Here is a 72,089-nt window from a genome sequence, read left to right as displayed (position 1 = left end):
ATGCATGTCTCACACATGCATTCTCTAACAACAACAACAAAAAAAAGACAAATCCTTTCCTTCCTTGATAACTTATATTGTGGATCAAACAAAATTTATAACTAGTCTACAAGTTCTGAGTTATGGAATATTTTTATGCATCTATTTGTCATTAAGTATGCTAGGCACTTTTCATACACACACACACACACACACACACACACACACACACATTTAAACCTTGCAATGATCATTTGAGATCAGTGCATATATTTCTTTTTATCAAAAAAGGACACTGAGGCACAGAGAGTTTATGGATGATCCTTAAGCTCTTATAGCAAGAAATTGACAAAGTCGGGTTCAAATGTAGGTGATTTGACTTCCAAGTTTAAGCTCTTAACAAATATATTTCACTTGCTTTTCAGAGTTACTTTTTAACAGGGTTACCAATCTAGTAATTCAGAGAATGTGGTATATAGAATTCAGTATAGCATTTGATGAGATATGTCATAGAAAAATATTTCATCTACTGTTGAGATGAAGAAGTATGAGCTGAAAACTTAATCAGGTAGATCTGTACTTAGTCTCAGGATTAAAGCATCCATGCTAAGCTGAAAGGAAATGTGTTATTAAGCTATAAAACTTATCTCAATCTCAACAGTTAAACATATTTATTAATGGCTTGTGTTTACGTATGCAAAACACAATGATCAGACTTACAAATGAGATGAAACTGGAAGAGAGAGTAAATGCTTTGAATTCCTGAACCAAAAATACCTTGATAGACTACAATAAATGGCTGAACATCAAAAGATGACACTAAGCAGGGGGAAAAAAACCTAAGATTTCTAATTTGGTTACATTTTCAAAAGAAGTATGGAAATCTAAGTAATTGGAGCTGTGGACAAGCAGCAGCATCCATGAGAATGAGTTAGAGGCATTACATCAACAATCAGATTCACGTAAATCACCAGTTTGCTACAGCCATCAATAAAGATGATCCCTGCAGAGGTGTCATGAAGAAAATAGGACACTATTGACAATGAAGGAAAAAATAGCTCCACTCTATGCTGTTCTAATCAAACCAGAGTTTTTAATGTTTATCTCTAATTGCACTTGAAGGGCAATATAACCTGCACAGAAATCTAGTTGGGGGAACACAAACGGTTTGATGAAGTTTGTCATATGACCTAAGAACACTTGAAGGAGGTACAGATGTTTAGCTTGAACAAGAAATGGAAACATGTTTGAACTTCAGTATCTAAGAGACTTTCTTGGAAAGTGTTATTAGACAGTTGTTCAACTCTCCTGACAATAAACCTAGGGGAAAAGAGTGGAAGCCACAGTAAGATAAGTTTTTGATCAACGTAAGGAAGTGTTTTCAAATATCCAGAGCTGCCAAGTCAGGAAGTGGTGAATTCCCGAACAGAAGATTGAGAACTATCTTGCTGTATAGTTATGGAGAGATTTCAAGGACAAACTGGAATGTTAGATTACATGTAAACGAAGAATCCCTCTGAACCTTCAAAAAGTTAGGGCTTTTCCCCTTTCCACCACTCTGTCTGTTCCTGAAAACTGAGGTCAGAAAGGAAGTGCTAGGGCGCCTGGGTGGTTCAATTGGTTGAGCAACTTCCTTTGGCTCAAGTTGTGATCCTGGAGTCCCAGGATCGAGTCCTGCGTCAGACTCCCTGCTCAGTCTGCTTTCCCTCTGACTCTCTTCTCTCCCTCTTTCACTCTCTCATAAATAAATATAATCTTTTTAAAAAGACAAGAAAAGAAAGGAAAGGAAGTGCTAGAGAGAAAGGATAACTGCTAATAAGGCTATAGCATTTGAAGCTCTAGAAATCAAAGACCTGCTGAGCAGACCTGACCTCCTTAAGGAACATCATTTTTTGCCACATAGAACGTTTATATCCTAGTCCTTCTTCTTCTGTTCTCTGCCTTCCATATACTAAGTCTCGGTCTAGACTTTAAAATTATTAAAAAATGTAGCTGTGGATCTCTTTAACTTATGATAACGACAAGGACTCCATTATTCATCTGTACATCATTCAATAGTATTTCTTAAATACTGTTGTCCTGATGCCACAAAAATGCTTAAAGTATTTGGTGTAATAGAGAGTAATCACTTTGATAAATTATGTGGAGCCTTTTAAAATGACTCCAAAGAGGACATTTTTAAGGTAGGATCTGCCCAGTTTCTGGAGCAGAGTGCTGCCTGCTTACACCAATACCTCAGAGTAGATGTGTGTGGCCTTCCACTGGCTTCCACATATCTTTCAACAAGATCTTATCTTCACACTTTGAAAACTGGCAGAGAGTAAAGATGAAAGGAAGGACATTACCATCTATTAAAGGTTTGCCATGCGCTCAACACTGAGTGCCTCTTTTACATCTACTGTTGTGTGTGGTCCTCATGCCAAGTTAGGAGAGTATTGTGGTGATCTTGATTTCACAGATAAGAAACTGAAGTTCAGCTGTGGGGAGGGACCCACTCCAAAGCAGAATACTAGCTGGTGTTAGAGCTGGAGTCCATAATTACACCCTCTGATTTTTATCCCACTGAGGAGGGTGGAAATACAAAAATCTAGTCCTTAATTGCTGCAAATCTACTCCCTGTAAAGATATGCCATTTATAGGCACAAGAATAAAAACAACCCCAAGATAATTAGCATCAGACCACAGGGACTCTGGGAAAGCAGAACTACAGGAAGAAAAAGTAAGTCTATAAGCTTTTTCCAGTTCTCTATGTTAAGAACTATAACAATACAAGTTTCCAAAGCTCCTAAAATAATTGCATAGGTTTTTATTTCAATTTTTACATAATTTAAATTTCTCATCATGCCTGAAAGGGTGAAATCACAGAAAGTATACTCTAGGTTTTTAAGTTTTGGCTACTAAAACCATGGAACGGAAATCTATCTATTTATGAAATGATCTATCTTTTGTGGACACTGGGCTGAAATGAAATCGGATTCTGCCTGAATTAATGCTCAACTTATATGTGAGCCTGAAAAAGATAAAATTATATTGTTTTAATGATGGTACATCTGCATGAAAGTGATAAAGAATTTTGAAATGGCAAAAAATAGATGTTAAAAAAATTCCCACTTCACATTAAGTCCCTGCTCTATTACTTTGAAATAGACAATTAGAACTACTGAAACAAAAGCATCAATGTACCCACTGTTGTTGTACAAAATCCCATTTGACTTGATTTTGTTTCTTTATGAAGAACCATATATTTCTTTCCTGCTCCAAGTTCCTTTCAAACAAGCTATAGCTTTATCAGACACATGGGCAAATACGAGACAATTGCTATATTCTTATAAATGGAATAGCTTCATAGTCTGTATGTGTGCAATAACACTGTCTGTAATTGCAAAGCTTAGGAGCAGAGGGAAGAGCAACAGCAACCATACACTACGGCCACTGACCATCCTGGGGAATTAGCTGAGATCCTCTGTTCTTGGGTAAAATGAGGGAGCTGGGCCAGTTCTTTCACAGGTATTTATCAGGTCTGACCTTTTATAACCTCATGTCTTCTGGATAGTACTTTCTATGCAATTATTCAGAAGAGAAGATACAAGGAAACCCCCCATACATAACTAATGTCATCAAAATCTTTCTTTTCCATGTTGTGAAATAGACTATAATATACTTGGGAGTTTATTTTATATAACAGATCTTAAAGCAGCCCTTTCACATAAGAAGAGCTTAGTGACTATTTCTTGACAAATAAGTGAGTGAGTGAATTTGTAACAGGAGTTCAATTTGGGTATTGAATTCATGTTCACATTTCAACCACCAAAATCCTGTTTTCTGAATTCATCCTGGTATTATTATTATTTAACTTTTTAAGATACTTGTTGTCTAATAATAATGTTTTACAGGACTTCCCTTGAATTAATACAATTTAGATAATGTTCGGATGAGCATCATTTTATGCGCCCCTCCATGTTCTCAGTGTGGGGATATAGGGTCAGGGAAGAGATAATATCTGCCCTCAAAGGTTCTACAGTCTAGTCAGATGGATAGGTGAAATACACAGATAACAAGGACCTTAACAAAGAGAGAGACTACCATGGACTAAATGGAAGACCATGCATCCATTTGAAGGAGTCCAAGAACTTTTTAGAAGAGAACATTGAAGATAGGTCTTAAGAGCATATGGAATTTTGAGAAAGCCTGGTGGAAAGAAGGTTCTAACATTTTTCTACATTAACTCCAAAGTTTCTTGACCTGCCTCAACTGAGTCTGTGATTCCTTTACAGAATTAAAAATAACAACAATGATCTGAGTGCCTTTTGTAATGAACTTCATATTATTGAGTTCTCCTATCCACCCCACCTGTCAGGAAGAGTACTTTCTTAGATAATGAAATTGGGACTCAAAGATTCCCGAAGTCACAGACATAAGAGATAATTAAATGGAGAAAGACACCACATACCTTAGGAAACCAATGTAGTTAATGCTGTTGTACTGCTAGGCCATGTCAGGTATAAAGAACTGTCATTCTGAGAGCCAGGCCAGGTTTTCACAGGAGTAGTGTCATCTATATTGTGTGTTTTAAGCGATTCCATTTAATCCACAATTTCTCAATTACCATCAGCCACACTGTAACATTATGTTGTGAATACTAACAGCACATGCATCTGACCAGGAACTAGATCATTTGGAAGGTGCATAGAAAGGAGGAATCCTGGAATCTCTAATGAGAGTTTTCCAGAATAACACAGTTATCCTGCTTTCGGTTTCACAGGTAAATCTCAATGACCTGAAAGGACATCATGGACAGGGTGTTGATGAAAGATATTCGAGATGTTTAGGCAAATCTATATTCAAACTAGGAGCTTGGAATTATTTTCCCCAACAGAAAGCCTGTGCCTAGATAGGATTGTCCTTAAATTCTTAGGCTGAAATCTCTGTGTCCTGCGAAGAGGTTGAAAATTTAAAGGAGAATAGAAGCAGACAGTAGGGAAACACAGGTCAGGTAGCAGAGTTTAAAAGTCAGGATAATTCCCCCTCATATCCTTGTTTTTAGAGCACTATTACAGCTGCTTACTTAGTGCTGACTTTGTTTTAACCTTGGAGAGTAGTTAAGGGAAGGAGGGATTGAACAATTCTCCTTTGCTCTTTGTCCTGTACAGTCAGATTTATTGATGTGAGCAAAGAAAGAGAATTTATGCAAAATTACTGGAGTTTGGAAGAGCCCTCCCCATACTTCTGAAAAGTGCATTGCATTTGAAATAAGCAAGATGTGTGAATTTCCCTTATCCTTAATATTCCCAATACCACATAGGATTCTAATCATTACATCCAAGTATTTCTAGAAAAAAAAAATCAAGCCCCACACATTGATCATGAATCTCCCATCTGTCTTTCCTTATAGAAATTATATTTGGACTTCTTGAAGTCACTGCAAGCCTTTGTTTCTTCTCTGTCTGGAAAATAACAGACAGTGTGACCCTGGCTGTCATCTTGTTTTTCAACTGCTGATGTGATTTTGCCTAATAAGTAGCAACCAATGGTGACTATTACAATTCAAATTAAAAGGAGGAGAGTGGAAGGATGTGCAGACAAAGCTCAGATGTGGGTTTGTTGATATTTGTAGCAGGAGGTTAATTAGCTTTAACAGAAGTATCAGCAGTTGCTTGGACTTACTCATAAGGTACTGACTGCTCTCAGCAGTATAGTACAGAGGAAAACAAGTCAAAATAGTTTTCTTTTTTCCTCTTACAGAAAAACCATTTACAAAAACAAACATAAAGTAATTGGATTCTTTTTTGTTTGCTTTTTGTTTCTCCTTTGCAGCTAAGTGTTTGATTTAGCTGCTTCTTTTGCTCCTTCCCAGTCCTACATGGTTGGAGTAGTAATAGAGTTAGTTGTACTTTCTTTTTTTCCTTTTTCATTTTTTTTGCCCCTTGCCTCCTCCCCCATCCTGTGGTGGTGGTGGTTGTTTCCTATAGGTAAAAGTTTTATTATTTTTCTTTCATTTTCAATTAATGATGGGTATATTTTTATGGGTGGTTTATAAGTTTTGGGTCAGAGCAATGCAAAACACACATCTATCTCTATCATCACTCTCTACCCATCTCAATGTTTTGAAACAGCTACCTTCCCCTCATCTTTGTAATGATTAGAATAACTGTTAGGGCCAATGTTTCAGCCTTAAACAAAGCCCCCAAAAGCATTTTATTTGTTTGATTTCAGTTGTGGTTTCCTCCATTTGCTTTGCAATAAAGAAGAAAAATGTAATTTTTAATTGCATTGCTTTTTATGTATATGCAGGAGAGTTAAGGATCATTTGAAAAACTATCCCAAATATTCTCAGATTAAATGTCCACTATTTAGTAGCTATAAAATTATTTAATATACACATGTTCTTACATAAGTTAGTCACTCCTTGATGTTTTATAGAAAGCTTACTATTTTAAACTATTGAGAAATGTTAACTAATAATGAAAGATCAATCAATAATAACCATAGTGTGAATTGAAGTATCTCCTACTGTGTAAGATTATAGTTATTAGATTTTTGATGAGGATTTTAATTTCTTTGTTCTTTTCCTCTTTGGAGGAAACTAGAAATGGATCTCAAGGAAAATTAAGGATATATATTTAATTCTGACCACAAAGCAAAGACAGGCTTAAAATTCTCTCAGGAAAATTTACTCAGTGGTAATAAGTGATACGGGATTGGGCATGCCATCAATGTTCTGTATAAAAACATAAAAGGAAGCTACTGTGAGACATCATTTCTTAGATTCATTCACCAATCAGATGGAACATACCTATAAATCTATGTCTAAATCTATATGTGTGTATATATATTTGTGTATATAAACTTTCTAGACAGATAGATGATAGATAGATATCAAGACATTAGCTGTAGATTATTTATACAAATGGTACCATGTATGATTCACAGATATTTGAGTATTTCTCACTAAGTATCATGGCTCACTGGATAAACCAGATAGAAAGACAAATCCCTTGAGAAATAATTTATTCAACCCTATCACACAGAAGAGGTTACCGAGGTCCACAAATGCTAAGTTAAACCCCCAAAGCAGTAACTACTTGGGATCTGGGCTAAGGCTAAAATCTAAATCTTTGACTCTTTCTTCAGCAAGCTTTCCTTAAATCTGCAGTGTCATATAAGCATTACCTTGGAAATCAGGGTAAAGAAATTCTTTGTTTTAATCTGATTTATCTTCTTCCTTTTCTCTGTAAAAATGCACTGCAGGGAAACATAGTACATAACTTATGGGCTGAGGAATTAGACATACAATAAAAGTACATAGATTTTAAGATCCTAGTCATGGATGTATATACTCAAATTTTATTTCAAATTTCAAAAGAGTACCCCTATCTTGACCCCCCCATGATTGATGAAGCAAAGTGAAGGAAGAAGCCACACTCATAATTAGTCTTTGTTATTGTGGTGAGGAGCTGGTTGCTATGGTTTCTCCAGTTAGATGAAAGCCAGCTATCCAAACCATTAAAGCAAAATGGAGATTGGATGTGGCTCTGTGGATAACAGCTACACATCCACACTGTCCTTGTCTTGTTAGAGATCAGGAAATGCTCAAATATTTAGGGTTCTTTTTGGTAGAGGTTATTTTCGTTCGTTTGGCTTTTTGTTTTTTGGTTTTTGTTTTAATGATCTGAGTAGGCTTTGGCAAATGGTCATCCCAAAATAGAATCTGGGCTGCTTGGAATTTGAACACTGAGTTACCACATAAAGTAAGTGGCAATTCCAAACTTGAGAGGCAGAAAATGTCAAGAGGTGTGTGTGTGTGAGAGAGAGAGAGAGAGAGATAGAGAGAGAGAGATTAGGAAAGAAAGAGAGGCTTCAAAGTCTGGTTTACAAATGTAGGAGTTTAGAAATAGATTGACAGAAGCAAAGAATCAGGCTCTATGGGTTGTGTTTATTTATTTATTTATTTAGATTTTATTTATTTATTTGACAGAGAGAGCACAAGCAAGGGGGGTGGCAAGCAGAGGGGAAGGGAGAAACAGCTTCTCTGCAGAGCAGAGGAACCCAGTTTGTGACTTGATCCCAGGACTCTGGGATCATGACCTGAGGCCAAAGGCAGGTGGCTTAACTAAGCCACCCAGGCACCCATGGGTTGTGTTTATTTTTCAATAATAAAAATTGTTAATATTTTTGAGCACTTCCAATTTCTAATGTTTCTACATAAGCCATCTCAATTAATTCTTAGAAGTTTGTGTGTATGTTAGAATAGTATTTATAATAATTGTCCAGAGGAGGAAGAATAAGATGGCAAAATAATTTATCCAAGCTCACTCAACTAGAAAGTAGCTGGTAGAAGTTGGATTTAAATTTGGGAATTTCTGGGTCAGGAATTAAAAGTCATTAGTCATTATATTATACTGTTTCCAATGATCATTTGCCCCATATTCTTGCTGGTATCCAAGAACATCAGGTGTATGATTCGTAGGTGATTTGGGTTGGCATAAGGAAATGAGGGCTTGGCAACAAACAAACAAATTAAGCAAGAAAACAATTGAAATGCTCCTAAAGTTCTACTATTTAAGAATATTCATCATGCAGAAGAATAAATTATTTTAGAAAATGTCTTTTTCAAATTCCCTTAAATGTCTAACAAGTCAATGCCAGTAAATGTGCTATTTCCCCTTTCTTTTACTATATTCTGCCTTATCATAATGCCATTGTCCTAATAGTTAGCACATGGTAGTTGAGGGGAAAAATCTGTAGGAAAAAAGTGATTAAAAAATGGATGTTTTCAAAGCACAGGAGAGTTTTCAATAAATGAGAGCTCACAAGAGATTTGTAAGAATCAGTTGATACCCAAATATTGAGACTTATATGTGAAAATCTATCCAGGTCTATCTCTATTTGTATGTCACTGGCAGTAATAGTATAGAGTTTTTTTTCAAGTATTTTTTTTCAAGTATTTTTTCAGAATCACTAAATTTAAATACTTTTCTAGTCTTCATTTCACAATACTTTTAGATAGAACTCACCCCTCCTTTCCCAGCCTTGGGCTCTGACTGATAAGTCTTGCAAGCCAAAAAGGGAAAGTATGGCTTTACCACTAGATGAGCAAGCACCTTACCAGTGTCAAAATGAGATTTATAACAACTCATACTCTTAGACTTGTGGTCACTGTGGGTCCTCATACTCCCTATTTACCTCTTATCAAAGACACGTGGACCATCAGGTTCAGATAAGGACAGAGGGAACATGAACTTCACCTAATACAGGAAGATCTTCCCAGGTGTGTTTAGTGTAGGGAAGCAGGAATTGCATGAGTGAATACCACTCCCAAGCAACACAATTAGAAAGGACATGTGCATTCAGGTTCAGGGTTTTGTATGTTTATTTAAAGTACAGTTGCCCTATTCACCAGCAAAAAGTGGCCTGGTAAATATATAACACCAAAATTACTGTCTCTAAAACTGCCCTGAGGGAAAGGAAGGACCATGAGCAAATATATATAAGGCGTAGAGACAGAAACGGGGAGAGTCTAGAACAGCTTTCTCCCTTTCAAAAGAACCATTAGTGAAAAAGGCAGTCCTCAATTCCATTTGATGTCTATCTGAGATGTGGAGTAAAATTAATTTATTGATAGCTCCTCAGAAGAGGACATCTAGTTTTGGAAGCTAGCATTCAGTCATAGTATCTAATTACCGTGTGGTCACCTTGTGTGAGGTATTATATTGAGTTCTGTGTGTAGTATTTCATTTACTCTTCACCATAATATACTAGAAAGAAAGTATTATTATACCTATGTGACATATAAAAACTGAAGCGAGAGTTATTCAAAGAATTTATTCTAGGTCAACGCAAGAAGCAGACTGAACTGAATCTGAGAAGTCATGAAATCCCACTAAACTAAAAGGATTATAACAAAAGATAAGATTTACTTTAGGGGCATAGTCGATTAAGTGACTGACTCTTGTTTTCGGTTCAGGCCTGGATCTCAGGGTCATGATATCAAACCCCCAGTCGGGCTGCATGGTCAGCAGGGAGTTAGCTTCAAATTTTCACTGTCCCTCTCCCTCAGCCCCCAACCCATGTGCACTTTCTCTTTATCTCTCTTTCTAAAATAAATTATAAATCTTAGAAAAAAAAAAAGAGGGTGTTGACACTTTGACGCATTCATCTTGCTAGTGGAGACGGGAGACGTAAATGCCAGACGAAGGAGTTATTAGGCAATATTTTCCTTTTCTCTTTCTGAGAAGGTCCACATAAATGACAATGTACCAGAAACCATTTTATTCTTCCTTGTAGAATTTAATCTCAAAATACTATTATTTTCAGATATTTTCTCTTTATTTAATTAATTTCTTTCAGAGGCATCTTTTACTACATCATGTTCAACTGCAAATTGTTTTTGCATCCAGAGTTTTGTTTGCCATTCTCCAGGCAGTAATTTCTTTTTATTATTATTATTATTATTATTATTATTATTATTATTATTTATCAGCAGTAATTTCTTAACATAAGTTTCAACAAATACCATTTCCTACAATTTCCTTTCAAAGACGAGTATTAGTAAAAACACCTCTGAATTCTAAGCATTCAGTATTGAAAGGAAGACAATGCATTTACTCTGCCAACAATGGTTGTTGAGTGCCTTGTATATACCCAACATCTTAGGAACTGTGAGTTTGCAAAAGACAGTATGGTTTATCTCCTTCCTACAAGACTGTCTTATCTCCTACTTCCCTATTTGCCCAACAAAACAAAGTTAGAAGTTCATACATTTTGTTGCAAATATTCTGAGGATTTGATGAAAGTTCATTCATCCTACAGGCATATATTGGCTGTTATGTGCTGGCCTACATCCAAGATATTCAATCTTGAATTGGTCACAGTGGCAGAGATGGGAGCAAGTTTGAGTTTTGAAGACATAAAATGGAAGTGATTCCCCAAGTGGCTGTACCTTGAATTTGCATCTTTGGCCTACCATATATTAGCTCCCTGAGTTGAAAACAATATAATTTCTCAAAGCTCCAGTTCCTCAATGGTAGCATGAGATTATTAATTCTTTCACAGGGTTCTTATGAGAATTTAAGGCCAATGTATATAAAATATCTACTACCTGACAATTTTTAATAAATATTATTTTCTCTTCATTTTTTTTACTGATCTTACATAAAAGTAGACCCAAAAAGAAAAAAAAAAAAAGCAAGTTTAGTTATGGAGGTAGAAGGTGAGTAAGAGCTATTGGGAAATGAGAGTTCTGCTGGAGTGTCAGGAGACTAAGAGAAGGTTGCTTTTACAGGTCTTGCTTGCTTGGTTTCTTAGCTTTAACTCTTTAATCCTTTTAATCCATACCCATCAGAGTACACAGAACCAGAAAATATCCCATCAAACCTCTGGTAGTTTTGGCTTATTTTTTCCAAGCATGTTTTCCTTGGCATCTTTTGCTTATTCACTGAATTAATAGACTTCTCTTTTGAAGACAGATTAATATTTTTATTCGTTATGACACAACTATATTCCAAGGACTTTATCCTTAGTCTTCACAACAACACTGTGAATTAAGTACTATAATTACGTTTATTTTATACACACACAAGGGGAGAATCATAAAGGATAAATAATTTGCCCAAAGTCACATGCCTTTGATGGAAAACTAAATCAAGTTTTGTCTGGGTTGCTGTGGTTATACTGTTGTGAAATTGCAAGAAAAAATAAGTATTCCACTCCCTAAACAAATTCACCAAGAAACAGAAGATAGAGGCCCTTGTTTCTTCACTTCAAAAGCTTTTGAAATGATATTACTAAACTGATACTCTTCTAAATTGGCTTATCCTATGGGAACAATTAAGCAATAATCACTATAAATGGCTTCAGGGAAATGCTGAAGCTGGACTCTGTTAGTCTATAACTCCTAAACAAAATAATTGCAAATATGGCCATGGTTAAAATAGCTTTCTGTTTCTGTGGAATACATGACAATATATGGAGTAAATTAAGGCACATTTGTCTGTAAAAACATAATACACATTTGATTCAGAGTTGATATTTGGAGCAAGACTGCACTGTTTTTTCCCTGATAGAAAGATAATAATGCCTCAAAATAAGAAGCCATATAAATATGATCAGAATCAATATGCTTACCAAGACCAATAGTTTCTAATGCCAGAATGAGTTATGTTTTAATAAATATTTTTAATGAAAATGAATGCAGTGCTTACTTATCATTTGACCGGAAGTTTTGTTCTTTCTTCTTTTAGAAATTAAACTGCAGTTTCAATGAAAAAAAAAAAAAGATCTATCAATTATGAAATTGGGTAGGTAGGATTAGTATGTTGACTATACTGATTAAAAAATCAGAAGAGAACTTTATAAATCCTTCAAGGACTGTAAACAAATAAGAATATCATATCAAATTTTTAGAAGTTTAGGTTCTCCTGATGCTTAAAATATAAATAAGAATGCAAGTTTACAATGGAGCCATGAGGCAGGGATGACCCAAGTACTTGCACTTTCGGCTATAATGGAGTAACTGGTACCAGACTAACACTCTGCTATTAAATTAAATAAATAATCCTGGAAAACTGGATTAAATATATGAAAAAATCTCTTTTCATGTATCAGACAAAAGACCACGCATTACTGTGAGTCCTAAGGGAAGAGAAACAAAAGATGTGATCTTTATAATCATGCTGGCTTTCTGTCTGGAGACATCTTCCAGATCTCCACACATAGGAGGGAGAACCAAACCAAAGCAAAACAGTTTTACTAAGGAGACGAGACAGACATCAGAGGTTAGTAAATCAGAAACAGCTTGACTTCGCTGGGTGTAGAATCAGATGGGAGGGGAATACATGGACAAAAAGCTCCAGAAACCTACATGAAGGGCTCCATTGAGTCTTTGCCTGGATAGTTAACAGTGCATATATAGACAGAGATACATATAAATGTGTGTATGTGTGTGTGTGTGTGTGTGTGTGTGTATCCATATGGATCTAGTCGGGGGTCTGTGCAAATTTATAAAACCACGTAATTTTTACACAGTCAGAATCATTCTCCCTTCTTTCCTCTGTCTCTCCCTTAACTATTCCTTAGAAACATGATTTAAATGATCTCGGGGTTACATGTATGTGTGTTGTGTTTCATGGCATGGATGGATCATAATAAATACAACCAGTCTCTTTTGGCTAAACACTTTGTTTGTTTCCTGTTTTAAACACTTAAACATTTTGTGACTATCATTTTCTTATGATAAATCCCAGAAAGGTGAATCACTATAATAAAAACTGTGAGAAGGGCACCTAGGTGGCTCAGTCATTTGAGTGAAGGACTTTTGATCTCAGTTCAGGTCTCAATTTCAGGTGATGAGTTTGAGTCCTGCATTGCTTACTTAAAAAAAAAAATGCACTCTTGATAAATATTGCCTGATTGCCTCTAGGAGTTGCAACTATTTGTGCTCACATAGCACAGAATGAGTGCCAATTTTAATCCATCTTTATTAGTATTTATCTTTTCATTTTAAGCTTTTTCACATGTTTACTTGAATAGAGGAGAGTGTTCTGTCTGAAATCTTACATCCCACTTTATTTTTAATATTATATTATAATATTATTAAAATGTATTTATATAATGTTGTTACAAATTTGACTAGTACATATATTTCTAAGCTAGACTCTTTGTTTCTTTGTTGAAAAACCAGCAGTTTGATGTTAGATGAATCTCCTGTTGCCTTCAAAATCAAATGTTAAATGCATCTGCTTCATATAAAGGCAAAAGCTGACATTATAGTTCTATTTCCTGTCAAAACTTGTTAAACTATTTAGTGTTTTTAAAATTAAAAAATAAGGGGTGCCGGGGCACCTGGGTGGCTCAGTGGATTAAGCCACTGCCTTTGGCTCGGGTCATGATCTCAGGGTCCTGGGATCGAGCCCCACGTCGGGCTCTCTGCTCCGCAGGGAGCCTGCTTCCTCCTCTCTCTCTGCCTGCCTCTCTGCCTAGTTGTGATTTCTCTCTGTTAAATAAATAAAATATTTAAAAAAAAAAAAGGGGGTGCCTGGGTGGCTCAGTGGGTTAAAGCCTCTGCCTTGGGCTCAGATCATGATCTCAGGGTCCTGGGATAGAGCCCCATGTCGGGCTCTCTACTAAGTGGGGAGCCTGCTTCCCTTCCTCTCTCTCTGCCTGCCTCTCTGCCTACCTGCAATCTCTGTCAAATAAGTAAACCAAATCTTTAAAAAAAATAAAATAAAATAAAACCTAACATTGACTATATCCCTCTAAGTGCCTGGTACTATTCAAAGTACTATAGATGTGTTACCAAATTTTTTTCCTCATAAAGTTCAATCTTCATAATAGTTTCATAAGGTAGGAACAATTTCATCCCTCTCTCATGGATGAGGAAACTGAAACACAGAGTAGGAACATAACTTACTAAAGTTACAGACACAGTAATTATGGAACTAAGATTTCAATTCACTCTTATTGGGTGCATGGGTGGCTCAGTCAGTTGAGTATCTGACTCTTGGTTTTAGCTGAGGTCATGACCTCAGGGTCGTGGGATCAAGCCCCATGTCGAACCCCATGTTGGGTTCCATGCTCAGTGGGAAATGCTTGAGGATTCTGTCTCCCTCTCCCTCATGACTCTCCCCACACTTACCACTCTCTTGCTACCCTCTCCCTAAAGTAAATAAGTCTTTAAAAATAAGTAATAAATCATATATAAATAAATAAGCTCTTACTATATTATACTATCACAGTGAGCATTTTTTTTTCCTGGAACTTATTTTTTTTTTAAAGATTTTATTTATTTGACAGAGAGAAACACAGAGGGAACACAAGCAGAGGGAACGGGAGAAGGAGAAGCAGGCTTCCCACCTAGCAGGGAGCCCGATGCGGGGCTTGAAACCAGGACCCTGGGATCATGACCTGTGCAGAAGGCAGATGCTTAACGACTGAGCCACCCAGATGCCCCCCCTGGAACTTATTAAAAATACTGGATATCTTAAGCTAGAACTCTTTTTTTTTTTTTTTTTTAAGATTTTATTTATTTGTCAGAGAGAGAGAGAGAAAGCACAGGCAGGCAGAGTGGCAGGCAGAGGCAGAGGGAGAAGCAGGCTCCCTGCTGAGCAAGGAGCCCAATATGGGACTCCATCCCAAGATACTGGGATCATGACCCAAGCTGAAGGCAGCCACTTAACCGACTGAGCCACCCAGGCGTCCCTAAACTAGAATTCTAATTCATGATTGTTTTGAGATAATTAAATATAATTGATAGAAATATGGAAATATAAATAATGATTTTAGATAACTTTTAACCTCCTGGCAAAAGTTACTTTCAATGGCAAATTCTTAAAATTTATTCACCATATGCTCTGGTTACAATAAAATGTCATAAAAATATGAAGACCCATTAAAAAAACAAAGAAAACATAATGAAAAGAGATGAAGCAAAAGGAAGTTTACTGGCTGGGAAATGTTAAAATGAATGAGCAGATTTACAAATGAACACTTGACCATTTTGCTAAGGAATTAGAACTTATTGAATGTGTGTATCTGCAAACTCAAGAAAACCAGACTCTGTGAGCCCAGAACACAATGGTCCTAAGCTGAGTTGTTTTAATATCCTTTGAAACCAGTATGGTAATATAGAGTCAAGTTTTTTTTTTTTTTTTAAATATTTTATTTATTTGACAGAAATCACACTAGGCAGAGAGGCAGGCAGAGAGAGAGGAGGAAGCGGGCTCCCTGCGGAGCAGAGAGCCCAATGTGGGGCTCGATCCCAGGACCCTGGGATCATGACCTGAGCCGAAGGCAGAGGCTTTAACCCACTGAGCCACCCAGGCGCCCCTAGAGTCAAGTTTTTTCATGTTATTTATAGTTATTGCTTTGTGCAGCAACTTCCATCTAGACTTTCTGGATTTATTTTTTCCATTGCAGGTTTTAACTACAATCAAATTCCAGGCTTTTGTCCCACCAGTGGTGGGTAGAGGCTGATATTAGTCTTCCAGACATCTAATATGTCTACACAGAATATTGGACATCCTTGGTCTCAGGTTGGCCATCTAGCTATCTAGTTTCCTACTGGAACCAGAGAACTGTGTGGTGAGACTTCATCCATTTGACTAGGGCTCTAACTCCTTACCTAGTTCTGGAAAGTTTTCAGAAAGCTAGATTCCAAGTATTCTACCCCATGGATGAAACCCTCTTCTCTATGACTGGAACAATCTCTGAATAGATTGGTATTTTCCCATAAAGATACCTTCAGCTGCACATCCTATAATCTTGAGCTACTTTTTAAACACATCTATTTGCAGAGCTGGCCCCCTGGAAACCAGTCACAGTCTAAGAAAAGATCAACTTTGTTATGGAGAGATGGAACAAGAGGAAGAATCCATGCATTTTTTAAAAAAAGATTTCATTTATTTATTTGACACAGAGAGAGAGAGTGAGAGAGAGCACAAGCAGTGGGGAGTGGCAGGCAGAGGGAGAGAGAAGCAGTCTCCCCACTTGATCACAGGACACAGGGATCATGACCTGAGCCAAAGGCAGTCACTTAAACAACTGAGCCACCCAAGTGCCTATGCATTTGTAATAGGAATAAATTATTCTTTGACTCTTAATGGATTTTTAAAAATGTAATATTCTATTTTTTTCTCAATAAACTTACTGTCCAGATAGACAAAAATTCTAATATCCATCAATTTTCAGGTTGTCTTCCATTTTTTATATAATAAAAGAACTCAGGGCTTCTTTGGATTAGAAATTTTATAAGGGGCATAGTATGTAATCTGCCAGTTTACCTTGTTATTTCTGCACATAAACCCACTGTCTGGCCGTGGTTTCTACCAGTAATCATAGAGTAGTACTGTGGACAAGCCATGGAGATATCCCCACAGGATACTCACTACCCAATATAATTCTGACTTCAGAGACTCTCCCTAGGTTTCGAAAGCTGAAGAGCTAGGGGTACACACCCCAAAGACATCTACACATCCATGCCACAGTAGAATTCCTCGGATCCATGAGTGTTAAGTGTAACCAAAATCAAGAGCTCCACCACAGTTCAGTTTTTACAGTGTGTGGAATTCCATCACACCTTCTAATGTTCGTTACTTTTTTTCTTCTATATGTGCCACCTGGCTCCCTGCCCATCTCTTCTTGAACAATTTGACTTCATCATCTCCATAGGCCCACTCTTCCCAAACACAGGTCTTTTCTTAATCTCCCTTGAAAATATTAGAAGCCCCAACCTTAAGGACAGGAGGATCTCAGTCTGCTCTTCAAGATTCTTTTCTCTACGGCAATGATGTAACAAGTAGCAGTAGCAACAACAGAAATGGTCCAAGGCCTCATGTTGCTGATGTCAAGTGATGGATAATTCTTGTTGAAACTTACTTGTTTGCAGTATATATCAGTATCTACAGTTCTACTTTTTTTATTGGATTACTCATTTGCCTATGTACGTTGGAACATTAGATTATAAACTGTCTTCATTATTTTGTTCACTATTCTATCATCAGTATAAGAAAGTTCCTAATGTATAGGAGGTATTCAATACATATTTATTCCATACGCACACACACACACACACACATTCATTCTCTTTTCATTCTTCTTCCAATGTGGCACTGCCATTTTCTTATTCCTGCATTCATCAATGCATCTAAACTTCATCTCCTATGGAATGCAGTCCATAGCATTTTCCTAGTTAATTCTAATAATCAATTCTGTTTCTTTCATCTATGCATTGAGCACTCAAAAAGCGTATGTGTCACGTACGTACAAATATAATATTTCTGTACCAAGTTATCATTAAGTGAAATCACTTGACTTTAAACAACTAGTTCACAAATAAACATTATTACTGTGTCCCTTCACTATTCTATGACCCTAAATTCTCACACTTGACTTTTAAGCATCCAATCATACACTGGAAAGTCATTTTGAGTTTGACCCACTGTATAAAATTTGGTTCTTTTTGTTGTTGTTAATGTTGCTTTTCCCATAAAAAAAGGCAGAGGGTCTTCAATAGAACATTATATACAGGGAACATGTCATGGATATCATAAAAAAATTTTTTTGGTGTTGACTTTCAATGTAACATCAACTGATTAATGAACCAAAGAGATGCATAGTAGAAGCATATGAACACTGACCCCATTGTTATAACCTGATTTCATAACACAGTTTAAATAAATTTTTTAAAAACACTATATTAGGAGTCAGACAACCTGGTTCTAGATTTGGTTTTATCATCCAGTGGCAAAGTTTTATATCATTTGTTGTATGACTCTCTTGATGTAGTTTTGAAACATTCTTAAAACAGTGGAATCAATTTTCCAAAGAAATCCTTCAGTAGAACCTAGTAGATTACACAGGTAAAACGAAGGTCATCTGGTTAAAGCTGCAAAGGGAGAGCTGGGGGCCAAATATGCATGTCCATCTACTCTTCTCTCCTCTCACCTTTCCACTTAAAGCAGACTCCAAATCAACTTCATGGGACATAGTTTAAATTAGATGCTTTATTTAAAATTTTTCCTAGCTTTAACATTTTATGATAAATTATAACAACTATATATATGTATATGTATATATGTATGTATGTGTGTGTGTGTGTGTATATATATATATATATCAGATTGAGTTTTTGTTTGTATTACTGTTATTTGTTTTGTTTTTCAGGTAGAGTATGATTATAGCTCATTAGGAGAAGAAAGCTATCTCTTTTTCTCTAATCCATTATATGGCCAGATAAGACATCAAGCCATTGCCTGGAGTCCACAGGGATGTTTTGACAGTCAGCTAGGATTCCCATACCTGTGAATTCCACTAGCATAAATGGCCCCACATTCCAACTCTTTATTTTGTGTATGCAAATATTTTAGAGACAAATTCAAAGGCAGAATTAATTCTTTTTTTTTTTTCCTATTTCTATAGTCTTTTTTTTCCCTTTTTATTTATTTTATTTTTTTTTTCAGCGTAACAGTATTCATTCTTTTTGCACAACACCCAGTGCTCCATGCAAAACGTGCCCTCCCCATCACCCACCACCTGTTCCCCCAACCTCCCACCCCTGACCCTTCAAAACCCTCAGGTTGTTTTTCAGAGTCCATAGTCTCTTATGGTTCGCCTCCCCTCCCCAATGTCCATAGCCCGCTCCCCCTCTCCCAATCCCACCTCCCCCCAGCAACCCCCAGTTTGTTTTGTGAGATTAAGAGTCATTTATGGTTTGTCTCCCTCCCAATCCCATCTTGTTTCATTTATTCTGATCATTTCTTTTTTCGGGGGGTAGGAGAACAGAGGGAACAAGGGTGAATGTTCATTCCTTTAAATTAGCGACAACGGATACAAAATTTAAGATCCCTTTGAAATGCAGAAAACGTTCAATCTCTAGACCATCTGCAACAAATTTACAGCAAATACTCCTGCATCCCTGGAAACAGTTTTATGCCACAAACTAGGAATTTCTCCAAAGTTACAATTACATGATTCAAAACAGGTAATTTTCACCCCAATCTCATGTTTTCATTCCGGGTTTTAGTTAATGCTGTCTTGATGGTTGCTGTTTGATGAATCAGCTTTCCTGTTAACTAGAGGTGCAGGGCCATCATCTAATGAAAACACTCTGTATTTTATGACTCCCTGGGCTGCAGTTCTGCATATTAAAATGGAATTTCAATCTCACTGTTAGAAATAAAATCAAAACTAGCATCTGTGGTTTGAACAGAACTGAGAAAAATGCTGCTCATTTAATTTTAACAATATTTTTCATGCTAGACAGTATAAAAAAGAGGCCTGGATATAATTTTAAAATGCCTATAAATTAGAAATAAATTGGTAGAAATCAGCACAATAGTTCAGTGCATGGGTTAGTTCATTATATCCACAAATTCGAATGCTAAAAGTTTTCTGTTCTAGTTAGAAGTTTGCCAAAATATTCATAAATTAAGGTTTCCTGCTGTTCCTCAAATAGCACTGGGAGCAACTAACTTCCATTCCTTCTATTTCAAGTGTTGAGGCCCTCTGATTACTTTTTAAAAGTCTCTTTTCTGTCTAGGAATGATTGCACATTCACGTTCAAAAGGAAAATGAAGAAGAAATAATTTCATAGTTCAGAATAAAAGTCATAGCAACAGATTAGTTTAAAAAATGGAGCATCCTAGATAGGTTTCATTAATCATATTTACACAAAAACATTACAAGATCACACTGACACAAAATGGCAAACTTCTTGTTAGTGAGATCATCAACAATCAATAACATATTAACCAGTGTGCTCAATGTTTGCCTGTCCAACTCTTTCTCCTTGTCCTTCGCTTTTACTCCTCCTCTCCCCTTCCCATCACACACCAAACACACACCCACAGACATGTACTCACAATCCACTTTAACTAATTATGCAAACTTCTGAAGCTTTTGTGTAAATCAAATTTTATTTCAAGATAATATGACAAAGAAAAAATATCAGTATTGGATGCTATGCACTCCAGCTTTATTACAGCTCCAAAATCTTCAGCCTATTTGTTTTCACTGTCTAAGTCACTCTAGATGATCTCATTATAGCATAGATAATTATTATCATGGAAAAAGAATAATACACAACAAACATAAATGTAATAGCCACAATTTATGAAACGTATGTCATATGTATCATACTAATCCTGTGTCCAGTCTTTGTCTCTATATAATTTTCCCAACAGCCCACAAAGTAGATGTTACTAATATCTTCCTTTTTAAAAATGTGGTAACTAAAGTTCAGAGTAGTTAAGTAATTTATGCCAGGCCATAAAACTGACAAGTTTCGAAATGAGGATTTAAACGGATGTTTTTGCAATTCCAAAGCTCATACTCTTGAATTTTAAATCATATTCCTTTATACAACTAGTCTTGTGGATATGTTTGAGTATTTGATACAGCTGGCATCTAGATCTCTGGAGTTGAGCTTATGAATGAAAAATGTTTTGAACTCAGATAGGAAAGAACTAGGACATTGTTCCATGCTTGTTCTCCTTTTACTCCCCCTTCTACTCCTTCTGCTGATTTTTCCTTTTTTTTTCTTCATCTTCTTACTCTTTGTTTGTTCTACATTTTCTTAATTAATGGAGCTCTTGTCATCATTAACAGAGTCATCTTCTCTCTAATTAATTGTTACAAAGGTACTTAGACAAAGTACTACATGTATATATAATCCTTCAAAATTATATTCAATGCCATTAAAAATAGTCCATTTTATGGACAAGGAAGTTGACTCAGAGAAGGTAAATGATGTCCCTCTTGTAAAATTGCGCACGTAAGATGATTAGAATGTTCACATTGGATAGAATGATGGAGTAAGAGGTAAAATATCCGCTGGTAGCAAAAAGAAAGGACAGTAAGTTTTATGACATTTCAGCTCAACTCATCTCTTTTACAAATCAAAGAGCACACCTGAGAACCTCCCATTCTCTTCAGCATCAAACACCTTATTTCAGAGCCAGAGCATATAGTTTGATTCTCAAGCTTCAACAGGAGATTTAGATAGCTTAGATAGCTTACTGTATCAAATTCACCCTTTAAACAATTCTAATTTAACTGACACCTTTAAATGCAGTTTTCTTATATGACGTACAACCACCAACTACCAACTACCAGATTCCACTGAGTGTCACCTATCTTGCAGGATTTCTACTAGAATACTACCAGAACACCTGCAATTGCCCCAAGTCTAGACAGTCTCTAGGTTTGGACTTTAACTTTTCCAGATTTTTCTTATTTTCTACCAAGCAAATAAGTGAAACAAGCTAGTCCGTAAAAATCCTAGAGTTGTTTTTTTATTATTATTTTTTTTTTATGTAGAAGATAAACATCCCTGGGGGGAAAAGATTCATTGCCATTAGGGTGAGTGCTGCTAAAAGCCAACACCACCTTAGTTCTTTACAATAAACTCTAAAAAAGACACATATACCATACATTAAGCAATGAGGTTAACTCATAGACTCATTCACTGATTAACAGATCTTGAAAAGCCTTAAGAGATCCAGCTTCCTAATTTGAAAGAGTTAAAATAGTTTCTTTCCTCTGTAGGGATGACTTAATTGCTCTAAAGACCAATAAGTGATGTCTGCAAAGTCACAAAACAAAGTTTATAGGCAGAAAATGCCATTTTCCTTTTTTTATATAAAACAAGGGAGTGCAGGATTGGGCATTTATTGTCTTCCCCCCAAAACTTTTGAAGATAGATATTATTAGCTATTGTTTTTACAGATGCGGAAATTGAGGCTCAGATGGTTTACTTATCTATAGTCACACTGTGACCTACCCATGTTCAAAGACCAGGATTTTTACACATTGTAGCAGCCATCCTAAAATATGTAGTATAAATGATCTCTACATATAATAAAAAAATGAGAGAAGTTCTAACACATTATGAGGATGAAAATATAACTAAATATCTAGGAAACTTTCATATCTTATTTCATATGAACATGATTCACCTTGTTAAACACAATCAGTCCAACTTTTTGCAATATGTATAAGAATGTTTAGACAGTAATTTAAACTCTTGACATGAGCCCAGCTTGTTGTAGAGGGATATAAAATAAGACATGTAGAGTGATATAAAATAAGACATGATCCTCAGTCCCTATGTGCTTTGGGTCAAGTTGACCAAAATGAATACATGGGGAGTACTTATAGGATCATCTAATGTTAAAGTATGTGGGTCAGGTTTTACGTGGAGTTGAAAGAGATGCACTGGGGTGTGTTCCTGCATCCAATTCATGAGGGGTTTGTCTTATACTGTGTGTTGAAGCACGAATAAAATTTACATATGTGAGTGTGGGAATAAGGTTGCATTTAAGATGACTAGATGACATGGAGATAAGGAACATAGTACAATTCTGAAATCTAAGAAATTCTGAAAGCTGAAAGTTTTTATAACTCATTTATTGGTAAAATAAGTCTTGAGCTGATATAAAATTTTTAATAGTCTTTAGGTATCCCACTTGGTGTGACTATTTATGTAGATGCAAAAATGTACATGTATTTATTGTGTTTAAGGATGCTGCCTCAGGGGCGCCTCATTTTCCTCATCTATAAACTGAATATCTGGGGTGCCTGGGTGGCTCAGTGGGTTAAGCCTCTGCCTTCAGCTCAGGTCATGATTCCAGGGTCCTGGGATCGAGCCCTGCATCAGGCTCTCTGCTCAGCAGGAAGCCTGCTTCCTCTTCTCTCACTGCCTGCCTCTCTGCCTACCTGTGATCTCTCTGTCAAATAAATAAAATCTTTTAAAAAAATTAAAATTAAAATTAAAATTAAAATCAGATCCAAATGGGGCTGGCAAATATTACACAAATATGCCCCCACTAGTATCTTTCTAACATCCACAATTTCTGAATTATTTTATCCACCCTGTCCCACGTGTTCTGAGTTAGGAATCATGAACCTTCATTGTGTTGGGAGTGAGAGAAGAAAAGTATACTGAGACATTGAGGAGGAGGTCAGAGTATACAATGAACCTAAAGATGCGCCAATGATAGAAACTAACGTAGTAGCATTAGATGTTACTGATTCTGCAGGATGAGTGCAATATGGTGACAGTGACATTTTTCAAGAAAGAATTGCCAGTCAATGTATTGAATATAGATTGGACAGAGGAAAAGGGGAGTAAAACAAACAGAAAAACCCAGCATTATGACCTTTAAACATGTTTAAAGAGTCCAGTATAGCACAGAGAAAATATTCAATAAATATTAGTTCTCCTTCTGATATCAGTGCCTCACCTTGATTTTCTCTATCCTTAATTCCCTGTGGTTTCCTGGTTCCTAGTGTCAGCAAAGTCTTTTGACGACCCTGGACTTGTTTTACCCATTAGTGATAAAAGTTAACTTTTATTAAGTTGGTCTTTGCTTATTTTTTCCTACACTAGCATTCATATTGAATGGGGCCAACAGAGTTAAGTATTTGCCTTAAATATAATAATAGCAAAAATTTTATTGCTTATTTTGCATCTAAGCACTATGAAATTACTCATTTTGCATCCAAGCGCTATATTAAATATTTTCACATGTATTTTCTTATTTTATTCTTAGAATAACTTTAGGAGGTAGATGCTATTACTTTTTTCCTTTTTTGTAGATAAAATAAGACTGCAAGAGATTAATAAATTGCCTAAGGGTACAGAACTAATAATTCACAGCACATGATTTTAACCATATACTCCTGACCCCAGATCTTTGCTCTACCCAAAACAGGGAATAACAGGGACAGTCCCCAGTTGGGCCTGCATGCTTCAGAGATTTTATCACAAATTTTAAACCTACATTGTATTGTTTTCCCATCACTGCTGTAACAATTGACCACAAATTTCATCAATTAAAACAACACAGACTAATTCTTTGATAGTTTTGGAGGTCAGAAGTCCAAAGTCATTTCAACTGGGTTAATGTCATGTGTTTGGCAGGGTTAGTTCCTTTTTGAGACCTTGAGGGAAAAAGCTGTTTTTGTCTTTTTCAGCCTTTGTGGCTGGTTATATTTCTTGGCTGATAGTCCCTCCTCCATCTTCTAAGTGCAGGACTCATTTCTCCTTTTGTCATCACAGAGTCTCCTTTTTTTTCTTTTTCTTGTTTTTTTTTTTTTTTAATGTACGCTCCACAAAAGGCTTGAACTCACAACCCTGAGATCAAGATGGGAGCTGAGATCAAGAGTCAGGCACTTTCCTAACTGAGCCATCCAGGTGCCCCTCTTATCTACTGCTTATAAGGATGGTTGTGATTACACAAAGAGCTCACCTGGATAATCCAGGATAATCTCATCTAAAACTCCTTAATTTAATCACACCTGCCAGATTCCCTTTGTGATATAATGAAACCTTCACAGGTTCCAAGTTTTGGAGTGTGGGTATATTTGGATGGCCATTACCCAGACTGCCACATACCTTTCCACTTATATTCAGATTAATTCCCTAAAATTACATGAAGAATTACTTTGAGAAAGTTATAATGGGATTAAGTATGCTCTTCTGCATCACTGTCATGACCTTTGAGCCACAGTAGGAATATTGTGATTCACTCTTATTTACTAAATGGGAAAAAATATCTTCTAAGGTATTGAGTGACAGAAAAGCACTAAATTAATAAAGCAAGATTGTTTAAAGCATGGCATTTCTCTGTACATACAACAACAGATTTTCCTCCAACAAATACTTGTTAATAGAACAGATGTAGTAAAAGAATAGCATTTTCATGTAACAAGGTTATCTGTTAATTACTCAGGCTGCTTCTGTACTTTCTTCTTTTTTCCTATTCAAATACAGCACATTATTTTCATATTCAGCTGTATTAGCCACGGTTCCCAATGTACTTGTTTATCTGATGCAAGGTTAATGTAGTATCAGGAAACTTTATGGAATTACTATTTCTTGTTATTGAACAAGAGTTATAACATTATTGGAGGCTTGGTGTTGGATGTGATAATAAAAAGAAGAAAAAAACTAAAAACTAATATAAAGTAGGGGAGAATATTCTGATAATGACTTTCTGACATGGCATTTCATATTGTGCAGATTATGAACTGGTCCAGCATGTCAGAAAACTGTATCTTTAATTGGTCTTTATAACCATCTTTCCTACTGCTGAAAGATATTAGCTAATAAAGGAGAACATGGCTTGCATTATTTAGGGCCTGAATAATTAGCAAGTCAGTCTCCAGATGAAGCTGATATGCTTTATTATTGGAAAAATCTAGGCTACCATACGAGCTACATCTTTGCTACCTGAAATATACACATCGATGCAGTAGTCCAAGATCTCCTGCAATCAAGTCCCTGATTGGAGTTCTTTTAATTATAAAGCAAGCTTGGTTTTCTTTAATTTGAATTTAAATAATGATCTCTACCAACTGGTTGAGAAACATTAACGTCCTAAGTTTCATCTGGGATTAAAGAAACCGGTTGACTTATCCCAGACCACATCTAATTCCTAGTCTCTCTCATTTAGTCAATAGAAGCATTTGTTATTACATGCAATGAAATTGGAAAGTGCTGACCAAGGGAAAAAAAAATAAATTAAAAGGAAATTAAATACTCTCTAACAGATGGACAGAGTCAATTAGTTATAAACTTCAGTGAGATAAAAATGTAATCTGTGGTGCTTCAGGATTTTGTTTGTGTGTATGGTATTTAAGTGTGTCTGCTGCATTTGCATGTCTGTGTGAGACCCTCAGCAAACACTCAGGCCTTCTGAGAATGTTGGCATTGAAGGATTACAGGCTTCGGGTGTAGAACAAATTCTTTCACTATGGTATAGGTAACCATAGCCCCATGTTTAGGTGGGGACAGAAAGAAGTGTATCCATACTTGGATGATGAGGGAAAGTTTTCAGGAATTCTTTAGATGCCAGTTCAATTCACCTCAAGAATTTGGTTCCTATTATACGCAAAACTCTTAGCCAAGTCCTAGGATATATCCTAAGTTATATAAAACATAGCTTTGCTCATAATTCATAAACAATCTAATAGTCATGTTATGTAATTTTTGCCAGGGAGACTTTAAAAGGACAATAATCCATGACTCGTTTTCTTAAAAATAAATGTCATAAAAATGGAGGAGAAATACATAATTAGAAGATACTTAAAAGACATCAAAATATCTGTGGAATTTGTTTATATTCTAAATTGAACAAATCAACTATAAGAAGATATTTTTAAGACAGTCCACAAAAAGCAATCACAAACAATATTAAAAGGTATTGAAAAGAAAAATGTGATCTAATCTTTTTTAAAAAGGAAAATAATTAACTTGAATGGCATAGTTAGTTTGAATTCCCTATTAAAACGAGCAATGACCTGCATCAAAGTATTAGGTAATGTTACAAATATCACCATGCATTTGTTTTCAATTAAAACAAAGTACATATACACCCCTTCCCTACAAAAACATGTTTGGATTCTGTTAGCCTTAAATTATTTGGCCTTTCCTTTGTAGTTAGTATGTTGGAGAGGTGACATGATGTGCTGATTGAGAGACTAGGTTTTGGAACTGGAAGGCAATAGCTCCTGGTACTGGGTTCCTCACCTATCAGCTGGGTAATTTTGACAGTGTTACTAAAAAAATCCTTGAGATGCCTCATTCTCATCATCTGTGAAATGGGTACCATGCATGACCGTGGAGAGGATTTAATGAGTGTCTCACAAGGCAAACAGCTTAGAAAAAACAAAGTAGGGGATGCTTGGGTGGTTCAGTTGGTTAAGCTTCTGGTCTGGCTCTCTTGATTTAGGCTCAGGTCACGATGTCAGGGTTGTGAAAATGAAACACCCCCTCACCCCCACTCCCGCACCCCCATCAGGCTCTGTACTGGGAGTGGAGCCTGCTTAAGATTTTCCCTCTCCTCTGGCCCTCCCCTATGCTAGAAAAAGAAGGAGAAGAGGGGACATTTCAAAGTAAATATCTTAGAATTTGGGACAAATGTTATAGCAGCACTAATTTTTTAAAAATTAAATATACTTTCAACTTCCTGTTATGTGATTTTTAAAGAAGGCTGAGGTTAGGAAGAATGGAATATACTATGGGAAACTATCTCAGTTGGACTATATACTTTGAAAGCCAGAGACATCAAAAGCCTCACTCCTCAGGGTTCTCAGCATCAAGACATAAAACAAACAAACAAACAAACAAACAAACTCAGTTTCTATAAATTGAATTGGTGTCTTTCAAATTATCACATTGATTCAAAGATTCCTGGCTGGGGGGGGCGGGGAGGAAGTGATTTTTAAACTGTGAACAAGAGAAAGAATGTAAATATCATCAGAGAAATGCATACTAGAAGTTTATAGAGACTCAAAAGAACAAGAAATAATTTCCAGCATAAGAGGACAGTGGAGGCTTCATTTCATGGAAGAAGTAGCCTTTGAAAGGAGCTTGTAAAAAGCTTGTGACTTGGATACATAGAACTGAAAATAAAAGTGGTTATTTAGAAGTAGAAACAAAGGCATGCAGAACCAGTATGAATAAGGATTTTTCCCATATCTTCATAAATACTGGGTAGTAGATCATGGCAATATCACTAGAAGGTAATTTTTTTTTTCAAAATTTAACTTTGGACTCTTATGAATGTTTAGGTTATATTTATGAGACATAATTGATGTACAATAAATCACACACATTTAAAGATGCGATTAATAAGTTTGACATAGGTATACAACTGGGAAATGAATATCACTCTCAAAAGGGTGAATGTAACCATCACTCCTAAAGTTTCTTCATGCCTCCTTGTAATTTCTACCCCTTGCCACTCATAGCCCCCAAGCCCAAGCAACTAATGATCTGTTTTCTGACACTATTAGTGAGTCAGTATTTTCCAGAGATTTATAAGAATGGAATTACATGATACATACTCCTTTATATCTGGCTCTTTCACTCGGCATAATTATTTTGAGATTTATCCATGGTGTATATATCAAGAGTTTGATCCTTTTTATTGCTGACTAGTATTCCATTATATGAATACCCCCACAGTTTGTTTATCCATTTGTCTGTTGACGGACATTTGGATTGTTTCCACTTCTTGCTATTTCACATAAAGCTGCTATGAATATTTATGTAGAGATTTTTTCTATGGACATATGCTTCATTTTCCTTTGGGTAAATACTTAGGAGTGAAATGGCTAGATCATATGGTAGCTGTGTGATCAACATTTTTAAGAACTGCCAAAATTTTTCCCAAACTGGTTATATCATTTACTAAGTGTATGAAACTTTTAGTTGTCTCCAATTCTCACTACGTGATAACAAAATGGTAACTACATGGGGAGATAAATAAGATTTAAAACTTAGAATTTAAATCTCTTTAAAAGGTGTTTAAACAAAATATTATTCTTTGGGGACTGGATATTTATATTCCTGTAAATCTGCTTGAGTTTTTCTTTGGAACTCAGTTAAATCATTTGGAAACAGTTTGAACCTTTAGGACAGGCTTTTGAAATTTGTTGGGCATATCAAAAATAATTATTCCTCACTACCAAGGCAAGATCCTTCTGAGTACTCTATCAATGTCCATTGAATAATGAGATCTTCCACTTTGAGTCTTAGGAGCAGGCACTACTTCTGGCCACATGTGATCTCTGGACAGTTTTTGCTCTAATGATTTTGGATGGTTCTTTCCTTGGCCTCATGCAGTTTCCGCACACCCATGAACTATCAGCATTCTGCTGAATACTTCATGGACTGCAAATATACAGGTTCTCTGTCGTGTGCAGCTTTCATCTCTCCAGTCTTGAACCCAAACTCTAGCCATCTTCATCTCTCTCAACATCAGCTCTTCTCCTCAATTCAGGGAGTCCTTTCTGCAGCTCTGTGGAAAATCTCTCAATACACTAAGCTGAGGAAATCATAGAACTCACTTCTCATGTTGCAGGTTATAAAACTCAGAAGGACACTGTCCTTCAACATCTGGTGTCCAGGTTATTGAAAACCATTGTTTGTCATATTCTGTCTGTTTGGTTTTGATTGTTTTCAGAGGGCAAGAATATCCAGTCCTTGTTACTCCATCTTGGTCACAAGTGTAAGTCTGAACACTTTAATAGAAAGGTCTTATGCTTCCCTGAATTCTTATGAAACACCTGTTCATATCAGAAAGAACAATTTCAGACTTTTTTTTTCCCAGATAAAAATCAGCATATCAGAGGAAACAGCACATATAGAAAGCACAGAAATCTCTGGTCCAGGATGTGGGTTACACACCTGTTTAACTTCTTCCCCTGGCATTTTGAACCCACCTCCCCAGGAAGGAGAAGCTAGCTGAATAAGAATACAGTGATTACCCAAGTAATGATTTATACTTCTTTTCCCAAGAAATATGGTTCTTGAAACCTATCCTCCTCTCTGCTTAGGGCTTAATGTTTTGAAAACAGTTAAATCGGGGACCATGGGTACATCTCTCTGAAATTCACTTTTCTCATTAGTCAGATGGGATAATAACCACCCCTGTTTTTTTAAAAACTAAGTAAAATAAATTTCATTTGTTGAACACATGTTCAATAATTCTAGTTGAGAGTCTCAATTTTTTTTATATTAATATTTGATTTAGGTGTCAAGAACTACTTTTTAAAGACACTTTCAACATTGTCCTTACTGATGAATTATAAAATAATTAGAAAGACTAACTGAATCACCATCTTCCATGTTCAACTATTTATCTACAAGAATAAAGTTCTATGGTCCATTATATTAACCTTTGGCCACTGCCTTTGAGTCCATGCTGTGAGAGTTCCCTTTCCCCTCCACTTCCTCCTCCTCCTTTCCATGCTGTAGTGTGCATTTTCATTTGTGCTTAATTTGGGCAGGGAAAATAAAGTACCAGTGTCTCAATATCTAACATTCTCTAACTAATATTTTAAATGGGACCAAAAATCTAGACTTTCTAAATATTGATCATAAAGTAATTCTTGAAAAAATCTGCTTAGCATGCTTGGTTTATAGCAAGAGCTCATAATATTCCCTGATATGTTAGCTAGTACTGTTGTTTTTCCCTATTGAACATAAATGCACAGGAAAAACCAGATTAAAATATCCTATCTTTTATCAAATCAAAGATAGTGTATATCATTCCAAATTTGATGAAATATGGTAGGAATTCAGGCATACTCTCCCTACTAACCAAGAACCTCAGGCTGCTTCTCCTGAAATTACAACTAGGCAAGTTTCCTGTGAATTCTTTTGCAAATTTTTCATGCCTGTCTAAGCTGTATCATCACATTTTTATTTTGGGGATTTTTTGTTTTGTTTTGTTTTCTGTTTTAAGGTTTTTGTTTTTTACACAACTGGGAGAGAATATATGCAATATATGCATTGCTCTATACCATACTTTTTTCACTTGATAATGTGTTAGAGATCAAATGTGTATTTATTATGGCATTTTATATTATTCATTTTATTTTATCCCATGCCACCTGGAACATATTATATCTTGCTATGTCCTTTGTTCTTTTTTTTTTTTTTAAATTTTTTTTTTCTTTTTTACAGATAGAGAGAGAGAGAGAGAGAGATTACAAGTAGGCAGAGCAGCAGCCAGAGAGGGGAGGAAGCAGGCTCCCTGCCAAGCAGAGAGCCCGATACGGGGCTCGATCCCAGAGACCCTGAGATCATGACCTGAGCTGAAGGCAGAGGCTTAACCCACTGAGCCACCCAGGAGCCCCTGTCCTTTGTTCTTTTATCAACCTTCAGAGAAACTGTTTTGCTACCATCTCTCACTCACTAACTAACTGGATGTCTGGAGGGAATGCCAGAGCTTTACCTATTCCAAAGAAGAAAAGCAAATTGGAAGGATGTTGTGTAAGTCAGAGTTTCCTGGGGAAACAGTACCAACAGGATAGATAGGGATATACATATGAAGATATTTTTTGTAAGAATTGGCTCACTTAATTATGGTGGCCAAGAAGTCCCATGTTCTGCCATCTGCAGACTACTGAATGAGGAAAGCCAATAGTGTAATTCAGTCTGAGTCTGAAGGCCTGAGAAACAGGGGCCCACTGGTGTTGAGTCCTGGAATATGAAGGAGGTAGCAGCCTGATGTCCAAAGGCTTTCAACTGATTGGATGATAAGGATGAATTGTTCACTCAGTCTGCTAATTCAAATGCTAATCTCTTTCAGAAATACCCTCACAGACCATCCAGAAATAATCTTCTACCAGCTATCTGGGCATCCCATAGCCCAGTCAAACAGACACATGTATTTTACCATCTTAGATTTAATTATGAACCCCGATTTGGGTGCTCCTTCATCTGAATCATTCTATATAAAATAATTGTACAATTTATTCCTTTGCTCAAAAGCCTTCATCTGTTTTCAAATACTTATTTAATTATGTACAATTATGTTAGCATTTAAGGCTATGCAGTATCTACAAATCTTTATGTTCCAGTATTCCTCTGCAAATATCTCATATGTTTTATCCAATGTGACCTTACTTTGTGTGTGTGTGTTTGTGTGTGTGAAACTTTACTTTTTAAGAGATCACATATTCCTACCTCTCTGCCTTTGCGTAGTTTTATTCCACCTAGAATGCCTTCCTGTCATCAAAACACCACAAAGTCTTTTTGGTTGTTTTCTTTTGTTGTTGTTGTTGTTTTAAGATTTTATTTGTCAGAGAGGGAGTGAGAGAGAGCACAAGCAGGGGGAGTGGCAGGCAGAGGGAGAAGCAGACTCCCCACCTGGGATCATGACCTGATTCAGAGGTAGACGCTTAACCGACTGAGCCAGCCAAATGTCCCATGTTGTTTTCTTCCTTAAAACAGAGTATTGCATCTCTTTTATCTGAAATCCCATAATGTATTTTTGGTTTGTCTTTTAGGACATTGGTGTTCTTCCTCATTTTAGAATTATTTGCATACTATCCCTTCTATAGTGACTATTGATTACTTTAGAGACGTGCCAGTATCTTTGTCCTCTGTTTATGCCAGTGTTCAACATATCTTAGGTAAGTGCCCAACAACTATTTGCTGATTTGAACTGACTTGGTTTTGGCACCTCTTTACCCCAGTGTGGGAGTAAGTTTCTGCTGATCTAATGTTAGTTTGCTCCTTGGTGAGTTGCAGATAGAAACTACACCAGGTACACTCTGGTGTAGTTAAATGTATTTGCAGCAAAAAAGGAGATCACAGGGAATAACTTCCAAAGCTTTGATGCCCCAAGTAAGGGTGGACAGGTTCTTTTTATTTAGGGTTAGGATGAATATTTAGATAGGGAAGCCTTGGCATCATATGTAGATATGGCAATAAGGCAACGCATGCACTTTAAGGAAATGTGCCTACACATACACTGTATGTTCAGTAGATGAGGCTTGTGCTCCTCCTTGGGCAGAGATTTTAGTATTATAATGAGGTAAAGGTAATTGTCATTCTAATAAAAGTAATTGTTCTAGGGAAATTCTAGGTAAAGGTAGTTGTCATCCATCTGTGCTATACTCAAACTGGCGTGGGTGGCCTGGGCTAGCTGGAGGGCTTGTCTGGGCAATCACTATCACTTGACGTGTGAAATTGGGTTCCTTTTGCCTTTCTAACTAAGCTAGAAAGAAGAGTTTAAGGGGGGGCGCCTGGGTGGCTCAGTGGTTTAAGCTGCTGCCTTCGGCTCAGGTCATGATCTCGGGGTCCTGGGATCGAGTCCCGCATTGGGCTCTCTGCTTGGCAGGGAGCCTGCTTCCCTCTCTCTCTCTCTCTGCCTGCCTCTCTGCGGACTGTGATCTCTCTCTGTGAAATAAATAAATAAAATCTTAAAAAAAAATAAAAATAAAAGAAGAGTTTAAGGAAGACTGTGGGACAAAGGTCAGTGATTGCAAGCAGATGGGGAGTAAAGGTCAGATCTTAGGGTCTAGCTGGTGGCATTCTGAGTTATAACGAAAATCACTGGGAAATATGTCACTAGCCTTGCTGGAATTTATCCAGTCCATTAAATGCAAAGCAACTGTGCAGTAACTAAGCAGGTAGTTTTTGGGGTTTTGTTTTCCAATAGAGTAAGAAAGCTTAAGTTTCATTTAACGATGAAGAGCAAAAAAAAAGGGAACTATCAGCAATAATGGTTCTAATTACCATGAACAAAATTTTTGTCTTTTAAGAATGGACAGACCAGATATATATACAATGGAATACTATGCAGCCATCAAAAGAAATGAAATCTTTCCATTTGCGACAACATGGATGGAACTAGAGGGTATAATGCTTAGCGAAATAAGTCAGTTGGAGAAAGACAAGTATCATATGATCTCCCTGATATGAGGAAGTGGAGATGCAACGTGGGGGGATTGGGGGGTAGGAAAATAATAACTGAAACAAGATGGGTTCGGGAGGGAGACAAACCGAAGAGACTCTTAATGTCACAAAACAAACTGAGGGTTGAGGGGGGAGGAGGGAGGGAGAGGGTGGTTGGGTTATGGACACTGGAGAGGGCATGTGCTATGGTGAGTGCTGTGAAGTGTGTAAACCTGGCGATTCACAGACCTGTACCCCTGGGCTAATAATACATTATATGTTTATAAAAAATTTAGACCAGAATGGGATGGCAGGAAAAATTATGACAAAGAGCAATTATTTTTCCCTACATCTGGCAAAGTAAGAAGAAAGAAAAGATTATATGGTAACCATGTTGCCAAAATGAGAATAATTCATTCAATAAATCACAAGTAAAAACAAATTCTATCTTAAAAATTGTATGTCATATTTCCCAGCAAGAGAACATGAACCTTATGGGGGTGATGATTTCTCAGCTTTTCAGTTATATGATTTTCTTACATCCAAAATAAGATATGTAAGTTCTCAATATGTTAAGTCTGATTTCTATCAAATGCATTTAACAAAATTTTATGACTTCCCATTGAAGTCCCAGAACTGACATGTGTCTGTAAGGAAATACATTGAGGAAAAAACGGGGATTTTGTTACCATCGATTGGAGAGAATAGCATTAAAACTGGGAAAGCCAGAGAAAATGGCCTGTACATGGCACTCATTTCTCACTTTATCATCATCATAACCCTCTCTACATTGGTTTCCACTCTGTCCATTGCAAGTGTATGAGATAATCACATTTGTACAATACGTGTCAAATGAGCAGTAATCAACATATACAACTTTCCATACAGGAAAAACTATGAGTTTGAAAGGACTTTTAGAATCTATATCATTTGAAAATGGAAACTGACTGTATTCTGATCTAATAGTAGCTTAAGTGGGGTTGGGGGAGTAAAATCCTGTATCTTCACTTTATCAATAGGCAAGTCAACTTGGGAAGAAGACCTATTACGGTGGAAGAGTAGAAAGAAGGCAACATAGATGCACTTTAGGAGATTCTGTTCATTTGCTGAATTCAGATTCTAAATTTGAGGGTTTGTTTGAGTTAGAGTGAACAAATTAAAAAGGGAAATATGGTTATTTACAAAACTAGTTATGGCTATAAGAGTTCTTAAAAAATATTAAGTAGAATAATCCTGACAAAATATCTCAGTAAATGATTTCATATGGTTATTTCTTATAGCCACCCCTCCAACAAGCAGTTTCAGGAAAATAATAAAATATCAACTATCAAGCATTTAGTACAAGCCACATCGAAGAATAAATGCTATACATTTAAAATCTCAATTTTTTGAAAATGATTTTATTTATTCATATGACAGAGAGAGAGTGAGAGAGTACAAGCAGGGGGAGGGGCAGAGAGAGAGGGAGAAGCAGGCTCTCTACTGTGCAGGGACTAGATGTGGGGCTCAATCCCATGACTCTGAGATCATGACCTGAACTGAAGGCAGACGCTTAACTGACTGAGACTTCCAGGTACCCCTACTATCTCAATTTCTGTAAGAGGTGTTATTATAAGATCTGCATGATAGACAAAGAAACTGAGATTTAGATCCGAACAAATTTCTTAACATTCCACACTTATCAAGATAGGCAGCCAGAATTCTAAGCTAAAAGTGGTGGACTGGAAGATGGATTTAACCATATGTCTCCTCTAAGTATCTTATAGAGAAACAAAATAAATTGGTTAATAATAATAATAATAATAATAATAATGAATGCTTATTGACTATTTACTATATGCTGGACAATCTCCTTTTAGGTGCCATGTGACAACTCATTTAAGTTTTATAACAATCTTATTACTCTGTCATCACCTGAGTCGTTAGGATGCTTGCTGCAATATTTTACTTGCTTATATAAAGAAAAGAGGAAGCTATTAAAGCAGAATGAATGTTACAAGCTGGTTCTGGTTCCAAATCCTGCTTTTCCCTAAACACATGTCATTGGAAAAATCATTTACCATCTCTTAACATCATTCTTTTCAGCTATGTGATATGCTATGCACACTTACAGGAAGGCTGTACAGATCAAAACAATTCATACATGAGATATGGCTTTGCAACATGTAAACAGATGAAAACTAGAATGATTATCATGATTTGTCTAAGCCTCGATTCATAAAATGCACACACCTTTATTTCACTATCATGAAATAATATTCTTGCTGGTGGCATGGGTTCATATCTTAGCTCTACTATTTGCCTTATGTTTTGTAATCTTGAACAAATTACTCAAACTCTGAGCCTCTTGCATAAAATGGAATACATAGAAGTACCTAATTCACAAGGTTGTACTGAGCAATCATAATACACTCAAGTAAGTAAGGTACTTATAATAGTACCCTGAAACACAGTGAGTCAATAAATGTCATCAATATTATTAAAATTAACATTATTATTAATAACTCAGTGATTTTTATTGTTCAGCCATCTAATGCTACCATTATGGTCTATCATGGCCACATGGATTTCTCTAACTTGATATAGATAAAAGTAGTACAGCAATTTTTTTTAAAGATTTTATTTATTTATTTGACAGAGAGAGATCACAAGTAGACAGGCAGGCAGAGAGAGAGAGAGAGGGAAGCAGGCTCCCCGCTGAGCAGAGAGCCCGATGTGGGACTCGATCCCAGGACCCTGAATCATGACCTGAGCCGAAGGCAGCGGCTTAACCCACTGAGCCATCCAGGCGCCCCAGTACAGCAATTTTTATACATACTATGATGTTTAAGGTTATTTATGATCCCTAAATATCATAATCTATCACATATAATTAACAAATCTTTATTATTTCTAGTTGTGCAAATAGAAAAGTTGATGCATTGCCTTATACATATATCCACATTATGCTGTGTTTATTTTTTGTTGAACAACAATAATTATACACTACTCAGTTGTTTAAAATTGTTCACTATATAGTAAAGGAAGAGCAGGTCTGGTATGCCACAGTCTGATTTAAAGGCATAATGACCTTTATATTTTTTCTCTTACTTTCAATGAGTGTGTTGAATAATCCAATGGGGAAGGCATTTTCCTTGACAGATATTTATCATACTCAAAAAAAAAAAAAGATATGCTGAGATTACAAAATATTTTAAAATGTCCTATGAATATTATTTGAGTGCATATATTTCTATGTAATGGCATTTGCCATCTGGATTCTTGCAAGTCAGTCTTCTCTCTTTACACACTGTACATCTTTTTGCCTGTCTTTCTCAGTTTGTGTCTATTAATAATTAATCTCTAGGTTCACGTAATAGGCCTCTTCTACATGTTCTCTTAGCTAAGGAAACAAGTACTCAGGAGTGCAACATCATAGGCAGGGAACAAAAGATTCACATTCCATTCTCTGTGTTAGAGAGCACTGATGTGATTCTCAGGAGCCAAGCTTCTTAGCAACGGACGAAGGATTTACAGCCCTCCAGCTTTCTCAGCTACCAAAGCTCTTGAAGGCTTTCAAGAGCTGACCTTCTTAGCAAAGGGCTGGGTTCTTTTAATGCACTCACTTTCAAAAGGTAGCATACCTGTTTTTCCAGTGTGATGTGGATGCTATTAAAAGGGAGTTTCCATGGATACGGACATCAGTGGAAATGAAATAGGATTGTCCTCTTTTCAGACTCATTGTTGCTCCAAATATTCCTAAAACCTAGATCATGTTACTCCTTTTGTTCACATTTCTTATGGCTTGCTTCTTATTTATGATAAGTAATTAATGCCTTTTTAAATGTGTAGGTTCAAATGCAAGATATTTATGAGACATGTTGTAATGTGTGCATGGAAAAGAGGTCAGTTAATTACAAAGAGTTTAGTGAGGTGAGTTTTGTTGTGTCTTTCGTGCAACTTTAGAGAATACATATTAATAAGAGACATCATCCATTTCTTTGAAGTAATACATAATTTGTCAAATTTGAACCTTCCTTAAATTATGTAAATTTGAAACTGTATTACAACACTATAAGGGCCTCTCCCCCCTCCTTTTTTGGGGGGGGGGCTATTTTGAGTGAGTTCATTTAGTATATACATCTATTATGCCCTTATAAGTATGCATTTCTGGAACATTGTGATGAAAGTGGGCCAAATCACTTTACCAAGATTCAGTTGAATGTTAAATGTGACCATATCCATTTATTTGTTGAGCATTTATTATGTATCAGGCAATAGGCTTGTCATTGGGACCTCTACAATGAAAGGAACAATAACTTTCTCTGGAGAACTCATGAAAGAGTCAGACCACTCCCTCTTAATGGAGATGAAGACCTTAGTGGTAAATATGCCCAGCCTTGAGAAAAAAGTTATGAACCATCTGAGCCATTTCTTGTAAATCTATGGTGTAAAAACTCTTCACATGGAAGAGGGAAAAGGATCCATGAAAAATAAGCAATTGAGTTAACTTTTCCATCTCGAAAGAACTCCTCAACCTGGATAGATTTTCCAAATTCAGGACAGCAGCACCAGTGATTTATAACCTTTCAACTGATGAGGGGAAAAAACCAATCTTATCTTAAAGATATTGATAATCAAGTTGATAGAAAATTCAACCGGACTTGCTAGTTTTAAGGAAACATAATGTGGTTGTTTCCTCCCCCCACCCTTAGATTGCATTTCAGGCAAATAAATAAAGGATATGACATAGTTCTCATGATACCATGTAATTTCAGTTTACAAATAAGCTGAAATCATTTATGGAAAACTTCAAGTCAGTTTGTGAAATGAGAAAACCTTCCTTTTTTATCTGCTAATAATCTGGTCTATTTTTCAGTTAAAGATGTGTCAAATCACTATTTGATTTGGTGTTTAAGAAAATCAAAGAATTACAGTATTACTACTTTTCCTATAGCTATTAGTGCTTCCATATAAAAAGTCTGTGTCCCCAGAAATGCCCTTCTAAGATGTGACCTAGGAATTCTATGACATCTTATTAATTTGTGACTTGGTATCTGTCAATTTAACACAAACATCAATAATTCCACAAGAAATTATGTGTTCTTAATTTGGTTTTGCTTGCTGCCTTGATATTGAAAAATCTAAAAATGCAAGCTCATGTCAAAGAAGATAACTGTTCTGATAATAAAAAATTCAACATTAATCCCCAATTTATAACTTCAAGACAATGGGTAGGTTGAAAGAAAAAAAAAATTACTTGTCTCAAAGCGAGGACAGGGGTAACTTAGGAGATTTCCAGACAGATTTTGAATGGTAGTAATCATCCTTCATGAAAAGATGCAACCAAATAACAATATCTAAACTTTAATTTGCTTCCCTTTAAATTATGGAAAACCACCAACAAATTATTCATTATTTAAAAGATCCATCTTTACTCAATTACTTTACTCAAAACTTTACTCAATTACTCATCAGAAAAAAAACTACCTAAAATCAGACTCTGAAATTGGAGGAAACTTATCTTCAGATTATAACGTTTATTTATTTCATTAAATTATTGATTAGAAATCATTTTTCAAATACTTTTATAAGGAAACATTTAACATAGGCTTTCTTTTTTATCTTCTTTGGAAAAGAGATTAGAAAGGACATTTGTTATGCCCTTGAACGTCTACCTACATTTCAGCCAAAACTTTAAAGGGTAGGGAAGGTGGAGAAAACTTTCATAGAAATTCATAAACCCTTCAAGTGCCACAAATAGGTTTTAGGTAGCATGAGCAATTTATTAGATTTATTGCTCGTACTTGTTCACATAAAGGAAGTTATAAGGTATTCCACAAAAGAAGATAAAATTGAAAGTTGTTGGTAGAAACCTTTATTGTTGTAAACTATCAAAACGAGGGATGTGACCTAGGAATAAAAAAGAAGTTATTTTATCTTTTCTGTCACCTGGATATGTCTCTCCTTTGAGTCATCTCTGAGTATTTTACATTGTTTTATTTTTCATCCTTGTTGTGAAAGCACTCTTATTGTTTAGTAAGCAGAATTAGGGTAGCTGAAGTTTATAGAGTCAATGGCTGACAAACAATAAGGTCAATGTCTGTCCCATCCTGGAAAAATTGAGGTTAGAACAGGTGAAATTATCATTCTGTTTTGTTTTTATGGCTCTAATAGAATGCCAGAGAGTCCGTGACCTCTGCTGCCATTCATGTCTTACTCTAATAGCAACGTGTAACCTTTGACACTCAATTAAAACAGGAAATAAGGCAAAGAGTGGGTCAATATGCATGTTTGGCCAATGCAAGCCTCTGAAATAAATTCCAAGGGGCTTTCAAAGGAGCCATAACCCTTATTCATTTGGCACACAGGCATTAAAGTTATGGTCAGTAAAGTAAAAGAACATAGAAACAAAAAAAAATAACCTGCATCGTTTATTTTCTTTCTGACCCTAAGACCTGTATATTAAGGTATGCCACCACAGAACGATTCACACTACACTCTCTGATTACTGAGGGCGAGTGCGGCTTGATGGGACAGGATAGGTATTTTGGGCATAGAAGGTTACTTACTGGAATAGTCAGATCTTTTTATTTAATGTGAATTTATGTTATAAGCAGAAAAGAGCCAGAGTATACTTTTTTTTTTCTTATGGAATAATAGCAGAATTGTTTTTGAAAAGAGTTAAGTATGCGAGTATGAGTGCTGGTAGTATGTTTGGTAGTCAGCTGGAGAGGAGTCCACATTAGAGACAACAGGTGTACCATAATTCTGATATATCTCAGAGTGACAATGTGTTGGTGGGTAAATATTCCTCATGGATATTCAAGGATACTATCTCGGGTTTTATGTGGAACAATGAGAAAAATGTGGAAGAAAGAAAATATGTGGCGGAAACCAAACCAAACCAAACCAAACAAAACAAAACAAAAACAAACAAACAAACAAAAGCAGCATGGTCTTGGGATTGGTTAGGTCTAGATATAAATCCCAATTTTCTTTCTTATTAAAAATGTGCAAAAATGTGCCTATGAATAAATTAAATGATCTTCTTTTATCTATCATTTTCTGTGTATTGGGAATAATATTATACACCTCTTTATACGGAATTTCTTATTGTTTCTGACTAAATGAGATGATTCTTATTTAATTATTCAATGACTAGAATAGAAAAGACATAAATATTTTTTAGCTTCTCATTAATTTATTATGTTTCTCTATTGAACAAATTGATTTGATCTAATGTGATATTAGTTGTTAGAGCTTCAGAAATAGAACACTAGACTGTAGAATTTCATGGAGACATACATTTTAATTTCAAGTAAAATGGTTTAGACAGGCCCTGGCAACACACAGAGACATACACAAACACACATACACACATATTAAAAAAGATCTGGAAAGATATATATAAAATGTCTATAGCAGCAATCTGCAGGCAATAAAAATAGGGTACATTTTTTCTTATTATTATACTTCTATATTGTAAATTTACTGCTTTTGTAATAATAATGCAAAAAAGACATGCTAATTTTTGCAAATCATCTTAGCTTAAAAATTATAAATTAGATTACTGGCAATCTCTCTTAGATATCCTCTCACCTGAAAATACAAGGAATATTGTTTTAGCACCATCCCTTGTTTCCAGTACTCCTAGATGCATGAGTTTCCCAATGCCTATATAATTGATGGCAAATGTGTGTTCTCTACATGCCAACTGGTACTTACCTTGCATTTTAAAGTAAAACTTTAGTGCGTCACAGCTTTAAAGTGGTGAATGTGATACTGGACTCTGCTAGACTTTGTCTTAGATATTGCATTAGACTTTGATTTGTGGGAAAATGAGATTGGTCTTTAGTTTCTTTTTTTGCGCAAGATTGTGAGATTTATTATAAATGCTCTACTTGCCTTGTATGAAGAATTTGGATGCTTTCCTTCATTATATATGCTCAGAAGCATTTTAAGTAGTATAGTGATTATTCACTTTTTAAATTTATAGAATTCTCATGTGGAATCAGCTGGACCTTATGCATTTTATAAGGATGACTCTTAATTTGTTTCCATGGAATGAAGTCTTCCATTTATTCTGGGTAATATTTGATATAATTTTGGTAAACTATATTTTCTAGAAAAAATCATCAAATTTATTGCACAGTTTTGTAAAATTTTTTAAAGCTTTCACTTTCTTTTGGTTTTGTTTTTGTCATTGATTATTTTGTATATTTATGTATTATCCATTGTTTACTTGATTAGGCCATTTCGGGTCATTTTATTCATTCTTTTCAATGAAACTGCTCCTTATATTATCAGTTCTACTATTTTCGAGCTTAATAGTTTCTTCTTTTATTTTTATTTTATTTTTTTAAGGTTTTATTTATTTATTTGACAGGCAGAGATCACAAGTAGGCAGAGAGGCAGGTGGGGAGGGGAGAGAAGGGGGAAGCAGGCTCCCTGCTGAGCAGAGAGCCCGATGTGGGACTCGATCCCAGGACCCTGGGATCATGACCTGAGCCAAAGGCAGTGGGCTTTAGCCCACTGAGCCACCCAGGTGCCCTCTACTTTTATTTTTAAATTATTCCTTAATTGTTCTCATTGTTAGGGTACGAAGTTCATTATATATCTGTAAGATCTACTTTACTATGCTCTCTAGGTCTTCTCTATTCTTGCTTTTTACTATTTGATCTCTCCTTAGCAAAAAGTGTATATTGAAGTCTCCTGCTATATCTGGGCTTCAGCCTATTTGCCTCAGATCTCTAATGGCTTTTGCTTCCTGACAACATCTGCTTTGCTATTTGGTGGATAAATATTCATGGCTATCATGTCATCTTTTAAGTTGTAGCCTTTAGGATTATAAACGGACTTCTATTATTCACTTAATACTTCTATGACTGAATTCTTCCTTGTCTGTTACCAATTTTATATCCTCCATTTTTAAACCTGCTATATCCTTGACCTTTAAGCTTCCTGAATTCATTTAATTATGTATGTCTGTTGCATACAATGGATAACTGCATTTTGCTTTGTGAGCAACCTGGAGATATTTTAATCTTTCAATGAGCAATTTAATCTTATTAAAAATTTTTGTCAGTTCTGTCATGTTATTTTATGTTAGGGTTTACTGCATTAGATATGGTTCAGTTGTAGACAGTTTACTTCTTCTTTAAACATTCTGATATTTGGGATACTCTATTATTGTGTCCTATTGTTATTAGTATCAACATATGACACTCTTAGCTCCCTCTTTCTTTAGACAGTATATTCTGGCTTTCCAAACTGATAAATAATAAAGTTAGAATATATTCATTTTCTTGCCTTACTTCTTTCAACAACTTCTGTGACTCAACTATCTAGTAAAATGGTGTTATCTTTTAAGGGTATTTTGTTACTATATTATAACTTCAAAAATCCTGAATAAATGTATCTTTGACTTGCAGTTGACAGTATTATTTTTCTTATCCTTTTTTTCTAATAATTTCATTAGGAAATAGTTTGGTACTGATGATTCTGGATCAATTCTCTTTGGTACAGAATGTGCCTTTTCAATAATGTGAATAAAAATCTTTTATTTTAAGGATATCTCATGAATTATGATCCTAAATATTTGCTTTGTCCCATTGTTCTGTTTTTCCTCTTAGGACTTCACTTATATGTTTGTTGTGTCACCATTGCCTATCTTCAATATTTATCACTTTGTCCTATGGTCCCTGTACATCTTTTTCTTTCTTTCTTTCTTTCTTTTTTTAATTTCAGTTTTCTTTTCTTACCTCTTTGTGTTTGATCTGCTCTATGCCTGCCTGTGCTTTCTGTTAGTCAATTTTTTCTGAGATCTTTGTAACTTACTCATTGATTCAGAAATAATTTTATGTCTTCCACTTCTGTTCCTAATTCATATCCAGTTGAATGGGTATGATAGATTTCTTTGTTTTTTCAACTCTCCTGATGTTTCAACGACCAGAAACTCCTTATAGATGGTACTAATACTTCATAAAACTTTTACTTTCTGTGCATTTTTTTTCTCTATGCCTTGAGTGTTCTTCAATCAATCCAAAACCTCTCCCACAAAGAAATAGGGAGAAGCTGATTGCATTGTTTTCTTCACCAAGAATAAGAAATGGAAATGAAGGGTGCCTAGGTGGCTCAATGGGTTAAGCCTCTGCCTTCAGCTCAGGTCATGATCTCAGGGTCCTGGGATTGAGCCCCAATTGGGCTCTCTGCTCAGCAAGGTGCCTGCTTCCCCCTTTCTCTCTGCTTGCCTGTCTGCCTGCTTTTGATCTCTCTCTCTCTGTCAAATAAATAAAATCTTTAAAAAAAAAAGAAATGGAAATGAATCTTAAAAGTTACAAAGATTATAAATGTGATAGGTAATAAGATTATCTCTGAATATAATGCACATAAAAATTTATTAGAAAATGTATTAGAAAATAGGATATACTATTTTTAATTTGCCAGGAAAATAAATTAGAAGAGCTAGAAAAAAAGAAAAAAAAAGATGAGACATAGAGACTGAATTCAGAATACTCAATAGCTTTTATTTGAATATATTGAATAAAAATAATTATAAATAAAAATAAAATATTTTAGAAGAATAGCAAAAAGACAACAGAAGGAAAGATAGATAATGATAGATATCTCAGGTTTTCTTAAGATAAACTCAATTCTTAAGACTGAAAGGATGTCCCAAGAGCCCATCTATATGAATTAATTATAAACCCATGAGAATTAGTCTATCAAGACATCCATATTTTAAGGGGGGAAAAGGTATCAATAAATATTTGGATAGACTCAGGTGAAGGTTGCTGGAAATGTTACTTGGAATAAGAATCAGATTGGTATCCTTGAAAATAATGGAACAATAGCTTCACAATCTGAGGGGAAAAAAAATTAGAATTTTTAAACTAGATTTCCATAGCAAGCAAAACTAACAATCAAGAACAAGAGCCAATGAATGTATTTTTAAATATAAAAGACTCAGATATCAACCTACCATGCCCAACTTCCATGAGAAGGAAATATATGCGTTAATGTATTTCACATAAAGGAACAGAAATACTAAAAGAGGAAATTAGAGGTCCAAAGAAATAATATATTTAATCCAGGCAAACAGTGCATGCAAATGTTTATTTGTCAACTTTCCAACATCCTTAGAATATAGTTGAACTATATTATAAAGGCAAGTCAAAAGTTCCATAAAGACTATCTTGAAAAGGTCACAGATTTAATTCTAAATTGTCTAACAAAGAATCTGTGTGGAGGTTACCTGGATGGCTCTGTCAATTAAGCATCTGATTCTTGATCTCAGCTCAGATCTTAATCTCAAGGTCATGAGTTCAAGCCCCACTTTGGGGTCCACAAAAAAATATTCTGTGTGATATTGACAATGGGACAAGTAGCATGCTACTTTATTCAAAAAAGAAGTGAGAAGAAAATTAGACAACTTCAGTGGGTAAAAATATACAAACAAGTCATGATTCAAATTTGAACCAAATGAATAAAAGCCATGACTTTTTAAAAATGGTGTAAATGATGATAATATACTTAACATTTAAAACTTTTTTCTTTTATATATTTTTTAATTCTAGGATATTTAATATACTGTGTTATTTTAATTTCAGGTGTAATCTATATATTACTCAGTGCTCAGGATGGTATGTGTACTCTCAATCCTTTTCACCTACTTCACCCATACCTCACCCATTTCCCTTCTGGTGAACACCAGTTTGCTCTCTATAGTTAAGACCCTGCTTTTGTCTTCTTTTTTTATTTTGTTCATTTGTTTTGTATCTTTAATTCCACATATAACTGACATTATATGTATTTGTCTTTGACTGACTGAATTATTTCACATAGCATACCCTCTAGTTGTTTCCAAGTTGTTGCTAATGGCAAATGGCAATGTTTCATTCTTTATTATGGCTGAGTAATATTCCACTGTATGTACATATGTATGTGTGTGTGTGATATACATATATGTGTATACACACCACTTCTTTATCCATTCATCTATTGATGGACATGGGTTGCTTCCATATTTTGGCTATTACAAATAATGCTGCAATAAACAGAGGGATGCATATATCTTTTTGAATTAATGTTTTCATGTTCTTTGAATAAATACACACTAGTGGAATTCATGATCATGTGGTAACTCTTGATTGATTGAGGAAACTCCATACCATCCTCTACAGTGACTGAACCAGGTTGCATTCCCATTAACAGAGCATAAAGTTCCATTTTCTCCAAATCCTTGGCAACACTTGTTTTTCTTGTGTTTTTTATTTTAGACATTCTGACAGGTATGAGGTGATATCTCATTGTGGTTTTTATATCCATTTCTCTGATGATGAGTGATGTTATACATCTTTTCATGTGTCTGTTGGCTATATGTATATCTTTGGAGAAATATCTATTCATGTTTTCTGCCCATTTTTTAATTGGATTACTTATTATTTGGTGTGAGTTGTGTATCACTTGCAAATATCTTCACCTGTGATGCTGCTCAATAGGATGCCAGTTTCCTTGATTGTTTCCTTTGCTGTGCAGAAGCTTTCATTTTTTTTTTGTTTTTATTTTATTTATTTATTTGACAGAGAGAGCGTTAACAAGTAGGCAGAGAAGCAGGCAGAGAGAGGGGGAAGCAGGCTCCCCGCTAAGCAGAGAGTCCGATGTGGGGCTCAATCCCAGGATCCTGAGATATGGACCCGAGCTGAAGGCAGAGGCTTAACCCACTGAGCCACTCAGGTGCCCCAGAAGCTTTCATTTTGATGTAGTACCAGCAGTTTAATTTTGGTTTTATTTCCCCTGCCTCAGGAGACATATCTAAAAAAAAAATGTTTGTATGACCAATGTCAGATAAATTGCTGCCTGTGCTCTCTTCTAGGATTTTTATGGTTTCAGGTCTCACATTTAGGTCTTTAATCCATTTTGAGTTTATTTTTATGTATGGCATAGGAAAGTGGTCTAATCTCATTATTTAGTATGTAGCTGTCCAGTGTTCCCAACACTATTTGTTGAAAAGACTTTTTCCTATTTCATATTCTTACCTACTTTGTCAAAGATTAATTGACCATATAATCATGGATTTATTCCTGGGCTCTCTTCTTTGTTCCATTCCATTGACCTATGTGTCTTTTGGGGCCTGTACCATCCTCTTTTGATTACTGCAGCTTTGTAATATAACTTGAAATCTGGGATTGTAATGCCTCCAGTTTTGTCCTTTTTTCAAGATTGCTTTGGCTATTTGGGGTCTTTTGTGGTTCCATGCAAGTTTTAGGATAATTTGTTCTAGTTCTGTGCAAAATGCTGTTGACATTTTGACAAGGATCATAAAATGTGTAGATTGCTTTGGGCAGTATATACATTTTAACAATACTCAGTCTTCTAAGCCATGAATATGAAATATATCTCCATTTATTTTTTATCTTCAATTTATTTCATCCATGTTTTATAATTTTCAAAGTACAGGTCTTTCACCTCATTGGTCAAGTTTCTTCCCATGTATCTTATTGTTGATGGTACAATTGTAAATGGAACTGATTTCTTAATTTCTCTTTCTGCTACTTCATTATTAGTGTATAGAAATGTAACCAATTTCTGTAATTGATTTTGTATCTCTGACTTTACTGGATTCACTTATTAGTTTTAATAGGTTTGTTTTGTTTCGTTGTGGAGTCTTTAGGGTTTTTTACATATAGTATCATGTCATCTATAAATAGTGAAAGTTTTACTTCTTTCTTACCAATCTGGCTACCTTTTATTTCTTTTTCTTATATGCTGTGGCTAGGACTTACAGTACTATATTGAATAAAAGTGGTGAGAGTGGACAAACTTATTCCTGATCTTACAGGAAAAATTCTCAGTTTTTCCCCACTGAGTGTGATGTTAGCATTGGGTTTTTCATATATGGATTTTATATTAAGGTATTTTCCTCTAAGCCTACTTTGTTCAGGATTTTTATCATGAATGGATGTTATACATTGTCACATACTTTTTCTGCATCTATTGAAATGTTCATATGGCTTTTATCCTTTTCTCATTGATGTGGTATATTACATTGATTGATTTGTGAATATTGAACCATCCTGGAAATAAATTTCACTTGATAGTGGTGTATGATTTTTTTTAAATATATTGTTGGATTTCATTTGCTACTATTTTGTTGAGAATTTTTTCATCTGTGTATATCAGAGATAATGGCCTATAGTTCATTCTCTCACTCTCTCTCTCTTTCTGTGGCTTTTTCTGGTTTTGGTATCTGGGGAAATCTGGGCTCATAGTATGAATTTGGAAGCTTTCCTTCCTCTTCCATTTTTTGGCATATTTTGAGAAGAATATCTCTTCTTCAAATGTTTGGTAGAATTCCCCTGTGAGGTTGACTGGTCCTGGACTTTCGTTTGTTGGGAGTTCTAGTTACTGTTTCAACTTCATTGCTGGTAATTGGTCTGTTTTAATGTTCTATTTCTTCCTGATTCAGTTTCGGGAGGTTATATGTTTGTAGGAATTTATTTCTTCTAGCTTGTCCAATTTGTTGGCATATATTTTTCATAATATTTTCCTATAATTCTTTTTATTTCTGTGGCGTCAGTTGTTATTTATCCTGTTATATTTCTGATTTTGAGTTCTTTCCTTGATATCTTGCTAAAGGCTTATCAATTTTGTTGAGCTTTTCATAGAACCTGCTTCTATTTTCATTGAACTGTTCAGTTGTTTTCTTAGTTTCTATTTATTTCTACTCTACTCATTATTTCCTTTCTTCTGCTGGTTTTGGGACTATTTGTTCTTTTTGTAAGCTCTCTTTTGTAGGTTTAAGGTTAGGTTGTTTATTTGAGATTTTTCTTGCTGCATAAGGTAGGTCTGAATGGCTATAAACTTTCCTCTTAGAACTACTTTTGCTGCATCCCATTTTAGACTGTTGTATTTCCATTTTCACTTTCATTTGTCTCAGTGTATTTCTTGATTTCCTCTGAATTCTTGGTTGATCCATTCATTGTTTAGCTGTTACTAACCTTCATCTGTTTGTGTTGTTTCCAGATCTTTCTTATGGTTAATTTCTACTTTCATAATGTTGTGTTTAGAAAAGATGCAAGACAGAACTTTACTCTTTTTGAATTTGTTGAGACTTGTTGTGTGACCTAATATGTGATCTATTCTAGGGAATATTCTACGTGCCTTGACAAGAATGTATATTCTGCTGTTTTAGGATGGAATGTTCTGAATCTATTAAGACGCATCTAGTCCAATGTTTCACTCAAAGCCACAGTTTCCTTGTTGATTTACTGTTTAGATGATTTATCCATTGCTATAAGTGGATTGTCAAAGTCTCCTACTATTATTTTATTACTATCAATTATTTCCTTTATGCTTATTAACAGATGCTATTTGTATTTGAGTGCTCCTATGATGTGTACATAAGTATTTACAGTTGTTATATATTCCTGTTGGATTATTCCCTTATTGATTATATCCCCTTTAACATTTCTTGTAACTGGTTTAGTGGTCATAAATTCCTTTAACTTTTGTTTGTGTGAGAAGCTCTCCATCTATTCTGAATGATAGCCTTACTTGACAGAGTATTTTTGGCTATAAGTTTGGGTCATTCAGTACTTTAAATATATAATGTACTCCCTTCTGGCTTGCAAGGTTTCCCCTGAAAAATCAGCTGACAACTTTATGGAGCTTCCCTATATATAACTATTTTCTCCTGCTGCTTTTAAAATTCTCTTTTTATCACTACTTTTTGCCATTTTAATTCTTATATTTCTTGGTGTGGACCTCCTTGAATTGATTTTGTTGGGAATTCCCTGTGCTTCCTGGATTTGAATTTCTGTTTCTTTCCTCAGATTCAGTAAGTTTTCAGCTATCATTTTTTTCAAATAAAATTTCTGCCCCCTTTACTGCCTCTACTCCTTTTCAGACTCATACAATGTTAGTTTTTCTACACTTCATGGTGTTGCTGAGTTCCCTTAATCTGTCCACTGTTTTAAAAAAACTATTCCACTTTTTAATTCTGTCTTCTTTCTCCTGTTCAACTTGATTGCTTTCCACTACTCTTTCCTCCAGGTTACTAATTCATTATTCTGCTTCCTCTAGTCTATTTATTCCATGTAGCGTATTTTTTTTTAAAGACTTTTTTATTTATTTGACAGAGATCACAAGCAGGCAGAGAGGCAGGCAGAGAAAGAGGAAGGGAAGCAGGCTCCCCGCTGAGCAGACAGCCCGATGTGGGGCTCGATCCCAGGACCCCGGGATCACAACCTGAGCCGAAGGCAGAGGCTTTAACCCACTGAGACACCCAGGCGCCCCTCCATGTAGCGTATTTTTAATTTCAGCTATTGAGCTCTTCATCTCTGATTTTTTTAATAAATATTTCCTATCTATTTACTGAGGGTGTCACTTAAGGCCTCTCCTCTTTTCTCCAGTCCAGTGAGTATCTTTATGACCATTACTTTAAATTCTCTATCAGGTAAATTGCTTATCTCTGTTTAGTTTAGCCATCTTGCTGTGATTTTTATCTTGTTCTTTCACTTGGGTCATATTCCTCTGTCTCCTCATTTTGTCCAACTCTTCGTGTCTGTTTCTCTGTGTTAGGAAGGTGAGCTGTGTCTCCTGCTCTTCCAAGTAGTGGTCCTATAGTGCTGCAGTGCAATGTCCCCTATTCACCAAAACTTGGCTCTTCAAGGCTAGCTCCTGTGTGTGGCATGTTAACCTTTTGTTGTGGCTGAGGTGTTTTTGCCTGCAGTCTAGTCATCTGCAATGGCTCTCATTACCTCTTATGGGCAGGGAATGACACAGTGTAGAGCTGCCTTGGGCTTGAGTTGGGTCAAACCAGGCATTTGCCAGAGCTATAGTCACACCAAACTACAGGGGGATTTCCCGTGTTGTCCCTTTGAGGCTTTCATTGGCAGGTGGGACCTGCAGTGAGACCAGATGTCTACCCCCACCCCTGCCCTGGTTACTGGTGAGGCTACAGAGGTGAAGCTGGTGTGTGCAGTTATCTTCCCCGTCCCCAGGGCATAAGTCACTCTGGAATGCTGTGGATTACTGTGAGGCTTATTTGCACAAAACTAGGCCTGTGTACTCCTGCAGGGAGCAGGTTGAAGGCAGTGGAGTGGCAGGAGAACGTGGGGACAGGGCTTACCATATTAACAAGGTATGTAAGTGTCTGCTGTGGGTAACCTAGGGCAGGTTGGAAGGAGCAGTCCATGGGAGTGTGCAGGGTGGGGTGCACTGTTACAGCCAGCTAAGAGGAGAGTGGGAAGCCTGCTTCTCCCTCTCCTACTTCCCTTGCTTGTGTTCCCTCTCTCGCTGTCTCTCTCTCTGTGTCAAATAAATAAATAAAATCTTTTAAAAAAGAATTGATTCCATTCTAAATGTCTGATCAGTTTCTCCCTCACCTCCTGTGAAAGGTTAAATTTTTAAAAGTTAGGAATGTGAGTATATAAATATAAGTATAAATATAAATATATATTTGAATGAGACTTTCAGCAAATGTCCAGATGGTTAAAGCCTCAAATCACTATTATAATTTGCATCCTAGCCAATGTGTGCTCTGCACACAAAAAAGTTTTTATTTACTCCATATAGCAGATTAGACTGTAGTCTTATCTTTCAAAGAGGTATCACTTCTGTTACATCCTCTATGCTTGTTTGAATTTTCATGGATTTCTGAGAGTGTATATATTGTTTTGACTTCCACAGTTTTTTGCCTTCTGATATAACAGATGTTTCTTTTGAATAGGCCATAATTTTCCTTTAGTGTATTCTTATCCTACTCTACTGAGTTTCAGAGAATACTAAAAGAGGTTATTCACCATTTTATTCTATAATCTCAGATCTGCATTGCTTACCACTCATTCTTTATATTTTAGCATGCTACAGAGCTTCCCAAGCCCTGTGCTATGCAATATTATATTCTCTAAGATGTGAGTAGGTATATAGTGAACAAATGGCTCCAGGTTAAATAATCTGGGAAACACACCATCTACTCTAACTTCTTGGGAATTCTCAAGTTGAATAGAATGTGAATAATTCTGGAAAATGCCACAAATAAAAACACAAAACACTAAAAACTTCTATATCTGATTATGTTATACATATAGTATTCATGATATAGAGTGTAAATATAGTATTGTTTGTACATTTAAAAGTTATTCACTAAAACTAACTTTATCTGGATCCTAAAGGAAAACTCCAGCAGGTGCATAACTCTTGTCTATTAACTGCTGCGTAACAGTTAGATACTTGTAAAGTTACTTTGAGTCAAAAAAGAATTTCAGTACATAATCAGGTTGTCTATTCCAAGATAGGAATCAAAGCTGTGAGTTTTATTTAACACATATCTTCCTCCCAACCCCAACCTAAGCCTGCTTTAGACTGAAAGTTATTTTCTTCAACTTATGGCTCTCCTGCCTTTGCTCTCCCCCAGGTTCTGACCTTTCTGGGGATTCAGGGGATGAATGAAAGAGTGGTAGAAACATAGGAAAGGACTTGATTTAAAAAAGGTTTACATTCTTTGAGACCGGCAGATGGTTATAGCTCTTGGTCTCACAAGCATTTATTTCGTTGATGGGAATCTTGCTAAAGTTAATTTAGACCCACTAAATTCCCACTGGTCATTTGACTTCTACAGTTTCCACATATCACACCCATCCTTCTTATGACTGGGTCCCTCTGCCTAACTGCATGGCTTTACTAGTCAGGACACAAGACTATGCCACCCTGTCTATCCTGCATGATTACATCTATCTATAGGAAACACACATCCCTTGTCCTGATAAACTGAGTGGACAAGTCAATTCCCAGTACAGTCTGCTCTATGATGTCACTGGCCACTTTGATTTTCTCATACAAAGTCACCAGATTTCACGGAGCACATTTCAAACTCTGAGAGTTCAATAAATATCCTCATTGACTTGCAGATAAGAAGGCAGCACACCCGCCACTCTCCATTGGAAGAGACACTATACTGCATCACAGAAGGAAGTGATATGGTATGTAATCTACACAGAGGACTGAGGGTTGGGAATGGGAGCATCCCTCACAGAACTTATAGCACCCCCAAGAATTGGGCAGCATGGAAGTTTTGATGGGTGGAAACTCTCAACATAAGAACAGCAATTGCCAAAGTTATGTCTTCACAAATCGTCCCTCCTTTTCACTAAACCCTCTGTGTCAGAGGGTTTAAAGGTCATTGAACTTGTTCTTGGATACCTCCTATGTAAATTCTGCATGTGAAAATCTTTCTCCCTCTTCCCTCAGGAGCTGATATCTATCATCTTTGCAACTTAGAAAATAATAAAGTAGGGGGGAAAAGGCAATTTAAATATCCTGTTAATCAAATATTTTATAAAATTATTTGATTATAGAAACTATTTCTCCCCACAAGACATTGATATTTCATGGATCAGTGGTGATCCGCATAATAGAGTTTGGTTAACACAAATATGTGGCAATCTGAGGTCAGTGTCATAGCCAAGATGACTTACTATAGGTCTTGTTTGCCTATAACAGCTCTCCATTCTCTCTTGATTTCTTTGGAGAATTTCTCCTCTTTCCATATCTTGGGGGCCTGTCTTCTATCAAAAAATAAGAGTTAGTGTCAATGCAAAAATAAAACAAATGTATTTTTCACAGGATGTTTTAGATATAACCAAAATTTTTCCCATGGATTTCATAAGAGGGACCGATATGAATCTGGGGGTTAGAGCATGAAGAAAACATGTCTGCAGAATAAAGTCAATGTTTAGAGAGAGTTAGAGCTAAGAAAGTTAGAGCTAAGAAATTTTTTGAGTTCCTGAGGACAGCTGAGCCTCAGAAGGTAAATATATCATTAAGCTTGCCAGTTACAAGAGAAAACACATTCTACTCTCCTTTTTCCCTAAGATAATTTTGGTTAGCTCTTTCTTGCTTGCAACTAAAAGAAAATAATTATTAAAAAAAAGATAAATTTTTAAAAATTAACCTGAACACCCTGAATATACTAGAGGCTGCTTCCCAGTTGTTTTCCTTTGGGAAATGGGTACCTCAATTGTGTGTGTGCCTGTATGCATGTATGCATGCGTGTATTTCCAATAATGAATCCACAGGCATATCACACATCATTATTAGCAGGTTCATCATTTTCTTTCACTCTGTCTCCTGTTTGTTTCCTATGATCCTTAATACAAAGTCAGGGACACTGCCAGGTAATTCTGCTATGCTAATTTCATGTCAGATCTGATCCTAAGATATCTTACTTTTTACAGGACATATCAAGGTAATATTAAATCTTTTGGCCTTACTCAAGAGCATAATTTATATTTTAAAGTTTCTGAGTGCACCTAACTAATGCTAATGACTTTTGACCTGAACTTCATTATCTGGAAATGCAAGCACATTCAGTTCTAAAGGAATTAGATACGTGTAGTAGTTCCTACTGGGTCTTTCCTCCTATGCTTTGATAGACTTGGAACTATTTGCTCTTATCCACCATTATATCCACTATTATTCTTAGTGGGTAATTTACATGCTTATTACAATTATAATATACATCTAAGTATAGAAGAACATGAAAAATTCACTTTAGGAGCCTACTTGTTATTGAAAGCTTCCCTGCATTGGATGAAATATGAGCAACCAAAGGTAAATCAGAGAATGAAAATAAATAAGCATAATAATGAATTTAGGAAGCCAGATTTTTATTAAATCCCCCACCATGAAACATGATCATAGTTTCCTTTCCTCAAATGAATGTACTCTTGAGAAACAAGATACATCATTAATACACTGGTGGGTTTTGTTTGTATTAATTAACTAAAATGTGTATTTTCAAATGAAGTGTTATATCAGGAAAAGCAAGCATATATGGTTATATTTCCTTTCCAAAATTCAGCCTCATCTTATCAAGCAATAACTATAATCACACTATGTTGACCCTTAGTCAACTTAGACAAAAGAGAAACAGAAAGACCATAAAATAGTGAGGCTAAGCTAAAGTTAGAACCCCCTAGAATTGTGTAGAACTGAAAATTTGGCGGGGGCATACTTACAAAGCAATACAGCTCTCTCTAAAGAAACTTATTCACAAATATTACTCACTATGTATTTCTATAATCTCTAAGTGAGTCAGCCTGTTCAAAATCTTCTTTTAAGAAAATGGTAGAAACTCTACCAACTGCATTTCACTGTTTTGGATGGCCACACTCTGGTTTAGGGACATGGGGTGGTTATTAACATCAATACATGAACATGAAGGATAAAATAAATTGGAAAATATATTTTCATTTTAATTTAAGGGTTCTTTCTGAGGACTAAAATTAGTTCATTCTGAAGGGCTTAATATTGATCTCCCTCTATCTTGGCAGAACAACAAATGATGGAGGCAAAAGAAAATAGACAATTTTTCCTAAGAGAATTTAACCACACAGTTATTACTGATGAGAAATTCATGTCTATGTCAAAGACTCATGTATCTCAAGAACTTTAGAGCTAAAGAAAATATATGATCACCAAATACTATTCCCTTAGTTTACAAATGGGAAAATAAAGATCAGAGAGTTAAAGTGATTTGCTCAATGTCATACAAGGAGACACTAACAGATCTATACCTGAAATTTGGTTGCTAGGCTGTTTCTATAAAAGTGTACACTTGTGTGTCTCTCAGTTACTTAGAGGCATGAAAAATCTTACTCTGGCATCTTTTCCAAAATGCTAAAATCAGAATCTTAAGACTGGCAGTGAAGCACATAAGAGCATTTAATCCCATCTCATCAGTGTATACCATGTGAAAGATCAGCTCTCTCTTTCTCAACAAAATTCTCTAATACAATAATCAGAATAAAACTATTTCCAAAAATCATTTGCTTTAGAAAAGCCTAATATCTTGCATGAGTATTCTAAAGACACCCTGAAGATGGAAATTTTTTTCCTATCATGCAATAATATCATAGTAAGAAAATGCATTAAGTGCCATTTTAAAAGCTGGAAGCAGCTATCAAACTGTTAAAAACCATTGCAGAGGAATTTGCATTACTTCCCCACCTAGTTTATGTTTATTCAACTACACACAATCATAAAATAGACTGTGAAAAATTTAATTACTATGTTGAATTATATGAATCACAATTTTTGTACTTCACAAAGTATCAGATTGAGTCCATATGCTTCTGAGTGATCAGGGAATGGGAGACAGTAATTCTGAACTTCTTGGTTCCTATATGCTTGAGTATTTTGCTAAGTTGAATGTGACTCTAATATTTTAAATTACTTCCCTTTTTAACCATAAGAATCTTAAACACAATCCAGTGGCCTCATACTTACATAAATTTATGTGCACTATACTTTTGAAAATGAGCAATTTAAAGACATTATTAAGGTTAAATTGGGTTATGTACATTTACCACCGTTAAATTTATGACTTTAAAGTGTAAATCCGAATAAACCATGAATTCATTTATCTCTGGGTGTTTTAAAGCAAAAAGGTTTATTTTGACTATTAAAGTTTCATATGGTTCATAATTATAAACACAAACATGCATTTATTTTATCTGTAAGGTATCAAAGACTACTGCCAGAGAAATTATCTCATCCACCTCCATATTATACCAAGGATTTATAGAGGATAAAAAAAGGGGCTTATGGAGGGTTACCTGGTTCCTATGACGGTATCACTATCAGAATCCATCTCTCTTGAGTTGCAGCCTGCTGTGCTTTCTACCACTTATCACTAGAGCAAAATTTACCTCCAATAAATGGATCCTTTATTCTTCTTCTATGGTTGGTTTTATCTCATATGAAGGCCATCTTCCAGCCTGTCAATAGCTAGGCACAAAAATTTTTCATCTTCTTCATCTCACGTGTGGAAACAATAGAAGCTGAGGTGAGAGCCTGTAGTGGGGAGCACAAAGGACTATTAGAAATCAAGTGGGATTATTTCCACAGCCATGTGTTGCTCTTGGTTTAGGGAACTCTGATACCATAAGGGGTTCTTTGTTCTAACAGCTGGCATCACATGAGAGAAGAGTCAGGACAAAGAATACAACAAGAGCAGCTGAGGTCAGGAGAACTGAAACAAGACTTTAATGGATTGGGTGTCAAAACTTCATGGCGGGTGTTTTTCCAAACATTTAACAGAAGAAGCAATTTGCAAGCAGGACAACCTGATTTTGAAATTCGAGCAGTTTCTCCTTCCACTCAGGATCCTGACTGCTCAAAATTAAATCACAATAAAGATAAATGCAATGTGTTAAGTTGTCCCTGAGCTATCAGAATCAGATAAGAGGTGTGCGGCATTGTGGGGAGATCACATAAGACTGTGATAACTCAAATGTTCAATTTGTCAAATGGCTCCTTCTGTTGGTGCAGAGAGCTGAAGCATTTTCATGAGCTTGAGATCAAGATCCTGAGCAAGTGCGAGAAATAACTATTTTGCTTTGTGGACGAACAAAGATAAATGTGTTCTGGATTATGAGGAGGAAAAAAGCAAGTGTGATTAAGCTTACATATTTCCAAAGTGTTTTTCTTCAGAAGTAAAGCTAACATGAACATTTTATTTGTTCCCAACCCTCATCCCTCTGTATACTATTTTCAGTCTCTGTAAAAGTAACAATAGCTCTTTGCATTTATATAGCAGATTTGCCCCAAAACTCAGTAATATTATGAATAGAAATAGTTTAATTTATCTTTGCAATGCATCTCTTATGTGAATAAAGGGTAGTTTTTCTGATTTTTATTTTTTGTTTGTTTTAAGGACAGAATAAGTTATGATCACATTGGCAGTCTTGCAGACGATGTAGCTGTAATAATTGAAAACCACTGCCCTATTTCACCATTATAGTTTCATCAGGCCAGGGATTTGCAGATTTGGGGGCTGAAAATATCATAATAGAAATTTTTAAATACTCTCTCTACCTTCAGTTCAGCCAGTAGCTAACATGCAGCTTTTCTTACCAAACTACTGCATCGCTCTTGGTTTGAGGCATTGCAAATCGCTGTCAATAATTAATTATATTGAATTGTCAGTGTGGTTTAAGGCCCAATTTTGAACCAGAATGAACCTTGATTCCAAAACTGGAAAAATGCACACTCAATTACTTAATCATAAACCAAACATAGTAGCCACTTTGTATGAACAATGGGCTTTTAAAAAATGGTCAACAATAGTTTCAAGACATTGAAGATTTAAATGATTTCATAAATGCACATTATAAAAGTCAGAAATACTCTAAACTAGATGAAGCTTGACTGAATATACCAGTACAGAATGGCTCAGGATCATGTTCAAGGACTCAGAAGTAATTGGGCAAGGTGACAGTCAGGATTTTAGACATATCAACAAATCCAGTGAATATCTTTCAAACACTACTTTCTCCCTACCAGTGAACTTTCAATGGCATCAAAAATAACTAGCTTCCCTCCCTCGAAATGGAACTCTTCTAAAAGTTCTTTCCCTACTAGCAATAGTAACTAATTCAATGTGGATCAGATTTCTTGTATACACAGCACCTATTTTCTGGCTCAGGAGCTTGTGTTCAGATGATCCAGCGGTATCTTAATTTTCCTTCTGTTCCTCTTTTTTGTTGTTTTTGAATCCCATATTTTCTAATCTAAGGGAAAAGGTCTCAATACTTCTGACAAATATATTTTTGTATAAACAATAAAAATAGTTGGCCCAACCTCAAGACCTTATAACAGTGGTAATGGTCTACATTAGAAACTGTGCTTTAAATATATTTCAGAAATTTGAAGCTTGGTGAGAAGAGAAATACAAAAAAGAAAAAATAAATGGCCATTAGATATTGTAGCAACCTGTTTCAATTCTCTAAGTATAAAAGGAGTGGTAGTAAATGATGCGTATGGACCTCTAAAACATAGATAAAAGTGAATTAAAAGAACATTATTGAGTATGTATGAGCATATGTGTATGTCTATGAACAGCGTGATCATGTTTTGCCATTGAGTTCAAATTCTATTTCAAATGTCAGGCTGTCAAAAGAAAGAAAGTTCTGCTAAATCAGCATCTATACTAAAGAGAGTGACTCTTAATCTAAAGTTTTAGTTCTCTAAAACATGTCATTATCCAAAACCTCAGAGCCCACAAGCAGTTAGGCAATTAGGTAAAAGCAATGTTGTTCTCTAATGGTTCATGGACAGTGCCAGAAGACACAAATTCAAAATAAAAGCTCAGTATAGGCTATATTCTAAATTAAGGCAGTTTTTAATTAAGAACAGTCATTTATTCAAATATTCATTCACTAGGCTACTAAAATTATGTATTGGGGGCGCCTGGGTGGCTCAGTGGTTTAAGCTGCTGCCTTCGGCTCAGGTCATGATCTCGGGGTCCTGGGATCGAGTCCCGCATCGGGCTCTCTGCTCGGCAGGGAGCCTGCTTCTCTCTCACTCTCTCTGCCTGCCTCTCTGCCTACTTGTGATCTCTGTCAAATAAATAAAATCTTTAAAAAAAAAATTATGTATTGAATGCTCACTATATACATGGCACTTTTTGAGGTACTGAGAATATATTAGTAAGTAAAATAGAAATCCCTACCTTCATGGAGCTCCTGTAAAAAAGATAATAAATCTTGACATTTATTGATATCAATAAATCTATTGATTTGATAAATCTATACAGTAAGTTAGATAAATCTTACAGTTGATAAATCTATACAGTAGATAAATCTATACAGTAAGTTAGAAGGTAGGCAGTGCTATTGAGAAAGTAAAGCGGGGGTGGGGAGTGGGGGGATGGAACACTAAAGGCCCAGTTGGGATAGTGTTTTTTTTGGGGGGGGTAAAATTGTAAAATTTAAATAGGATGGTCAAGAGGAGAACTCTTGAGAATATGACATTTAAGCAAAAACACAAAGAACCTGAGGAGGCTTACCATGTGGATAGATTCCTCATTCTATGGGAATAGCATCACAGGGAGAGGGTATAAACAAAAGCAAAATTGCTGAGGCAGGTGTCTGTCTAATATTTGAATATCTATATGGCTGAAGAAAAGTGGAAAGGATAGGAAGTAGAGGGAGAGGAAGTCAAAGAGGCTATAAAAGCCCAGGGGACAAAAACAGTTTCGGGAAAAAAAAAAAAAAAAAAAAAAAAGAAAGAAAAAAATTTAAAAAATAAAACAAATAAAAAATATAAAAAAGAAAGAAAAAATATATATATATAGATGAACTAGTCAAAAAATGTTAAAAAAGAAAAGGGCAAAAGTTTTAAAAAAATTTAGCAGAAGAAGAAAAAAGAAAAAAGAAAAAAAAAATTGAAAAAAGAAAAGAAAAAAAAAATTGAAGTAGCCGCAAGACTAAAGAATCATGGGGAGAAAGCCATGAGTTCCGTGCTTTGCTTTCTCCTCCTCTGGAATTGCTCTGCTGTCTTAGGAATTGAATCTGCTTTCTCCTTGATAGATGAACTTCGTCCTGGCTGGATCTTTTGTTGATCTTCTGGGGGAGGGGCCTGTTGTAGTGACTCTCAAGTGTCTTTGCCCGAGGCGGGATTGCACCGCCCTTACCGGCAGCCGGACTAAGTAATCCGCTCCGGTTCGCTTTTGGGAGCTTCTGTTCCCAGGGCAAAAATGAACTATTGGGATTTCATCAAGATCAAAAGCTTTTGCACAGCAAAGGAAACAGTTAACAAAACCAAAAGACAACTGACAGAATGGGAGAAGATATTTGCAAACGACATATCAGATAAAGGGCTAGTATCCAAAATCTATAAGGAACTTAGCAAACTCAACACCCAAAGAACAAACAATCCAATCAAGAAATGGGCAGAGGACATGAACAGACATTTCTGCAAAGAAGACATCCAGATGGCCAACAGACACATGAAAAAGTGCTCTACGTCACTCGGCATCAGGGAAATACAAATCAAAACCACAATGAGATATCACCTCACAACAGTCAGAATGGCTAAAATTAACAAGTCAGGAAATGACAGATGCTGGCGAGGATGTGGAGAAAGGGGAACCCTCCTCCACTGTTGGTGGGAATGCAAGCTGGTGCAACCACTCTGGAAAACAGCATGGAGGTTCCTCAAAATGTTGAAAATAGAACTACCCTATGACCCAGCAATTGCACTACTGGGTATTTACCCTAAAGATACAAACATAGTGATCCGAAGGGGCACGTGTACCCGAATGTTTATAGCAGCAATGTCTACAATAGCCAGACTATGGAAAGAACCTAGATGTCCATCAACAGATGAATGGATAAAGAAGATGTGGTATATATACACAATGGAATACTATGCAGCCATCAAAAGAAATGAAATCATGCCATTTGCGACGACGTGGATGGAACTAGAGCGTATCATGCTTAGTGAAATAAGTCAATCGGAGAAAGACAACTATCATATGATCTCCCTGATATGAGGACATGGAGAAGCAACATGGGGGGGTAGGGGGATAGGAGAAGAGTAAATGAAACAAGATGGGATTGGGAGGGAGACAAACCATAAATGACTCTTAATCTCACAAAACAAACTGGGGGTTGCTGGGGGGAGGTGGGATTGGGAGAGGGGGAGCGGGCTATGGACATTGGGGAGGGGAGGCAAACCATAAGAGACTATGGACTCTGAAAAACAACCTGAGGGTTTTGAAGGGTCAGGGGTGGGAGGTTGGGGGAACAGGTGGTGGGTAATGGGGAGGGCACGTTTTGCATGGAGCACTGGGTGTTGTTCAAAAAGAATGAATACTGTTACACTGAAAAAATAAATAAAATGAAAAAAAAAAAAAAAGCCCAGGGGACAAATCAGAGGGCTTTTAGGCTATTTTAAAGATGCTGATTTTCATTCTGACTTTTAATTCCTACATTTGATCTACTCAGAATGCTTTGTTTAGAACAGACATAAGGAGACAGAAATAGAAGAGACGGAAGCCGTAAGACCAGTTAGGAAGCTACTGCAAAAATGCATGGCAAGGTGAGTGTGGATACATCCAGCGTGATCATAATGTGAGGTGGTGAAAAATGGCAAGATTCTAGATCTATTTTAAAGGTAGAGCCAACAGAATTTTCTGATGTGACATAGGAGACCAAACAGAAAGAAAAAATTTTTAAGCAACAAACAGAACCCCTGGATAACTCCATGATAGTTTGACTTGAGGTATTAGAAGTACAAAATTACCACTAACTGATTTGTGGGAGAGTAGAAAACCAGGGTTTCTGGCTTATACCACCCATTATGTTTAGATGCCTTTCAGACACTGCAGCAGATTTGTTTGGAGACTAGTGAGAGCTACACTAGAAATACAAAGTTGTCAGTCATCAATATATAGATGGTATTTAACACAGAGAACCAAATAAGATCCCCAAAACAGTACAGATAGAAAAGAGAAAAGATTAGAGGAATGGAGAAATTCCAACATTAAGAGGTCAGGATGATGAAGATGAATCTCCATTAAAGAGATTTAAAAAGCACAGAAAATAAAACCAAAAAACAGGAGGAAAAAATATGATGTTAAAAAAGTCAAGTGAAAAGACTATTTTAAGGAGAAGGGAATTATTAGCTGTGTCTTATGTGGATTGTAGATAAATAATCTGAGAATCAAAACTCCACTACTGGGGGCGCCTGGGTGGCTCAGCGGGTTAAAGCCTCTGCCTTCGGCTCAGGTCATGATCCCAGGGTCCTGGGATCGAGCCCCGCATCGGGCTCTCTGCTTGGCTGGGAGCCTGCTTCCTCCTCTCTCTCTCTCTGCCTGCCTTTCTGCCTACTTGCTTACTTGTAATCTCTATCTGTCAAATAAATAAATCTTTAAAAAAAAAAAAAAAACTCCACTACTGGATTTGCAATATTAGGGCATTGATAACCAAAGTCAGTAGCAATTTTCCAGTAGAGTTGAGTAAGGATTGCTGAGAGAGCAGGAGAGGAGGAAAAGGAGTCAGAAAGTGTAAACAACTGTTTTGAGAAATTACGAGAAGGAAGAGAAGAGTAGGGTGATAACTGGGGTAATAGGGTAAGAAAGTTTTTTCATTTTTCTTTTAAAAGCATGCTATTTTGTGGAAATGGGAAAATAGAAGAGACACATGATAATGGAGGTTGGAGAGCAGATTAGACTGACTTATAGTGGCGTTCTTGAAGAGGCAAGAAAGGATGAGTCTAGTCTACAAACCAATGAAAAGGCCTGAGACAGGGATAAACAGAGTTCATCTATAGGAAGAAAAGTAGAGAGATGCACATGGAGGATTTGAGGGATAAGCTAGTAGGATTTCTCTTGTCCATTTCAATTTTCTCAGTGAATTGAGAAGTAAAATGATTGGCTAAAAATATGTGTATATTTGCGAGAGAATAGATGTTTGAAACTGTTTCACAAGACAGTGAGATAATGAATGAACTAAGGAACTGCATTATGCTGAAAGTATCAAGGGTTCATTTTTAGTTAGTAGTTAATTATTTAGGTGAGAAAAATCAGCAGGTTCTAGATCTTTCTCCAACCATAGCCAATGTCATGAATGCAAATATACACAATAGGCAGTTGTATTTTCCAGACTTAGTGTTTTGTCATGTATGTAAATAAAGTGAGAGGGAAGCAAAGAAGTTGCATGTGTGTATAACAGAATGGTTTTAGTGATAGTATATTCAAACTAGGTGAGAAGGGCTGGGAGAACATGAAGAAGAGAGGTAGTAGAAATATATTAGATCATTAGATTTTAGGCCCCAGGGAATGAAACATCCACATAATAAAATAAATGTAGTAAGAATAAACATCTATGAAATAAAGCTACAGGAGGGCCAGTGTCCTTGAAAGCACCATCTTGTTACCAGCAATAAGGTAAAAGGGAAATTATTTCAGAAATTAATTAGAGATACAGAGGATTTTCTTGATGACAAAGTGGAGAATATTTTGAAAAGTCTCATTTTCACATTTCATTTTCAAATTGGTACTTTGCTTACCCGTTCTGTGTTTACTATTTACCTTTTTCCTTTGGCATAGAGTTAACTTTGGCAAAAAAAAAGTTTCAAACTTATGAACAATTATTGCACAGGAAGATGTCTTCCCATGAGCTTGAAATTATCTAACACTTTTTCCAAATCTGTCATCTGTGATTTTGATAACCAAAACAAGATTCCTTTAGAGAGATCTGAAGGCAATAGATCAAGGATCAACTGGGAAGATGGCAAGTAGGAGAAACCTAAACTCACCTTGTTTCATGGATACAACTAGAAAACACATCAGCATAAATAACCCAGAAAAGTATCTGAAGACTGGCAAAACAAACTCTACAACTAAAGATAGAGAAGAGGCCACATGGAAGAAAGTAGGAAGGGTGAAGACATGGTCTGGGAGTGAAAGGAACCATGGCTCTCTGTGGCAGGTAGGGAGCCAGTGACATGAAGAAAGGAGAAAAATGGGCATTCCCACCAGGGAGCCCATGAATGGGGGTGGAGGGTAAAAATCCCTACACATTTGCCCTTGAAAGCAAGAGGGGCCAAATTTTGCGAGTCCTTGAAACCAGCAGGACTTAAAGTCTAGAATTTTAAAAATAGACAGGTTTGTCTCTGGGAAAGTCAAGAGAGAATTAGTAACTCAGTTCCCACCCTTAGGCAGTAAGACAAACAGCCACCCTGGATTCAGCCTAAAGCCACAAGTTTGAAAAAAGTCAAAGCAGCTGGATGAGTTATTTGCTCATCTCAGAGCATGGCCTGGAGAGACAGGATCACAGGGAGACACATCCAGGAACAAAGGAACCGGCAGGTAACCATTTTCCTACTCCAACTGCCAGCATAAACAATGGTCACCTACAGTAACCAGCACTGCACCAACACTGCTTACCTAACTACACACAAGAAGTCTCACTCCCCACAAACTTCAGTGGATCAACCCTTCCCAGTTACACTCCTCATAGTCCCCTCACTGTATGCCCCCTCCCCTAGAATATAGGTGCAAACCCTTCCAACACTGCATCTCCCAACCCAGTTCATTTTGCAGGACTTCAGTTCTGGCAATAGAAGCAGGTCTCATTTTGCAAGCAGACTATTGCACACCTTGTTAAAATGTGCCCCACCCCTGCTAGGGACAAAAACTGCCCAAAATAATCAAAGAGAAACTTTGTAGACAACTAGACTGAAGGAAAGAGAAGCCAAGACTAACACAGTCAGTAGGACACAGGAGACACACACAGGAAATACTTCCTGAAGTACCAGACCCTGGGGAGCAGGAGACACTGCACTGCAGGGCACTACACTTCTTCATAAGGCTATTATCATTAAGAGCAAGAGAATTAGCTGATTATTCCCAACATACATGAGGTGACAGAGAAATATGTCCTAAATGAAAGAACAGGACCAAATCACAGCAAGAAGCCTACGCAAAACAAGTATAAGTAATATGCATGAGAGAGAATTTAAAGTAATGATCATAACAATACGCAACTTGAAAAAGAGTGGAGGACATCAGTGAGACCATTAACACAAATATAAAAAAGAACCAGAGATCAAGAAGAACACAATAAATGAAATTAACAGTGCTTGATGGAATAAATAGCAAGCTGGATGAGGCAGAATTAATTAATGACCTGGAAGAGAGTAATGGAAAATAATCAAGCTGAGCAAAAGGAGAGGAAAGAAAATTATGCAAATCAAGAATAGTCTTGGGCACCTGGGTAGCTTAGTCAGTTAAATGCCTACTTTTGGTTTCAGCTCAGGTCATGATCTCAGGATAGTGGGATCGAGCCCTACATCAGGCTCCATGCTCACATGGAGTCTGAGATTTTCTTCCCCTCCCTTCCCCCTGCTCCTCCCCCAACTCACATATGCTCTCTCTCTCTCTCTCTAAAACAAATAAAGAAAATCTTAAATATATATATATATTCTTAGGGAAATCAGTGACTCCATCAAATGTAATAACATTCACATTATAGGGCTCTCAGAAGAAGACAAAGGGGGCAGAAAATTTATTTGAAGAAATAAGAGCTAAAAACCTCCCTAATCTGGGGAAGGAAACAAATACCAGATCCAGCAGACAAAGAAATCCCCCCAAAAATTCAACCTAGGGAGGTCTACACCAAAACACATAGTGATTAAAATGGCAAAAAGTAGTGATAAAGAAAATATATTTAAAGCAGCAAAAGAGAATAGTTGCTTACAAAGGGGAAAGGATTTCTCCTATAAGGCTATTAGCAAAATTTTCAGCAGAAACTTCTCAAGCCAGAAGAAAGTGGCATGATACATCTGAGTTGCTAAAAGGGAAAAATCTACAGCCAAGAATACTCTATCCAACAAGGCTAGCATTCAGAATAGGAGAACTAAAGAATTTCCCAAACAATAAGTAAAGGAGTTCATGACCACTAAACCAGCCCTACAAAAAATATTAAAGGGGACTCTGAGTATAAAGGAAAGACTATAAATGACAATAAGAAAACTTAAAATTAAATTTAAAGCAGTAAAAATAAAATTTTCTGTAAATCAGTCAAGGGATTAACAAAATAATAGAATGTAAAATATGACACTATATACTTAAAATGAGGGGTGAAGAATAAAAAATGGGTTCAAACTTAGCCATCAACTTAATTTAAATCTCTATATGCAGATGGGATATACAAACCTAATGATAACCACAAATCAAAAACCAGTAAAAAATATGTAAACAATAAAGAGAAAGGAATCCAAGTGTATCACTATAGAAAGCCAACAAACCATAAAAGAGGACAAGAAAGGATCAGAGAAAATATATAGAAATAGCCACAAAACAAGTAACAAAATGGCAGTAAAGACATTTCTATAAAAAATTACTTTGAATGTAAATGGACTAAATGTTCCAATCAAAAGACATAGAGTGACAGAACAGATTAAAAAAAAAAATACCCATCTATACACTGCCTCCAAGAGACTTATTTCAGACCTAAAGACATCTGAGATTGAAAGTGAGGGGATAGAGAAACATTATCTTGCAAATGGATATCAAAAGAAAGCCAGGATAGCAATATTTACATCAGACAAAATAGATTTTAAAATAAACACTAACAAGAGGATAAATGCCCCAATCAAAAGACACAGGGTATCAGAATGGATAAAAAAAACAAAACCCATTAGTATGTTGCCTACAAGAAACTCATTTTAGACGTGAAGACACCTCCAGATTTAAAGTGAGGGGGTGGAAAACAATTTACCATGCTAATGGGCATCAGAAGAAAGCTGGGGTGGCAATCTTTATATCAGATCAATTAGATTTTAAGCCAAAGACTATCATAAGAGATGAGGAAGGACACTATATCATACTCAAAGGGTCTGTCCAACAAGAAGATCTAACAATTTTAAATATCTATGCCCCTAACGTGGGAGCAGCCAACTATATCAACCAATTAATAACAAAATCAAAGAAACACATCAATAATAATAAATAATAGTAGGGGACTTTAACACTCCCCTCACTGAAATGGACAGATCATCCAAGCAAAAGATCAACAAGGAAATAAAGGCCTTAAATGACACACTGGACCAGATGGACATCACAGATACATTCAGAACATTTCATCCCAAAGCAACAGAATACACATTCTCCTCTAGTGCACATGGAACCTTCTCCAGAATAGATCACATCCTGGGTCATAAATCAGGTCTCAACTGGTATCAAAAGATTAGGATCATTCCCTGCATATTTTCAGACCATAATGCTCTGAAGCTAGAACTCAATCACAAGAGGAAAGCTGGAAAGAACTCAAATACATGGAGACTAAACAGCATCCTTCTAAAGAATGAATGGATCAACCAGGAAATTAAAGAATTGAAAAAAAATCATGGAAACAAATGACAATGAAAACACAACGTTTCAAAATCTGTGGGACACAGCAAAGGCAGTCCTGAGAAAATATATAGCGGTACAAGCCTTTCTCAAGAAACAAGAAAGGTCTCAAGTACACAACCTAACCCTACACATAAAGGAGCTGGAGAAAGAACAAGAAAGAAACCCTAAACCCAGCAGGAGAAGAGAAATCATAAAGATCAGAGCAGAAATCAATGAAATAGAAACCAAAAAAAAACAATAGAAAAAATCAATGAAACTAGGAGCTTGTTCTTTGAAAGAATCAATAGGATTGATAAACCCCTGGCCAGACTCATCAAAAAGAAAAGAGAAAGGACCCAAATCAATAAAATCATGAATGAAAGAGGAGAGATCACAACTAACACCAAAGAAATACAGACAATTATAAGAACATACTATGAGCAACTCTACGCCAACAAATTGGACAATCTGGAAGAAATGGATGCATTCCTAGAGACATATAAACTACCACAACTGAACCAGGAAGAAATAGAAAACCTGAACAGGCCCATAACCAGTAAGGAGATTGAAACAGTCATCGAAAGTCTCCAAACAAACAAAAGCCCAGGGCCAGACGGCTTCCCAGGGGAAGTCTACCAAACATTTAAAGAAGAAATAATTCCCATTCTCCTGAAACTGTTCCAAAAAATAGAAATGGAAGGAAAACTTCCAAATTCATTTTATGAGGCCAGCATCACCTTGATCCCAAAACGAGACAAGGATGCCACCAAAAAAGAGAAATACAGACCAATATCCTTGATGAACACAGATGCAAAAATTCTCGCCAAAATACTAGCCAATAGGATTCAACAGTACATTAAAAGGATTATTCACCACGATCAAGTGGGATTTATTCCAGGGCTGCAGGGTTGGTTCAACATCCGCAAATCAATCAATGTGATAGAACACATTAATAAAAGAAAGAACAAGAACCATCTGATACTCTCAATAGATGCTGAAAAAGCATTTGACAAAGAACAGCATCCCTTCCTGATCAAAACTCTTCAAAGTGTAGGGATAGAGGGCACATACCTCAATATTATCAAAGCCATCTATGAAAAACCCACCGCAAATATCATTCTCAATGGAGAAAAACTGAAAGCTTTTCCATTAAGGTCAGGAACATGGCAGGGATGTCCATTATCACCACTGCTATTCAACATAGTACTAGAAGTCCTAGCCTCAGCAATCAGACAACAAAAGGAATTTAAAGGCATCCAAATTGGCAAAGAAGAAGTCAAACTATCACTCTTCACAGATGATATGATACTATATGTGGAAAACCCAAAAGACTCCACTCCAAAACTGCTAGAACTTGTACAGGAATTCAGTAAAGTGTCAGGATATAAAATCAATGCACAGAAATCAGTTGCATTTCTGTACACCAACAAAAAGACAAAAGAAAGAGAAATTAAGGAGTCAATCCCAATTACAATTGCACCCAAAACTATAAGATACCTAGGAATAAACCTAGCCAAAGAGGCTAAGAATCTATACGCAGAAAATTATAAAGTACTCATGAAAGAAATTGAGGAAGACACAAAGAAATGGAAAAATGTTCCATGCTCCTGGATTGGAAGAATAAATATTGTGAAAATGCCTATGCTACCTAAAGCGATCAATGCAATCCTTACCAACATACCATCCATTTTTTTCAAATAAATGGAACAAATAATCCTAAAATTTATATGGAACCAGAAAAGACCTCGAATAGCCAAAGGAATATTGAAAAAGAAAGCCAAAGTGGGTAGCATCACAATTCTGGACTTCAAGCTCTATTACAAAGCTGTCATCATCAAGACAGCATGGTACTGGCACAAAAACAGACACATAGATCAATGTAACAGAATAGAGAGCCCAGAAATAGACCCTCAACTCTATGGTCAACTAATCTTCGACAAAGCAGGAAAGAATATCCAATGGAAAAAAGACAGCCTCTTCAATAAATGGTGCTGGGAAAATTGGACAGCCACATGCAGAAAAATGAAATTGGACCACTTCCTTACACCACACAGGAAAATAGACTCAAAATGGATGAAGGACCTCAATGTGAGAAAGGAATCCATCAAAATCCTTGAGGAGAATGCAGGCAGCAACCTCTTTGACCTCAGCCGCAGCAACATCTTCCTAGGAACAATGGCAAAGGCAAGGGAAGCAAGGGCAAAAATGAACTATTGGGATTTCATCAAGATCAAAAGCTTTTGCACAGCAAAGGAAACAGTTAACAAAACCAAAAGACAACTGACAGAATGGGAGAAGATATTTGCAAACGACACATCAGATAAAGGGCTAGTATCCAAAATCTATAAGGAACTTAGCAAACTCAATACCCAAAGAACAAACAATCCAATCAAGAAATGGGCAGAGGACATGAACAGACATTTCTGCAAAGAAGACATCCAGATGGCCAACAGACACATGAAAAAGTGCTCCACGTCACTCGGCATCAGGGAAATACAAATCAAAACCACAATGAGATATCACCTCACAACAGTCAGAATGGCTAAAATTAACAAGTCAGGAAATGACAGATGCTGGCGAGGATGTGGAGAAAGGGGAACCCTCCTCCACTGTTGGTGGGAATGCAAGCTGGTGCAACCACTCTGGAAAACAGCATGGAGGTTCCTCAAAATGTTGAAAATAGAACTACCCTATGACCCAGCACTTGCACTACTGGGTATTTACCCTAAAGATACAAACATAGTGATCCGAAGGGGCACGTGTACCCGAATGTTTATAGCAGCAATGTCTACAATAGCCAAACTATGGAAAGAACCTAGATGTCCATCAACAGATGAATGGATAAAGAAGATGTGGTATATATACACAATGGAATACTATGCAGCCATCAAAAGAAATGAAATCTTGCCATTTGCGACGACGTGGATGGAATTAGAGGGTATCATGCTTAGTGAAATAAGTCAATCGGAGAAAGACAACTATCATATGATCTCCCTGATATGAGGACATGGAGAAGCGACATGGGGGGTTAGGGGCATAGGAGAAGAATAAATGAAACAAGATGGGATTGGGAGGGAGACAAACCATAAATGACTCTTAATCTCACAAAACAAACTGGGGGTTGCTGGGGGGAGGTGGGGTTGGGAGAGGGGGAGGGGGTTATGGACATTGGGGAAGGTATATGCTATCGTGAGTGCTGTGAAGTGTGTAAACCTGGCGATTCACAGACCTGTACCCCTGGGGATAAAAATACATTATATGTTTATAAAAAAAAAAATTGGAAGGGGAGGCTAACCATAAGAGACTATGGACTCTGAAAAACAACCTGAGGGTTTTAAGGGGTCAGGGGTGAGAGGTTGGGGGAACAGGTGGTGGGTAATAGGGAGGGCACGTTTTGTATGGAGCACTGGGTGTTGTGCAAAACAATGAATACTGTTACGCTGAAAAAATAAATAAATTAAAAAAAATAAACACTAACAAGAGACAAAGACACTACATAATCATAAAGGAGACAATAGAACAATAGGCTATAACAATTACCTATAACAATATAGGTAAATATTTATGTACCCAGTCATAGGAACACCCAAATACATATAGCATCTATTAACAAATATAAAGGAAATAGTTGATAGTAATCCCATAATAGAGGGTGCTTTAACACCCCACTTATATCAACAAATCATTCAAGCAGATAATCAAAAAGGAAACAATGGCTTTTAATGACACAGTGGACCAGATGGATTTAACAGATATATTCAGAACACTTCATTCTAACATAGCAGAATACATATCCTTTTCAAATGCACATGGAATATTTTCCACAACAGATCAATATAAGGCCACAAAACTAGTCTCAACACTGAAATCATACCATTATCCTTTCTGACCACAACACTATCAAACCAGAAATCAGCCAAAAGAAAAAAATCAGAAGGGAGCACAAATCATTGCTGTTAAAGAACATGCTACTAAACAATGAATGGGTCCATCAGAAATCAAGGAAGAAATTAAAAATTACATGGAAAAAAATGAAAATGAAAACATAATGGTCCAAAATCTTTGGGATGCAGCAAACGTAGTTCTAAGAAAAAGTTTGTAGCAATAAAGGCCTACCTTAAGAAGCAAGAAAAATCTCAAATAAAAAACCTAAAGTTACACCTAAAGGAGCTAGATAAAGAAGAATAAACAACACCCAAAGCCAGCAAAAGAAAAGAAATAATACAGACAGAACAGAAATAAGTGATATAGAAACCAAACCAAACCAAACAATGTAACAAATCAATGAAACCAGGAGCTAGTTCTTTGAAAAGATGAACCAAATTGATAACCCTCTATCAGACTCATTAAAAAAGGTCCCAAATATACAAAATCACAAAAGAAAGAGGAGAAATAAAAACCAACACCACAGAAATACAAACAATTGTGACAGAATATTATTAAAACCTTCATAACAAATTGGACAAATTAAAATAAATTCATTCCTAGAAATTTCTACAAATGTACAATCTACCAAAACTAAAGCAGGAAGAAAGAGAAAACTCGAACAGACTAAATACCAACAACAAAATTGAATAAGTAATCAAAAAAATTCCAAAAAACAAAAGTCCGGGACCAAACAGCTTCACAAGGAAATTCTACCAAACATTTAAAGATGACTTAATACTTATTCTTCTCAAATTAGTCCACAAAATAGAAGAGGAAGAAAAACTTCCAAATTCATTTTATGAGGCCACTATCACCCTGACA

Source organism: Meles meles, chromosome 11 (genome assembly GCF_922984935.1).
Source record: "Meles meles chromosome 11, mMelMel3.1 paternal haplotype, whole genome shotgun sequence".
Lineage (NCBI taxonomy): Eukaryota > Metazoa > Chordata > Mammalia > Carnivora > Mustelidae > Meles > Meles meles.
The sequence above is the reverse complement of the archived record's forward strand: the minus strand, read 5'-3'. Positions refer to the sequence as shown.